Consider the following 72,089-nt stretch of genomic DNA (forward strand, 5'->3'; position numbering starts at 1 on the left):
AAACTCCCCTTGCTTAACCCACCGTACAACAGTTCAAATACATTTAGCAGGCGCTCCAGAGCGACTTACAGTGAGATACGCAAGTTTGATATCAGCTTTAGCAGGGACATCAATAGTAAATGCGAGAGCATACATATTTTTCGCATTCATTTGAGCTCAAAATACTTTTGAGCTTCATGTAATATTGTTTTTCTGTTTTAGTCAAAATAAGATGATCGGTAGGCCTATCATTTAGAAACTTTATTTAGTTTTGTAATGTTTTCTTAGCCTACCTCAATTCTGACTCATGTGCCGAATCCGACACCTGAACTTCTGTGTGCGTGCTGCAGTGGCTATTTGGCAAGCTCAGAAGAGCGCGCTGACATGGAATTCTGCGGTCATCGGTTTGAGTTTTTGGTTTAACTGCTTTAATTGGGATACTGCTTTGGCATAACACATTTTCACATGTAGGTTCCACCGCTGATAATGTCGCTTTCACGATCCTGTACAGATGTCTCCTGAAGTGACGGTGCACTGTGCCCCAGTGAAAAAGGGTCTAACGATGCCCCTGGTCCATGCATTAGCCAAGGACAAAACAAGCCTACTTCATTGTGTTGATTAGGTTGAATTAAAAATGGAGAATGACAAAATGATCTCTGCTCCCACAAACAAGCTCTAGTTATAGTAGCATACTTGTGCTTTCCAGTCAGTGTCTATTCTGATGGCCATACCAAGACTGGTCCTGCTTGAAAAGCATCCAACCCTCCAGTCTCCATTTTTGTTGCCATTGTTCTGAGAAGCCTTTTAAAAAGAAAACTAGTCACTGTCACTGAGTTATCGTTCTTCGAGGCAAACCGATCAACTACATCCTCATACCTCTGAACAACATTTGTAGACTCAGTACTGCTCATCTGCAAACCATGAAACTGTCGCGTCTTCTTGTTGTTTCTATGAGCCAGATGACAAGGATGGTCACAACTTGACTTATTTTGTTGAGCCATCTTATTACGTACCACATACATACTTTCTTGTATCCACATACTAATTACATCAGTATGTGGGCCTACTATACATGTTATATGTGACTTGTATGTAACAGCTATAGCCACGCGCCATCACAACAAGGCTCGTTTGCTACTCACCGGGCTCGAATGCACAACCTCCGACTTGCCAAGCGTGACCACTACCAACTACGCCAAAGAAAAGCTAGCTCTTCGTTGACGCGGGTGGCCTGTTACATACCTGAGGAGCAAGTTTCGTGGTTCTAACTCTGTTACATATAGCACAATACATTTCACCCTGTGTACATGTAAATGGTACTGTGTACATTTCCCACACCGTCAGTAAGATGCTTGATGCACTGATCAAAGTTATTGTAAGACTTATGTTAGACATACAAAGTCTTATTGTCAGTGTGGGAAATAACAGTGGTTTTTACATATACACAGAGGAAACACAGTTACATTTACGAAAGAGCAGTTATGAGCCCATGGATGCCACTTTGGTGTTTGAGGATGTGGATGGTCAGTTTGCCTCAACTTCTAAGGAGAATGGTCAACAGTGAATGTGACTTACATGTTTTTTAAAGACTTCTCATAGAACCAAGGTATAAAAACAGCAGACTAGAGTTTGATGCTTTTTAAGCAGGACAAGTCTTGGTAACAGCAATCAAAACTAGATTCTGATTGGAAAGCACAAGTAAGCTACTACCCACTTCTAGCTTGTTTGTGAGAGCCTTTTGTCATTGGCTTCTTTAATTTAAATGTTGTACTCGATCTAATACAACGTGTTAGTCATCAAGTTCTGATGTAGTAAACTATTATCAAAGCATTGCACTACTGCCAGAGCTCTTCAGTAATTTTGGATCTACATTTTCCCATAGAGGGGTTTAGTTGCCTTGCACATCAAACAAATGAAATACTCATTCAGCTTCGTCAGCTTCTCTTATACTCCTTTTATTTGAACCTCTCTCAATCGTATAGTTTTCGGTCCCACTACTAGCTTGTGTGAAGGAATGATAACATACTGCTAATCGATGCTGCTATACAAATCGATACCTCATATATGTATGTACACCCATTTGTCATGTAATGCTTACTACTAAAACATGTACCCAATTATAATCAATTGAATTAACAGAGAACTAATGAGATCATGCAACAGGATGCATTTCTGTGCAAGTGAGGCCTGGCTGAGATTGGAATGTGTGCGTCAAAGTAACACTGGAGTGTGCAAACACGTCAAGGTCAGACAGGAGGAGAGTTTGGGCCGCTCAGAGACTGGTGCGAGTACAATAGGGCTTCTCAACTATGGGGAGTAAAAGTGTCAACTTGGGAGATAAGGTGATGCTGGGACTTTAACTCTTCTTCCTTCAAGGACGGCTTAATAGTGGTTTAAGACAAAATATGAATTTCAACAGACAATATTGTAATAAAATACATTTACTATTATTTTATTACATTATTGTACTATCTAGGTTTCCCAGTTCCACCCCATCACAGAGCAAAAAAAAAAAACGTAACTTTGCCACCTTTCAAAAATATATTGTTTTTTGAATTTGCCGCCTAAAAAATTCCCGCCTTCAGTACCAGTACCAACGTCAGAGCGTCTTTGTCTGATAACTTCTGCAGCAGTCATTCGCATGACGATTGGATTTCAGACACCATCAGTTTAACACGAAAAAACAGGTAAGAATCTGCCTCTATGTATACTTAAACGGGGGATGTATTTTTCACGCATGAGGTTTACTAAAAGCTTTTTTGGAGAGTGTTCGGTTAGCCAGTTTTGAACGTAAACCAATGAGGTTTCAGCCTAACTAGCAGCTTTCAGCTAGCTATGGTAATTAACCTGGTTAAAGCATGGTGTTGAACATACAAGTCCAATTTATTAAGTTAATATCAAGCATGTTTTGAGCTTATTTTGAGTGGTTGACTTACATATATTGTTTGGAAGGATTTGGTTGTAAACTTGTTAGCAAGGCAGTCAAACAGGCCTAGTTAGCAAGTGGTTAAAACAAGCTGTAGCACAAGCTACAATTTATCGTCTGCTTTTTCCACTTGTGCTTGTTTCTTGTCTGTTGCCTTCCCTCCGGTTTTCTCGAATTGGATGAGTACGTTGTGTAGTTGTTTTGAAGAGGGCCGATTTGGTTCTTTTTTGATGGGCTATGGAGAAAGTTAAAGTCCATATGGCAGGTTAACCACCACTGTTGATTAATGGGTACATAAAGCACTCAAGATATGTATATTATTCAAGAAATCTCAAAATGGTGTCTCAAAATGGTGTTTAAGACCAATTTTTGAAGTTTTTTGTGTTAGCATTAGCATATTAGCGCAATTCGGCGATGACGTCACGTTGGGGAGTCGTGGAGGAGAGTAGCCTCAGTCTAGAACTATGGCGATCTACTGGGATGAAGGAGAGGTGGCAAGAACGACTAATGTATATGATGGCCCGCAGCCGTATAATTTTGAACCAAGTCGACCTTATGGCCGTCAAAGCCAATTAAATGGATTGTTCATTGTACCGAGGAGAATGAGTGGAGAGTTGATAAAGTCTCCCGGTGAGTTGCTATCATTTAGCAACGCAGCAACGACACCTGGAGCTCATCTATGAACAGCAGTGCACATATACAATTTATTTTGACTGTCAGTGAATAGCACCGAGTGGAAGTCAACGTTTTCTTTATATCTAGTGATCATTCAGGGCCTGACATTAACCTTTTGAGGCACTACACTAAGTAGCCTACATAAGTTCCACTTTTTCATGCACAGTTCATGTCCGGGTAAAGATTGTGCCTTTGACCAACGAAGATGAGCTGTAATAATATAGCCTACAAATGATAACAATTGAGGTGTTATAAAAATCGTATTTGTTACATTAAACATTTACACAACTTCTGCAGAATAAACACGTCCTGTTATGTACTGTATTGCATCTTCGTCCCAATATCTCTAGCTACAGACCGTGCAGCTAATTTGATGCCTAACACTTGAACGGGGGCTTACTTGAAAGAGGAATTATTTACTGCGTCTTCTCAGTTACATAATATGTGCTTTGAAATACTGTGACTTGCTAAAGTAGAAAAATGGCTAAAACATAACATTTTATAATAATTTGAGTCAATCAAACAGCTGCAAGACCCAGTGAAATGTTAGAATCAATGTCTATAGCATCGCTAAAGAGGAGAGAGGGTATAATTTCTGGGGAAATTGTATTGTGTGCTTGCTGAGTCAGTTTATTATGAAACAAGCCGAACCCCCTTTGATACATACAAGCTTTTCTAACAACGTTGTCACCGGCAGTATTTTGTGTACCAACTACTAACTGAAAATATGCCCGCAAACACGTAAATAAGCTGGACATTTATTTAGGGGGAAATGGCAAATTCAAAAGAAGTTTGCTGGAAGCGATCATTATCAGTAAATAAGCCAAAAGCGACAATTTCTGTCGGTCTCAGTCGAGCAAGCTAGCCTAGCTGCTGTTGCTAGCCAAACTTCACTGAATGTGCTGGAAATGAAAACGTTTCTTTTGACAGAAAAGCCTGTGGCATTGAAGACAGTGACACACCACACTAGCTTGAGTTTAAATACATTATTTGATGTGACATTACTTACTGGACATGCAAGTCTTGAATTTCTTAAATGTATGATGCTGCCACTACAAGGCAAGATACGATACTACCATTGTAGAACTACTTACTGTGCAACAGTCTATCCAGCCTAGCACATCCAAGAAAGTCGTATCTACTGCGTTGTCTCAGTTACACTATCAGGGCTTGTAAACACTGTGACTTGCTAAACAAACAGCTGCAAGAACCAGTGAAATGTTATATACTGCCACTGCTAGCAAACTAACATTAGTTAGCATCACTAACGACATTGGCTAACTCAACTTCGGTAGGCTATCCTCAGTCTTTGCAAGTTGGCCAGTGCAAGTAACATAGCTTTTTTTTTTTTTTTTTTTTTAACTTGTCCAGTGGGCCAAGTACATTTCTCTTCCACTTGCCCTACAAAAAAATCCAATTAGTTACCTCTAGTAGTACTAGTAGTACAGCAGAAGACATCATGCTAGCTATGGGCTAGCTATTTTTTTTACCTGCCAGTCCCACCTGTAAAATCCCCCCAATATCATCGCTAATTAAATATTTTCCCCGACGTTGTAAACACATTTCCGAGATGTCCCAAGTTTTGATGGTACTAGCAGAACCCATATTAGACATTCTCTGGTACTAGCCTAGTAGTGTTTATTTACAATGGATTTCAATGGTCTCAAAGCAGACATTTGTCTGTTGTCTCCCCAACGTGACGTCATGCAATGCATTGTGGGGGAAAGAAGAATCATTGCAAAAAGTTGCAACTTTTTTGTATTATATTATGTTTTGTGACACCCAACAACATGAAATACAATGGATAACAGTTTAAATGTTTATTACCAACAACCAAATAGCGCAAATTCGTTGGAAAAATCTACCTGCCATATGGCCTTTAAGGAGGCGAGCGCAGCGCGCGCACACATGAGAAGGAGAGAGATGGTTAGGCTATAGTCTCAACATGCTAAATTCGCCTCTTTGCTGTACTCTTTTCCAGAAATAAACGTGATTTTAGCTGTGGTGATATTATTAGTTCTTGTTGTAATAGCAGTTCTGTTAGACTGGATATTATTTTCAGTTATTATCTTATTAGTCTGCAGAATGTGTGTGTGTGTGTCAGCGCTGTATAGGCGTGCTCACACACTCTCATACACACGTTGCGCTCCCGCGCGCGGCAAAGACGGCAAACGAGAGAGTGTGTGTGTGTTCGTTCGCTCGCTCGCCCGTCGTGTACACTGTACACACAGCTACTACTTTTCTGTGTGAGCAATAAGGAGTGAAAACTGTATTGTTTAGCAGGCTAAGATAATGCTAATCGCTAGTAAATGCTAACGGCACATCCTCTGGGTGTTCCCCAGTCATGAAGGTTAAAGCAGCATTGCATGACGTTTTGATAAGCAGTGTGCGGTTGTCAGTGTTTAAAACTTTATTTGTAATCTGTGTGAAAATAATATAGTAAATAGCTGTGGGTCAAAGACTAGTTATGTTAGATAATTCAGTTCATTAGTATAATCCATAGAAGTTTAAAGTAAAAGCAGTGAGACACACAGTAGGTAATTATACAAATTCATAGATTATTCAGTCTGGAGAAATGTGGTATTACTGATCTGGGATTTTAATTGTTTTATGTAATTTGACTGTATGCAATACTTACCTGTGTATATATGTTAAAAAGAGTAATTTGACACTAAAAATAAGTATTTTTGTCGCTAAGGTCACTTTTTAAATACTTACCTGTAGTCCCTGTAAGAGCAGTTAATGAAATTAAATTCAAAAAAAGTTCTATTAATACTAGTTTTAACAAGCAGTTTTTAATCATAGCTAAAAACTTAAATACTTTCTTCTTATTTTTTAGAAACAATGGCGTGTTCAGAAAGAACAAAAAAGAGAAAAATATCAGCGAAAGTGGAGGAACATTTGCGTCTTGTTGAAAATGAGTTGATGATGGATGATTTGTTGGCTAAAGACTCTGAAATCGATGAGGATCGCTCTGAAAGGGAATACCCACAAGATGATTTGTTAAAGGATTCTGAAAGAGAAGATTCCATGGATACTTTCTACGATGCTTGTGATCAGAACTGTTTTGAGAAGTCATCAAATGATTTTGAAGAGAATTCCTCTGTCTTTTATGATTGCAACATTTCCTCATTTGATGATATGGATTCTGAAAACTGGGTGCCTGCTGGTGATAGTGACTGTGATTCGCATGGAGATGCATCTTCCAACTTGGAAGAGGATAATGATGATGATGAATGTGGGCTTGCAGAATGGGCTTCAGAATTCAACATACCACAAACAGCGCTGTCTGCACTTCTTAAAATCCTAAGGAGGAAGGGCCTTGATCTCCCAATGGATGCCAGAACTCTTATGTCTACTGACAGATCTTGCGATGTTTCGGCTGTGGATGGAGGGTCCTAGTACCACTTTGGAATCGAAAATGCTCTCATAGCTGAACTAACATCTCTTGGACATTTAGCAAATATGACAGATACTCTCACACTTCGAATTAATATAGATGGATTGACCTTATTTCGTAGCTCCAGTATGAGTCTGTGGCCTATTCTGGGAAAGATTAAGGAAATTCCAGAGTGTAGTGTGTTTGTAATTGGAGTGTACTCCGGTGTGTCCAAACCCAAAAATGTCCAAGAGTATTTGCAAGAATTCATTGTAGATATGAAAGCCGTTTCTCAGAGAGGTATTGTGTACAATGGTGTACATTTCAGTGTACCATTACCCGATGCTTTTATTTGTGATGCACCTGCGCGGGCCTTTCTTAAATGCTCCAAAGGCCACACTGGGTATAACGGGTGTGAGAGGTGCACTCAAAAAGGCCAGTACGTTAATGGTGGTTTATCCTGAAATATCAGCAGAGCTCAGGACAGACGAGCAATTTGAAAGGCAAGGCTATCAACAGCACCAACTGTCAGCCTCCCCCCTAAATGATCTGGGTATAGGATTAGTTAGCAGTTTTGTTTTAGATTATATGCACCTTGTGTGCTTGGGCGCAATGCGCAAGTTAATATTTCTTTGGTTGAAGGGGCCGCAGAAATCCAGGCAAGCTATGCATTTTTTTGTTGTAATGTCTGCATATATGGTGTCTATCAGGCAATATATACCTAGCAATTTTGCAAGGAGACCACGATCCATGTTTGAATTTGGTAAATGGAAAGCTACAGAGCTTTGGCAATTTTTACTTTACACTGGCCCTGTTGTTCTCCTCAATAATATTCCCAGTAGAATGTACAGAAACTTTTTACTTCTATCTGTGTCAATGAGAATTCTTCTGAGTCCTGCCTTATGTTCTCCTGACAATTTAGACTATGCTGAGGAGATTTTGAAACTCTTCGTAACAGATTTTGCTGCAATTTATGGCAATGATTTTGTCAGCTATAACATGCATTCATTGATCCACTTAGCTCAAGATGCACGGAAATTCGGCCCGTTAGATAGTATTTCAGCATTTCCCTTCGAGACATTTTTAGGTAAACTTAAAAAACCTCAAAACCCTGTCCAACAACTAGTCAGGCGGCTCCATGAGAAACAGAAAGTGGCAAGCCAAAAGAGCAAATCAGTTTGCAGCCCACTTAAACAGCTCCACTTTTCTGGACCTATGATTAATTCAACTGCAACATGGGATCAATACAGGCGTTACAATGATGGACAGACAATGATCTCCTCCTCTCGTGGCGATAACTGTTTTTCTGTGGGGGGAAGGGTTCTTATTGTGCGGAACATTTTGTCACATTCTGGAACTGTTGAAGTCCTGTGTAATTTCTTTGAAACTGACAAAAACTTTTTCAACTATCCAATGGACTCCTCGCGTCTTGGAATTCTTTTTGTTTTCAATTTATCTGAACACTTGCAGCTGTTACCTGTTGAGGAGTTAAAAACAAAAATGGTTTTGTTGCCATTCAAGACTGGATACGTGGCATTGCCACTCCTGCACTAGTGTGCTATTTATTTATTTTGTATTGTTGGTTTTGATTTACCGATTTGTTTTTTTATTCACATTTGCAAGAAAAAGTATGTGAACCCTTTGGGATTACTTGGATTTCTGCATTTTCACTTTTTCTCGCAACTGTATGTATTTTATGTATTTGTTTTTCTTTAAGCATGTTGCCTTTCGCCATAGTGGCATTTGAAAATAATGGCGGATTGGCAGTTATTCCAACAAAATGGTTTACCGGGGGTGAGGAGGACGAATGTTACTGGCCACCAGCCAAGATCAACATGGCAAAGGCGGTCGCAAAACAACTGGAGCCGCACACTGATTGGGCAACATTCAAGTTGACGGTCAAGAGAAAAGCCGTTAATCTCAAATTCATGTGTATTAAGTAAGGGATTATGTATAGAACGCCTGTCATCATTATTCACTGCCACACATTTGTTTGTCTCCCACAGCAACGTATGGAGTTGCCCGCTCAAAATTGGTTTGAGTACGAGGAAAATACAGATGTCCTGACCGAGTCTGATTCCGAGAACTTGGGAAAAGGACAGCGCAAAAGGAGGTGAGTCTATTTGAATCGTGAAATGGTAGATACTCAATGGATGCTGACACTCTCCCAATGATACAGGGAGGGAAAGTTTTGTGTGACTTTTGTTAAGTGTATTGTGTTCAAATCTGTCAAAATGAGGGATGTATACTAGGGCTGTCACTTTTTCCAAAAATGACAAAATACAAGGGATATATGATTAAATAATAGATAATATTAAATGTAATAAATTAATAAAAGTAAACATCACATGTTTAAAATGCTTTAACTCATTGATTGTGCTTGTATTAAATATTTCTAGGAAAGTCATTTTTACAAGTGAGGATGAGGATGATGACAGCCCCATCGGACCTACCGCTCCATCCTACGCTACATCCAGCCTCAGGTCACCACCTACCGCTCCATCCTACGCTACATCCAGCCTCGGGTCACCACCTACCGCTCCATCCTTCGCTACATCCAGCCTCGGGTCTCCACCTACCGCTCCATCCTTCGCTACATCCAGCCTCGGGTCTCCACCTACCGCTCCATCCTACGCTACATCCAGCCTCGGGTCACCACCTACCGCTCCATCCTACGCTCCATCCAGCCTCGGGTCACCACCTACCGCTCCATCCAGCCTCAGGTCACCACCTACCGCTCCATCCTTCGCTACATCCAGCCTCAGGTCACCACCTACCGCTCCATCCTTCGCTACATCCAGCCTCGGGTCACCACCTACCGCTCCATCCTTCGCTACATCCAGCCTCGGGTCACCACCTACCGCTCCATCCTACGCTACATCCAGCCTCAGGTCACCACCTACCGCTCCATCCTACGCTACATCCAGCTTAAGGTCACCGCCTACCGCTCCATCTCCAGTAAGAGACTCCATGTTCGTGCGCATCTTAACCCTCCTTGAGGAGGTGAAAGAAACACAAAAGATTCACAGGAGGATGCTGCAAACGCTGTTACAACAGCGTGGAACCACCGTCTCCACCGTCTCTTCTACCCCAGAGGGTTTCCCCTTAAAGACGGTTCAAGATGTCATGAACATGGAGGAAAAACTGGCGAACACAAACGTCATGTCTGAACTGGTATTTACTATATGTTAAGTCTAGGTTAGTACAACGTAATTCAATTTTATTAGCGGGCTAGCAGTGAATTTCATCTGAAACTTCCCAAGTGTGCTCACACCCATGCTTATGGTAGTTCTTTCAGGTTGATAAATTTGCTTTGTATTGCCTTTGTTTCCCCTCAGGTCGCAGCTGTGGCTGACATTGGGGGGGCAACTATTGATGAGGCCACAAGAAGGATGATGGCCTTCCTCCTAGACCACGGCCTGTCTAGGAATTACAACCTTCTGGGCCGAAACGGGAAGAGGGAGTTTAAGGCCTTGAAGTTGTTTGAAGTGATATATGGTAGGTGTGCATGTGGATAATGTTATAAGTGTTGTACAGATACTGGAAAGTTGTTTATAATACCGTAACATTATGTAATGTTTGTTGTCCTGGCTGAGCAGTATGTTTGCTCATGTCTCCGAGATGCCTAACTGGTGTGTTAACCTGTTCTCGTTCCTTGGCTCGCCGGCGAGCCAGAAACACTGCGCCCCCTCCCTCAGTGAGAACGCACTCAATTAAAAAAAAACTAGTTCGACTAGTACACATGTTATACATCGTTGGAAAGCTACGATTCTTGTGCTTCCATTGAAATAAACCAATTCAAGCTCAACTCGCAACAGAAAGTACAATCAACGTCTTTGTCCGGTGACCGTTCATTCAACAATGCCAGAGAAAAAAGTTGTACTTACCTACGATAACTTAGGAATGTTCCAGGTATGCACACAACTCATCAAAACCTCATCTGCTTACATTCCCAAGGGTCCAAAGTATCAAACCATGTCGAGTAGTTGTCCAAACAATGAATTATATCCACACATAGCCACGATCTTGTTGCTTCATTGTTCCGTCGTCAATTTTTTTTTGTGATTTGTGTCACAAGTAATCGCTCAAAGCTATTCATGTGAGTACACTAGAACCCCGAGGATAGTTTTAAAATGGCCGCTACACTCTGACCTCTTGATAGACACCTTGGTCGAGCCAATAGGAGCTTCCATGCCCCGGTGACAGACCTCTAAAGCCAACCAGGTCTGTGCGTCCTGCCCCCCCCCATCCCCCCCCCGCCCCCCCGCCCCCTCTACACGATTTTTTCTAACTGGCTTACAATGGCACTGAAATTAGCTAGGTATCCTTGTAGCTTAGCGCTAGCTGTAAATGGCGATACCCCATATGCCAGGGTTTGTGGAGCCTTCAAAATAAAAGTCGATTGCGCAATATGTCAGTGTTCTTTGTGCGCCAATCCTGGGAATCAGATAAAGCACTCCAATGTGTTCATGCTTCAGTTTTTGTGTTTCAGTAATACTAATGAGGGATTTAGCTGTTATTTATGATAGTTCTAAGTACCACCTTTCATTAGAGATAACAATTATACCTTTTTATCCTAAGAATTTGACCTTGGTTACAAGGGTTTTCTGGACTCTCCAAAAGGCCCTTTTTAGAAAACGCATGGATGCACTCTTATAAAAACATGTGTCAAATATGAATATATTGTGGTATTATGTTTGACTTTTGATCTGAATTGGGTAAGGCTTCAACCTGTGGTCCAATGCTGTCTTCCAGCTAATACCTACCACCTCTAGGCCTCTTCAGGCCTCTGTTTTCAACACAAAATCTAGGCGGAAATAGAAACTTTCACTTTCCTTGTGTTCAAGCTTCTATGACTCAACACCAGTAGGACTGACAGGGGTCCTGACAACAAGGAACATAACTTCAGAGTGTCAGCTTTCAAAAGAGTCCGTTTACATGCATGTACTCCAAATGGTTCAAGAACAGCAGTCAATTTACTTTGGGTATGCTGTTTAGGCGTTTTTGGGCACATTTAACAGGATTCAAAAGGGGTTTTAAAGAGTGTGTATAATCTTAATTTATACAGCGCTTTTCATAACATAGTTGCCTTTACAGTCCTGGTGGAGAGTTGTGTTGGCACATACAGTAAGTAAATGACCGTTATATTTATTTCTTGCAGGAGGTATGAAGAAAAACCAGATGACCAGCAATATTACCCGTAAAGATGCAGAAAAGGCCATCTCCAAATGGTTCATTGGTTCTAGGGACCGGGGGGGTAATCGACAGGTCCGACAGGCCACCCCTCAACAAAGACTTCAGACATTTGAGGAGCCTGTAGGGGGGTAAATATTGTCCAAACAACCAAAACTAATTCCCCTATGGTTTAAAGGAAGATGGGAAACTGAACAGTGTATTAGCATGAACTAAATAATGCCAATACCAATAGAATTCCAGGTATTTGACTCTATGGGTTAAATCAGAGCAAGAATGGTCAAAGTACGGTTAAGTGAAATAGGTATTTAATAACTTTGCAAATGAATGAAATCAATTACAAGGCAAACATGTTACAATATGAAAGTTTTCAATCTTACCTACTCTACCATGATCATTGTAAATCAGAGAGAAAGCAAGAGGTGAGGAAGGAGTAGGACAGTAGGACAAGGCAGAACTGAGGAGAAGGTCTCAGGAGATGAAGAATCCAAAGAACAATGCATTACAATTCCCTTTATACACAAGAACAACCAATCAGACCACATCTTCAATGGGGTGTGAGAGCCATCAAGTTGAGACCGTCCAGAAACTCCAGACTTTAGCATATGAGAGGTGGGGGCAGGTTTGACACCCAGCCTTACAATCCTCCCTCTTGGACACAAAAGCACAGCAAAAGCTGCAGTGTTCATCGTGTGATAACCTGCACCCATAGGAAAAGTAACTTGATTGCAGACAGGTCAGCATTGAGATTCTAATGGTCATGGCTATTGCTCAGAGGATCACTTTTGGATCATGGCTAGTGCTCAGAGGATCACTTGGAAGAACCTTTGTATTGGCATGCAGACGTGCCCTTGGTTAGCATATTCCTGCTACTTACGTTCTTGTCCTGTTACAGCAGAACACAATTGGAGCACAGCACTTGGTTAACAATGAAAATGGTAAAGTTTGGAGTGGTCTGGGGTCTGAGTGAGTCGGATTGGATACAAATGGAAATTAGTGAGACAGTGTCCTAAAACTCAAATGGAAAAAATAGGTGAACAACAGTCCTCCCTTTTGATAGATGAGAGGTACACAAACATATCATCTAGCAGATGAAAATGGCAATTAAAACAAAAGCGTTCTTGGGTCCAAAATAAACAAAACACAAATTACACAGACAAGTTATACCAATCTACATATACAGGTCAGGAACCATTGCGAGTTTAGCTAAAACCTAGAACATTTACCACCAACTCTATAAAACACACAAAGGTACATACTGATCCACAATACCCAAATCTCATCCACACAAACCAACATAGGAACTCATGGATGGACAAACCATATGCGCTATGCATATGCAGCTAAAGGAACTGGAGCAGCAACAAATAAACTGTCCCCAACGAATCTTTGAACTACAACAAAGACTAAACACAGGGGTAATACAGTAGGAATGTAGCAATATCACAATTTGGACCTGAATTAAGTAAATGTAAAAGATAGTTGAAATTGCATGCAATCACGTTAAAAAGTTTAAGATTTGGTTGTCTTGATAAAGGCTCAGCTTATGCTGCATGAAAAATGGGGGAGGCCTACCCTTTCCCAGATCCCAACATTTGGACTCAGTGTGACCACTTCTTAGACAAGCACGACAAAATCTAACTTTGTTATTAGCATAAAACAAGCGTGTGGGTGGAATAGGCATATTTCTGCCAAGATCCCAACATCGCATTTCGGTGTGTCCTTGTCTTTTACAGAAGTTACACTGTATATGATGGGGCTGCTGGGGCTTGGGTTTTGCCTCTGTCGCCATTTTTATGGCAGCAATGCGTGGCGGATCAGGAGCACGACGGTTCTTTGTAGAACGCGGTTTGGGAATTTGCGCACCAATTCCACTCTCTGTGTCTGAACACTCATTAGTAGAATGTGAGCCAGCATGGCTGGTCTCTTCACTGCTTTTATTAGCGGTGTGTTGCCTTGTGGCACTAAAAGGTGTCGCTGCTTTGAGGACAGAGTTGAGAAGACATTTGCCAATTAAATGTACAGTAATCTTCAATGTTTGTTTCTTTTCTGCTTTCTTTTTATGGACTCCTACAGTTCGCCAATGTTCAATTATTTCAGCTAGCGTAAAATCAATTTTAAGACCGTTCTTGTCTTTCTTGCTCAATTGAGATAACGTTCGGTTAACGCTAACTTCTTCCCATAGGTTTAGTAATTTGTAAACTTCAGTTTCCCATTCCATTTTTGTTCATTTCATGCAGGAGCTAATATCAGAAACCAGTAATAGGCTTTTACCAACAGAACCAGGTGGAACACAATTAATGTACATTTGTAAATGCTTACTCACCGCACCATGGTTTGAAACGCCGGTTTGCCTAACTGTAACTGAATTGCTCGAAACATATCACGTCGTCGGGGTCACCAAAACTGTAGGAGGGTAAATATTGTCCAAACAACCTAAACTAATTCCCCTATGGTTTAAAGGAAGATGGGAAACTGAACAGTGTATTAGCATGAACTAAATAATGCCAATACCAATAGAATTCCAGGTATTTGACTCTATGGGTTAAATCAGAGCAAGAATGGTCAAAGTACGGTTAAGTGAAATAGGTATTTAATAACTTTGCAAATGAATGAAATCAATTACAAGGCAAACATGTTACAATATGAAAGTTTTCAATCTTACCTACTCTACCATGATCATTGTAAATCAGAGAGAAAGCAAGAGGTGAGGAAGGAGTAGGACAGTAGGACAAGGCAGAACTGAGGAGAAGGTCTCAGGAGATGAAGAATCCAAAGAACAATGCATTACAATTCCCTTTATACACAAGAACAACCAATCAGACCACATCTTCAATGGGGTGTGAGAGCCATCAAGTTGAGACCGTCCAGAAACTCCAGACTTTAGCATATGAGAGGTGGGGGCAGGTTTGACACCCAGCCTTACAAGCCATAATATGATAAATACAAGTCCACTCACACTAGTGCGACAGGTTGCTAATGAGCAGATGCTGTCTCTTTGACAGCGCTGTTTTATTTCCTAGCAGATTTTGTAGAAAATAATTATAATATCCATAAGTAGGTTTAATTTAGTGCATAATAGCTGAAAAAAATGTTTTGAATTATTATTTTTTCGCTTATATATGTCCATATTTCTGCATATTTTGGACCAAGGCCTAGTATCGCCATCTTAAAAGTGTCATAGTTGGAATGTCATCAGGTGCATTGTTTAAAATGTAGAATTGTTTTTGTCCTTGAAGGCCACTGTAGCTTGTTCTTATTCGAAAGGGTTGGGGTTACCCAGGGAGTGTTGCATTCTAGAACGTTGTAGAACTTTCTTGATGATGTCTTATTACACAGTGCACCTTTAAACATAGCCTATTAAAGGTGCAGTGTGTAATATGACATCATCAAGAAAGTCCTACTAAGTTCTAGAATGTAATGTAAGTATGTGGAAAAGTAAGAAATAGTCTTAACTATGAACTGTAGGGAATTGTTGAACTCTAATAGAAATTATGTGGAATATTTAAACATTTATAGATAAAATTATAATTGAAAGACATGAAAAAAAAATCTAATGTGTGAAATAAGGTTAAGGTTTATGCAAGTTTTCGATCATTCTTTGTGTGGTACCGAATTTATGTTTGTGCTACTGATTTTTTTCTGCATTCTAACACAAATAAAAATGTAATTAATTGTATTACTGGTCTCTTTGTTATTGTAACTTGTTTAAATAAATCACCATAGGGTACGTAGTACTATCAGGGACCCATAATCAGCCCACATGGGGCCCAGCTAGTGGGTCCTAGATGGGAGTAACCTGGGTTGCCCATGTGGGATTTAGCTAGGGCCCACCCGAAGCCCACCTTCAGCCCATATGGGCTTGCCCACATGGGGCCCCTATGGAACCCCATGACAAAACTGACTGGGCCCCATGTGGGCAGCCCATATGGGGCCCACTCACTAGCCCATATACAACCCACATGGGCCCCACATGGGTGTGTTGACGGTGCGACACTTTGTTGCAGAAGGATGATGGTGCAAGTTTCGTCCGTGAAGCATACAACGATTAATAAAAAAGAATCAAGTCGACGTGTTTATTGAGTAATCGCATAACTAATTACACATGTAAACGGAGTAATTGTATTATTGGCATAAACCAACAATTGCTAGTAATCGGGTTTGATGAATGATGAACTTTATTGGTTCGTCGAGAATAACAGAAATTTGCCTAGCATCCATACTCAAACAAGTTAACCTAGACGCAAAACTACACGTCCAATCCTAAAAATACGGATATTTTCCGAGACCCAAGACTCTGCCGAAACCATTGATATCCTTTATGTGTCTGTGCGGTCAGAAATACAACTCGTTTTGCAGTTTCCAAAACGTTACCCAGTTTCTGCTTTCATGGTGCGTGTCTGTTTGGTTGCCACTGCAATGGAGCAGCTGTACTCGCTAATGAGCTGGGCAGAGAGAATGACACATTTAGCTAGCGTCCACATTATTATTATTATGTCTCTGCGGTCAGAAATACGACTCTACCTGCAGTTCCCAAAACGTGACCCAATTCTGCTTTCATGGTGCTTGTTTGTTTGGTTGCCACGGTGATGGTGCAGCTATGATTGCTAACACGCTGAGGGCAGAGAATAACCAACATTTACCTAGCATCCACACCTCAAACAAGTTAACCTAGACGCAAAACTATACGTCCAATCCCAAATATTATTATTATTATTATTATCGGATATTTTCCGAGACCCAAGACTCTCCCGAAACCAGACATGTCCTTTATATGTCTGTGCGGTCAGAAATAGGACTCTACCGGCAGTTTAAAAACACGTATACTTTCGAAATTCTCTGACAAATTTTACCCACCTCTCCATTGAAGTTAGTGAGAGAATTTGAAAGGCTGCTCTCGCTTCAAGGCTAAAAGCTGAAAATCTGTAAATGTGAGCTCTTTAGTAGTTACATTGGCTGAAAGAGGACAAGTTTTCCTACATTTTAAGGTATAACTTGTTTCTGTAAGTTAAACTATATGAACGTCAGAGGAATTTGTTGACAATTTAGTTGAATATCAGAAAAAGAGCAGCCAGCAGAGTGTGCCACTGCTGGCTGCTCAATCATAAAAATCAAGAAGGAGCTAAATTTTTAATTTGCACAAAAACCTTAATTCTTTAAAAAGTATAAAAGTGAGAAGTACCAGAAGTCATAGTCATCATCTCCTGAAGGAGCTGAACGTTTTGATACAAAAAATGTAGGAATCGGTGAAAGTATGCAGGACTAGTTAAAGGCCAATTAATAGGACTGCGTGAGCTGAAATGGGCCTTTATGGAGCCGCTTAAGCCCCGCTTGACTAATTAAACTTATTCAAGTCTGGTTTAGGACTTTAAGTCTAGCTTTTTTGAGCGGCCTTTATGGAATAGGCCCCGGAACGTTTGTCGTCCCTAGTAACACCTAGACTGTAGGCATGTAAACAAGTTTAGCTTGCTAAAGCAAGAGCATAGGTAGAATGTGTGATAATTTAGCCTAGTTTTTGATTCATGTTCCTGACTGTGTTTCATTAAAATAAATAACCAGTGTAATGTAAATCTACAATTCACGATGCATGTTTGTCCAGATCTTTGTCATGTTTTTTTCAGCAAGATATTAGAGCTAGCTAGCTAACTGAAGCCAAGTGGAATCAGGATATGGTTTGGTTGCTAAGCTGTAGCCTAACGTTCTGCCCACCTAAGTCAATCCAGTTTGCTTCAACAACAGAAGTGGAAACAAGTAATGTCATCATTTCAAATGATATATAGTCAAACTGTTGAAAACAGTGTTGTGTATACACAATAGATTATACACATAGTCTATACACATAGAACAGCACCCGGGCCATTTTCAACCCAACCAATGTTACATACCCTATTCGGAGACCTTAACCCTTGTGCTGCCTTCGGGTCACATGACCAAAAGGTTCATAACGAACCATTGTTGTGTTTACCCAATTTTACCCAATACAAAAGCAAATAAAAATAATTTTCTTTTAACCTTCGCAATGTGGGGGGTCTGAGACAGCCCAACGGTTAAAAGAAAATGCTTCACCATGTTTTTGTATGCGGTAAAGCTGTCGCAAACTAAGGTGGGTCACAATGACTGATGGGTCAGAATGACCCAAGGAGAACACAAGCGTTAAGGAACAGTGTGAAATACCCACAAAAAACAGTCAATTGCCCCTTTCAGTGACTCGTCAAGGCGGGTCTTCAATTTGGACATCACTTCCTCGTTCAGTGGCTAGAGCCAGAGAATGTCTAATATAGAGAGAACTGCCACTCAATTAAAGATGACGTTCTCTACTTGGGTATTGTAGTTGCCAAAGACCAACATAAGAGAAGTCACTCCAATTTTTCTCCTGTAATTAAAAAAAATATTTAATCAATGGCTGTTAAGGGATTTATCATTGAGAGGTAGAGTGTTGATTACTACGGCAGAGGGTCTCTCTCGTTTGACTTATACGGCTTTGGCACAGCATCTGGATAACAAGCTTCTAAAGGAGATAGACAAAAGGATATTCAATTTCATCTGGAAAAATAAGACACATTATATAAGAAAGACTGTTTTTATGGATTCCTATGGAAATGGTGGACTAAATGTATTGGATTTTGGTACTTTAAATAATACTTTTAAGTTAAATTGGCTGAAACAGTTTTTGGAAACTCCTTTTCAGTTTGGAATAGGATACCTCTCCATGTGTTGTCTAATCTTGGTGGCTTAGACCTTTTTCTTACTTGTGACTATGACATTGACAAAATTCCCGTGAAATTATCTGGGTATCATCGACTAATGCTGCGGTGTTTTCGGCTAATGTTGCGGTGTTCTCGGCTAATGCTGCGGTGTTCTTGGCTGATGTTGGTGGTGTGAACCAATACTGTTGTGTTGTAAGTAGTGGATTGTTTTTGAAAAGTAGCGTTTTTATAAATGTTTCGTTTTTGTTAATGTCGTTGTGTTGTGTGTTAATGTTGTAGTGTTTTCAACTTTTGTTTGCTTCGCTAATGTTGCTGTGGTGTGCATCCGTGGGCCACCGTAGGTACCCCTCAAGATCCACTTTTCTCAGGATATAATTTTTTGTCTAGTATTTGAATTCTGAATTCGAAAGGGGAGGCAAAAAAATACACACTGCTGCCTTTTAGATTGTTTTAAAGTCAGCTTTCTGTTCTAAAAAGCTTTTGAAAATGTCATTGATGTCATACACACAAGCAAATTTACAAATTAGCCGCTTTATCAATAAAATAAGCACATTCTTAGCAACTACACTGCCCATTTCTCATCACATTTTAATTCAGATGCTGATTTACATGTACTGTTTAGCTGAAATATGAATTGTAAAAACAATGGCGGTCAAAGGATTCTGTTCTCTTGTTGGTCACGGCAACCCCGCCGCAAGCGGTTCTTAATACGGACCAATCACAGCCAAGGGGTATCCGTAAAAAGACGCACGGACAGAGGGATAGTCAGGAAAATCAGGAGGTACACGCAGAGCTCTGCGAGGGCTCTGCGAGGACACGCAGAGGGCGTTTCTTGACGGAGAGGGCGTTCCCTGTGTGCGTGTTTGAAAAACGCAGAAGCATTAATCAGCCTTACCTCCTGATTTTCCTGACTATCCGTCTGTCCGTGCATCTACTGTTCTAGCGGTGAATTGCTTTCAGCACGCAGAGCCGTCGGAGTAGTATAAATTCAACCAATCCGTCCGACTCCGTGCGTGCGTCTGTCCGTTAACGGAGACGCAGAAGTATAAATCGGCCTTTATATTGAATGAGCACAGGGAGAAATGTCTTGAGTTGCCTGCCTTGTTGTAGCAAGTTTAGCAAATCTTTGTCACACATACATGAAATGTTGTTAATATAGTTTATTCCCGTTATTTTAAAACACATTTGATTCTTTGTAAAAACGTTCATGACATGATGGCAAATATATTATGTTAAGTGCGAGCATAGATTGTTGTCTATCTGGAGCAAAGACGAAGATTAATACTTTAACTGTTAACCGAGGACCTTCATTGTCCCACAAAAGCAGTCTGGCTTGATGACACGATCAACAAAAGAATAATGGGTGTGTTTAACAAAAGCTTCTGAAGGCAAGACTAATATTATTTAAATATAGGCCTATATAATTTCCTATTGTGGTTACCGGTTAAGGTATTAATCTTCGTCTTTGCTCCAGATAGACGTCAACAATCTATGCTCGCGCTTTACATATTATATTTGCCATCATGTCATGAACGTTTTTACGAAAAATCAAATCTGTTTTAAAATAACGGGAATAAACTAACAACATGTCATGTATGTGTGACATTTGCTTAACTTGCTGCAACAGGGCAGGCAACTCAAGCCAGTTCTCCCTGTGCTCATTCAATATAAGTCTATGGCTCATTCAGCTCCATGTAAATCGGCTATCGGCCAATGTGAACTATTGTGCTCGTGCCCTGTTAGTATCCGCAAGCACATTTGCAGGCAACTTTTATTGACGTAGGCAAATAAATGGGGTGCTAGTTTACACATTTCGGATTGGTCTCAAACTTAGCAAAAATCGGGATAAATTATTTTATGAAAAAGCTAGTAGTATGAGCCAGGTTCGAGAATCGAACAAAAATTATTGGGGGAGATAGTTTTGTAAATGTTGACTGGAGTTAATAGAATAAAAACGACCGGAAGAGTCGGAAACCTAACCGTAATGCAATACCACCTACATCCACCGAGGCCGTTGCTTCAAGCCGAGGGGCGAAGGGTGGGGGCTTGGTTCAACTCCGTTGTCCAGCAACGCGGACGAGACATCTAGTGTTTATATCATAGAGTTAATATAACTAGAGAAAGCTACTTTTGTCTTCCAAGATGGCGTCCCCATTCATTTCTATGAAAAGTGCTCAGTGGCGCAGTGAGGCAAGCGAGAGCGCGAGACTGGACGCAGCCATCTTTCCACTCTTCCGGCTGTTTAAAGCTCTTTCTAGCTTTAAACAGTGGCTCTTTTTTTCCCTAGCTCCGAGACCTCGTGCACGCTTGCAACTAGCTGTACACGTCATACTTTGCGACAACCAGTCGCGAGCCTAGATTTATATGGTTACGAGCGTGTGGGCATTGCAGTTGCAGAATCTATGGGCAGAATGGGGTACAAGTCCGATAGGAATCAGACACATGATGCAAACTTAACAGAAATGTATTCTGTCACTGTATAGTATTCCTTTCACTTGTTTTTTTGGCTATATGGCTAAATAGAGGGCTATTCTAGATGAAACTCATCACATATGTTGCTTTTTTTCTTCGTGATATGAGTATGATTTACAACGCAGTGTATCGGATGAAAAAAAACTGTTAACATGAACAGCTCCGTCGTTGTTCTCGCCAGGCAAAGAAAGCTTAATAGTTATTTTGGTAACCGAAATCTTCCATAATGCAGACTTACCATAGCTTACTGTCAACTTTATATTTAAACGAAATGCCACAAAATTCACACTGCCTTCAATTTCACATCAGTGTCGAAATGCGACCTGTGTTTTACATGCTCAACCTAGAAAACCAAACGTCTATTAATGGATGTAACGTGATCTAACAAGACGTGTTAATAATGTCATAAATAAAAGCTGGAGAAGTGTGTCTAAAATATACTTTATTGAACATTTGCCTTTGAAAGGGGCATGTTAAGTGACCATTGTGTTGTTGCTGCTGTCAGGGACACTAAGATCCCTAACTCAAAGCCACGTGTCATTTGTAAGAGGAATCTCAAACAATTTAATGAGCAAGGTTTTCTTCATGATTTGTTTAATTTTAATTGGAGTAGAATAGAGCTAATCCCTGATGTGGAGTTAGCCTGGACATTTTTTAATTATGGTTTTACCCAAATCATAAATAGACATGCTCCATTCAAGAGATTTAGAATAAAGGGTCGTGATAATCCATGGTTTTCCCCTGAGCTAGCAGACATTATTCACCAACGTAACTTGGCTTGGGCAAAGGCAAGGAAACTGGAATTTCCTCCGATTGGCTTGTTTTTAGAACACTTAGAAATAGATGCTCCTCTTTTATTAAGCAAGCTAAGTCAGATTACTATCTGTCTGTCACTATCGAAAACTTAAAAGACCCAAGGAAATTCTGGAAAGCTATAAAATCACTTTCTGTGAGCAAAGAGTCCAATGTTTTACTAGCTTTTATTATGAAGGATGCTGTTGCTGTTAGTGATAAAATAGAGATGCTGAATTGTTTTAATGAGCATTTTATTTTGTCTGGCTCTCTGTTTGAAAACAGTTGCTCTGCTACTGTAAAGCCCTGTACTGATATTCCAGTCTCTGCAGGCCTTTCACTAAACAGGAAGTTCAAAAGGCCCTAAAAGCTTTAAATCCTGGAAAACCTCCAGGGCCTGGGGTCTCATTTATAAAACTGTGCGTAGGATTCTTACTAAAAGTGTACATACGCCCAAAAGCCTAAAATGGCGTACGCACACAAAAATTCAGATTTATAAAACCGTGCGTACGCACACCTGTACGCAATGTTCCCTTTATAAATCACAGATTACCCACAAGTGTGCGTATGTGAATCAGCATTGTACCCCGCCCCGAACACGCCCATTTTTAACCATAAATAGTCAATGCAAAGCACCTCATGAATGCTAATCTAGTATCTCATCATGACCCTGGCATACGATTGTTCTCTACGGTGAATCGTAGCGCATGACAACTTCTCAGACACTGTTAGCCTATTGGTGGAGCCCGAAAACTCCGAAAATGTGGTGGCCGGTAGATCACCAATTTAAAAAAACTGCGAGTGGCGTCAACTGTGGCAGTGATACTGCGAGTCGAGATACAATTTGAAAACAAAAGTGTTTTGTTATGAACAGTAATCTATTAAAGTCTGGACTGATAACGAGGACGTAGAGCGATTGCACGGGAGCTTGACGACTGTATTTCCAGTTTTTGACATATGAGGATATTTGCACGGTATTAAAAAATATAGTTATACACTGTGTTCTGCAGTTATCTAAAGGTAGGATATGTGATGTTATCCTGTATTCCATGCAGTCGGGGAATCTCCCCTTCCTGAACTCCCGCACTGGACAATCTGATGGTGAGGAAGCGCTGAATTTTTATTTAAAATTTGAGTTGGATTGTACAAGGTGTTTATGGAACAAGAATCACTCAGTACAAGCGCAAATAACACTGCTGGATGTAATCTTCATGATAATCATGAAATTGAATGAAAACAACGTGTGTGAGGAAAACAAAATACATAAATATTATGAGTAATGTTCTTCCCACATTCAATTTCTGCAGTCTGACTACAGTACGGTCATCTGCGTCGCCAATTCCAACTGTTTTCAAAATGTGCGTAGGCCTACGGGAGGGTCAGAGTTTGCGTGGAGGACCACACATTCTCCGGTCAAGTTTGTTTTTTATAAATCACAACCTTTGCGTGGAAAGTGGCGTACGCACATTTTCAGCCCCGTTTTGTGCGTACGCAAGCTTTATAAATGAGACCCCAGATCTTGTTGAGCCATACTTTTTAAAGATTGCAGCTGATTTGATAGCAGGACCTCTCACTTATCTTTTTAACCTCACATTGATAAACAATGAAATTCCTGGCATATGGAAATCTGCATTTGTTCTCCCTTTATTAAAAGGAGGTGACCCATTCAAGCTAAACAACTACAGGCCAATATCAAATCTGTCAGTATTGGTAAAAATTCTAGAATCTCTGGCAAATGACCAACTCAAGGATTTTCTTCAGACCAATGCCATTATGTCTACATTTCAATCAGGTTTTAGAAAAAAACATAGCACTACCACAGCGGCACTGAAGGAGATAAATGACATCTCTGTAGCACGTGATAAGAAACAACACTGTGCATCACTGTTTATTGATTTGTCCAAAGCTTTCGACACAGTAGATCATGATGTTCTAAAAAGCAGGCTCCTCAACTCAGGACTCAGAGCAAGCAGTCTCTTGGTTCCAAAACTACCTCAGTGATAGGACCCAGTGCATTAAACATGACGGTCTCTACTCAAACAATTTACCAATCTGGAAGGGTGTACCCCAGGGTTCTGTATTAGGTCCACTTTTATTCACCATTTACATTAATAATATTGATAAAACGTGTCGGATGCCAGTTTCCATTTTTATGCTGATGACACAGTTATTTATTGCTTTGCGCCGACTCTTAAACAGGCTATTGAAAACTTGCAGAATGCTTTTATTGTCGTCCAAAATAGCCTTCATCAGCTGAAACTTGTTCTTAATGCAGATAAGACCTGTTGTTTACTAGTTCTAGAGCTAGACCACAAAATGTCCCCTCTGTGGTCACTCTGGAGGGTAGTGTTATACAGGTGGTTACGTCTTATAGATACCTGGGTTTTCTGATTGATGACTCCCTCACCTTTAAGCCTCATGTGCTCTATTTGGTAAAAAAACTGAGGCTAAAGTTGGGTTTTTATTTTAGAAATAAGATGTGTTTCTCTTTCAATGTAAAAAAGCGACTTGTGGCTGCTACTTTTTTGTCTGTTCTGGACTATGGTGATTTGTTGTATATGCATACCTCTGTTCAGTGTCTTAATATGATTGACTCTGCGTACCATTCATCCCTGAGATTCATCACAAACTGTAAGGATCGGACTCACCACTGCCAGTTGTACTCTCGGGTAGGATGGCCTGCTTTGTCCACTCGTAGGCTCAGTCACTACTGCACATTTATTTACAAGGCAATACTTGGTGTGCTACCTAGCTATGTATGCTCCCTTATCATGCGTAAAAGTGCTGGTCCACACTTTTTACGTTCGCAGGACTTGGTGTTGCTTTCGGTCCCCAATGTACGGACAGAACAGGGTAAAAAGGCTTTTGTGTACTCTGCCCCCACTGTGGAATACGCTGCAGAAAGACCTAGGACTTGTTGAATTAATTTCGTTGAATGCCTTTAAGTGAAAATGAAGGAAATTGAGCTGGACTTTCAAAGATGTCAGTGTTTTTAATAGTTTTTTTTCCTGGTTACAGAAATGGGTCTATTTAGGATTGGTGCAGTGTGAATTGATTTGCTTTATTTTTTAGTGCTATTTTAATTTTGTCCCTGTGTGTTTGTCTGTAACTGTTTGTCTGTAACTGTGGTTCATTGTGCTGCTGCCTGTCTTGGCCACGTCACCTTTGAAAAAGAGATTTTTAATCTCAATAGGTTTTTTCCTGGTTAAATAAAGGTTCAATAAAAATAAAAAATGCTCATAGAACCATATATAGGCTACAAGACGTTTCCATCAGATGTAAGTGGGGGTGAAACATTGTCCCACAAAAGCAGTCTCGCTTGATGACACGATCAAAAAAATAATAATGGGTGTGTTTAACAAAAGCTTCTGAAGGCAAGACTAATATCATTTAAGCATATATCATTTCCTATTGTGGTTAACAGTTAAAGTATTAATCTTCGTCTTTGCTCCAGATAGACATGTCAACAATCTATGCTCGCTCTTAACATAATATATTTGCCATCATGTCATGAACGTTTTTACGAAAAATCAAATCTGTGTGAAAATAACGGGAATAAACGATATTAACAACATTTCATGTAGGCCTATGTGTGACAACGATTTGCTAAACTTGCTACAACAAGGCAGGCAACTCAAGCCATTTCTCCCTGTGCTCATTCAATATAAGTCTATGGCTCATTCAGCTCAATGTAAATCGGCTATCGGCCAATGTGAACTTTTGTGCTCGTGCCCTGTTAGTATCCGCGAGCACATTTGCAGGCAACTTGTATTGACGTAGGCAAATAAATGGGGTGCTAGTTCACCCATTTCGGATTGGTTTCAAACTTAGCAAAAATCAGGAAAAATTATTCTATGAAAAAGCTAGTAGTATGAGCCAGGTTCGAAAATCGAACAAAAATTATTGGGGGAGATAGTTTTGTAAATGTTGACTGGAGTTAATAGAATAAAAACGACCGGAAGACATGGGAACCTAACCGTAAATACAATACCACCTACATCCACCGGGGCCGTTGCTTCAAGGCGAGGGGTGGGAGCTTGGGTTTATATATATCTATGCAGATAATTACCGCGTCTGAGTTGAAGCCACGCCCCCTACGCAAAATCGGGGGCAAAAGTCTTAAAAAAAACCAAACTGAAACTGAAGGAAAAAAAACTGAAACTCGAAAAAAAAAAATTGAAGCCGTCAAAAAAATTGAAATATGAAAATAAGAAAGTGAAAATTGAAGATTTCATCTAAATATTATTCAACCTGAAAAAAAAATTGGTACACTTATTTTTTCTTTGAACACATTTTTTATTTTTCAAGTTTTCGACCAAAACGTACATTTTCAATGTCAAGCTTTAGTTTTTCGACTAAAGATTTTTTTTTCGAATTAACAAAACATTTGGCCCGGATTTAGCTACTGTATTACCTTTGTAATGATTTGTGGTTTTGCAACAAAAAAACACATGGGCGATAACAGCGGAACAGCTTGACTTGTTTACATCCGGTTAGAAAGAACACGCATGAAGAAGGAGAAAGACATCTTCATCGAACTACAATTTTATAAATTATACGAAGTTTATAACCACCAAAATGTCTCAACTAATTGTGTTCAAGAATTTTATCAATGAGCGATTAACAACGTCAGCTTTAGAGATATTTGCGGCCGCTGAAAAATTGTTTGCCGAGTTCGAAGAGGAGATTTCTCGTTCAGAGGAGATGAGCACGCGACTGCAACGCTTGTTGGACATAGTTATTCAACCTGAGATCAAGCTTCACCGAACAGGTTCGATTAATACCTACAGTTGATTATAAACTGCTGTATCACTATGAATTATATATATTTGGTCAAACCCAGGTGTGTCAACATTTGGGTATTAAATTAAGGGCGTAGTTTCCTGAATGCATTTTAAAATAATGCCTTAATTACCTAATGAGATGTACATACAATGCATTCGTTTGTCCAGAATTGTTTTGTCTTGTCTTGTTTTTTTGTATATATATATATTTAGGTAATTGGTTCAGGTTTTATGGAACTTTACTCGGCCTACATCATCTGTACTGGACTTCTGAGCAATGAAATAATGTATTAATGAATTATATGATGCACACTTTTGGGCATCCCAATTTATAACACCTTTTTACTACCTACAAGTATAAGTGTGAATGATAACATTTATGGGTAACATTATCTAAACATTCACTCAAAAACAGCAATTTAATACATCTTTACCAAAATGGTCAATTCAACTTCTCACCTGAACCCCTGATGCTGATTCATCACCAACATGCTCTACATCTGTAGCTTCAGGGTGCTGTTTTTCTTGCACAGTAATTCATCAATTTAATACATAAACTTACCATGCTTAGTTGACTGCTGACATTGGTCGAGATTACAGGGATAGGCATATTACTATCCAAGGGATCATATAGGCCTACTTATTACCAGTTAATATCACTTTTGAGTTGGTAGCCTGCTGGTACTAGGCTAAACTAGCACGGTCCCATTATGTGGGTAGGTTAGCTTTATCATGTAACTTTTGCTTGTATTAAATCTATCCCTAGCGTCTGCAATCTTTTGACCAGTGTGTTAGCAGCAGCTGGTCTTGTACATGCTTCAGAGTGGCCTAACTTTATCGATAGGCTAGGCTACTCGGAATAAATACCTTGATTAGAAAAAAGAATAGATATGTACATATTTTTTGGGGGGAGCCCCAAAAAACCATTTTGACCCAGGAAAAATCCTGCAATGGGTGTTGAAACACCAAAATACAGTGTTCAGCTTGGATCAGTTCGTAAATGTCAGTATAAGCAGAAGTAGCCACTAAAGGTGTTGAAATTAATCGAATAATCAATGTATTGCGATGCGGACATGGACGATACTGCATCAATGCAGTGGCCGACCATAATCGATTATAACGCAATGATGTTGCTTGTAAATTTTCCGGCCGCGGCATAAACATTCAAATGAAAAATAACATTCTCAGGAGCCTAACCCGTTTCATCTAGACCTATGATAGACTTTAGCCTCATCTGGGTCTCATTTACCTGAGGTCATTGGTCACGATTCGCATACGTGCCACAGCAAATGGCTGAGTGTGTTTGTGACATTGTCCTTAAAAACGCTCCAAGCGTTTTAAAAGGTGAGATATGGAACAACATTTCGGATTTTACCAATAGGCTGGGAGGCACGAACTGGATACATCGCATGCGAAATACGTTGGGAACACTACCAACGTTAGGAATCACGTTAGCTGTTTCCATCCTGAGTTGCTAGCAACAACACCTGGCAGAGAGAATGCAAACTCTGGGCCAGCAACTCTGAGGATTGATGCAACTCCGTTTCAATTACTGCTAATAATGCTGTCTGTTGTGTTCAGACTTTGTTAAATAATAAAGATTATTTATATCTTAATACTTGTATTTTTGAATGAAAATATAACTGTTGAACCCAAAACTATGATTACTATGATTTCAATGTTAAACTTTTGCCTTTATGAAATCGTTATTAATTGTGCATGTTAGTCGGTCTTTAAGCGTGGCATGTTGTCACAGCTTTTTGTCAATAATTAATATAGATATAAGTAATATAGAAAACTGTTATATTGAACTATACAGTATCTTAATGCATTCTGTCAAGTCGAATATCCTAAATGGCTTTAATAGAAAAATGTATTTGACGCATTGTGATGCATCGAGGAATCTAATCGAATCGCTGACATGATAATCGTAATCGAATTGGGAGATCAGTGTCGATTCACACCTCTAGTAGCCACAGGGCTGGAGACTGTGATCGGTGCAGCATCACAGGCAGTGCAGCATCACAGGCAGGTGGATGAGGGAAGGGACCAGGAACTCGCTGTTGTCTGTCAGGTGATGACAGCTCAAACCCCCCACACCACAGGAGATGTGTGGAGGGGGGACAGAAAGAGGAGAGCAGGGATTACAAAATGCCTGGGGGGTGTTCCATCAACGGCAATTAAAGATAAGCAAGACTTATTTTGCAGAAGTAATGCTTCCCTGACCAATATCTGTAGAAGAGTTAAAGGAGAAAGTAGTAGACTATACTAGTAGAAATTAGGGTAGTAAACTGCAGTCTATGTAAGCAAGCCTAGACTATACAGTCTGCTGGAATCACACACAAGAAAGTGTAGGGCTGCAACAAACGATTATTTTGATAATCGACTAATCTAACTATTACAGGGCTCTAGAGTGCGACCCAAATTTGTACGGGTGCAACAAAAATTTTCCTAGGTTGCACCGGTGCACCTAACCTCCTCGCATCCGCTGCCTCTCCACAAACAAAGCGTTTGTTTCTTCTTTGACGGAACTCACACTCATGGTTGGATCATATCGTGGTCTAAACTAATCAGAGACAGAGATGGAGCGGGTCTTTGCCTCTGATTGGCTGTGGTCCAGATATTCCTGTAGGCCTACACTGCTCCATGCTGTGTGATTGAAATTACGACTTGAGCACCAGAGAATCAGTTATGGCAGACCTGGGCATTGTACGGCCCGCGGGCCACAACCGGCCCACAGGCTGTCCCAATCCGGCCCGCGTGAGGTAAATAGAAAATATAAATAAATAAATGTGTTGAGCGGTAGTAAATATGTAGTCCTGAAAGACTAGTGATCAGGCAATTTACATATGTACTCTTGTGCAACCTCACCGAGAGTTGGTTAGCCCTCGAAAATAAAAAACGAAAGGTTGATACAGAATGTAGAGGTTTTAACAACACATGGACTTCTAAGTATCTGTTTACTGAGGTCAAAGTCAAGCTGTGTTCTTAGTTTTGGAGAACAGGCTGTGTTGAATGATTTCATGATCACTTAGGGACTTAAGAAAAAAACGAACATGGACATAATAAGAACTTGACTGATACAGTGGGCACGGGCTGATGGTTTGCTAGTTAAACTGCAGACCTTGATCGTCACCTGTCAGCTGTCCTTTGCATATCCACCTCAGACATTCAGCCAGATTTCAATGCACTTATTCAAGCCCACTGGATTCCTCTCACAGAACAAAGTGAACCTCAAAAAAGTATTGCTTTTTGTATAAAGTTGTTTAATTGCATATCTTTAAAATACTGCAAAACAACTTTTCAGTGTTTGTGAAGGTCTTTTCCTAGTTGACAAACATGTAAAATATTTATATAAATATTTACAGAATATCCTTATTCTTCTGATAACCAGTAGCAGCTAATCAAAATATAAACTTTACTGCTTTTTACAATGGGGGAAACATGAATAGTAAGCAGAATTAAGTTCAAGTTATTGTCGATGCGGCCCTCCAACACACTTCAGGTTTCTCATGTGGCACCTTGTCAAAATTAATTGCCCACCCCTATGGCTGGACCATAGAGCCAACCCGTGGAGCTAACCCGTGGAGCTAGGATTTTGATGCTTGGGAGAGTGTGGCAAGCTGGTTTAGCCAAGGCCAAAGGGCAAGAAAGCCAAATTACAGGTGTTGGCCATCTGAAGGGCATGTGACAGCAAGGGGGGACCCGCTATAAGACTTTGAGCCATGAAATGTTAGGTCTCAGTTCAGGGAAGCACTTTTAAATAGTAGCACTTTCTATTTTGAAATGTTTTATTTTGGCAGCTCAGTGAAGCACTTAATTTTTTTTATTTTATATACAGTTTAATTGTGCTTCAAATAAAACCAATATTTACCTACACCTTATTCTTGCTTAAGGTCATTTACACCCCCCAGGAGCAGCTTACAGTTACATCCCCCTAATACTTTTATTGTTGGTGCAATCAATAGCAGCTAAGCTGACATTCTGATTCACACTATCAATTTGGTTTTGAAATGAGGTAAAAGGGATTAGATATTTGACTGTAAAACAACCATTTAGGGACACAATGAAGCTTGAGTCACCATTGGCTAGTAGGGATGGAGATTTTAAATGATTTCACTATTCGAATAGTATCCGAAATTATTTTCGAATATCCGGATAATCTATTTTGTTAATGTGGTTCCGTTATGTAATTAGCCTGACGTGACGCAAAGCATACAGTAAACACATAAACCACCACACATACTGGCAATAATTGGGACTGTTAAGCCATTAGATTAAATAAGGGTTGAATAAAGAAAACAAATGAAAGATCAATTTATTAACATGACGAAAAGACAATGAACTTGAAAAAACGCTGCGTCTTCAGACGTAGGCTCCTAATTTGGCGGAGAAGCGATTAGCCTATTATTATGTGAAATAAAAAGTAAGCTACATTGGACTAAATTAAACACATTGGGTAGGCTATCTCAATAAAAACGAAAGACACACATGGAGAACTATTACATATTAACTTGGATATTAACTTGGAACTGGAATCATAGGATACGGTGCGCCACCACACAATGCAAACATAAACAGCCGATTACGCTAGCTCTACATGGCTACTGGTAAGAAAATAAATAAGCCACAACTGCATTAGCCATACGCATTTTTATTCAGGAGAATTAGCATGTAAACATGCTCAGGGGAGAGGCGAGTACGGAGTCGATTTACGAGCAGGCTGGCGTAGAAAAGACTGCAGGACCTGAGGTTGCTGCGAGGTACTGCTTAGCCAGGACACTATGCTTCTTGTAGCGCCAAATGAAATTAAAGGAGACTCGCAGCAGAACAGAGGCGTAGCCTACCTTTTTTGATGGTTTCATCATTTTCTAACGTCACAACTATTAGAATTCACAACACGACGCAACGGTTTTTCAAGATTTTTTTTATTTTTATTAAACTACGCTCATAAGTATTAGAAAAAAGTATTCGAATACTAACTTACTTTAGGATATCCGGATATTCGATTAACCACGCCCATCCCTATTGGCTAGTACATTTTATTTTATTTGCCAGACTTTGTACATGAAATGCATGAACAATGCAACTGAAAAAAGGTACATCATCTGTCCGAATTATTCTTTATGTTGCATATAGGGCTGCAACAACAAATCGATGTCAGGTAACGCAGTTTGCAGACAAAGGATCAACTTTGCAAGTTACACTTTACTTTGACCTGTACGATGGCCTCAGGCTAGACAGAACCTGACACTACAGACACTTTGCCAATTTTGCCTTTAAAAAAGATACTGCGCAGTGTCAAGTATTGTGCAAAACCTGCCTGGCTAACGTTGCTCCCTCACAGGGCAACACCACCAACCTAATTCGACCCAAAAAAACACTACAAAGCCATGTACGATGCATAGCTAAAATGCTGAACACCAGTCTTTCAAATAAGCCAAATAATACCCGACAGGATCACTGATTGAAATGTTTCAAAACTTAACTCCATATTCATGTACGAAATTACTTACTTGAGCGTTTATCTGGCTAATTAGCCAGAGTTTTGTAAATAAATTAAAGCAGGTTGCACCACAACAATTATTTGCACTCGCACAAATGCTCCCAAAATTATTTTGACGTCACAGATACAATTTTGGGAGCACATGTGGCCGAAATTTCAAGCTTTGTATGAGTAGCATATTATGCTAAGATCACCACAATTGGTCTGGTTTTAGCTGTCACACAGGAGAGAGACCTTTTCAATGCCAGGAATGTAGCAAACTATTTGCTCGAAGGGATACTCTACGTGAACACATGAGGACACACGCAAGCGAGAAACCATACAAGTGTCAACAATGTAACAAATCTTTTTGTCGTCCAAATGATTTGGTTATACACATGACGGGGCACACAGGAGAGAAACCTTTTCAGTGTCAACAATGTAACAAAACCTATAGTGAAAAAAGTGCTTTGTTTTTTCATATGCGGATACACACAGGAGTAAAGCCTTATCAGTGTCAACAATGTAACAAACGGTTTCCTCGGAAGGGTAATCTGACTTTTCATATGAGTACACACAGGAGAGAAACCTTATCAACGTCAACAATGTAACAGTTTTCAATGAATAGTAGTTTGGTTGTGCACATGAGGGGACACACAGGAGAGAAACATTTTCAATGTCAACAACTTAACAAAACTTAAAGTGAATAAAGCGCTTTGTTTGTTCATATGCGGATACACACAGGAGAAAAGCCTTATCAGTGTCAACAATGTAGCAAACAATTTTCAATTAAGTGTAATCTGGTTGTGCACATGAGTATACACACAGGAGAGAAACATTTATCAATGTCAGAAATGTATCAAACACTTGTAAAAGTAGTTCTCTATATATTCACACATGAGGACACGCATTCTTCAGTCAGAGCTTCCTCCTTTATCATACCATTAAGAATTCTCTTAAATAGCAGTAAAAGTTCTTAAGTGAGAGTTTCTTCCTAAAACATATTCACAAAGCTGCTGAGACTGGTGGGAATGGGGAGAAATGTTGAGCTAAAACAAAGGAACTTGTTGCTATGGATGATGTCAAGAAGTGATTGGGTAATAGGGGGATGGATCTCTGTAAATAATTTTAGGAATATTGTATGAGGTATTCATCAAAGGAACTTGTTGCTCTGGATAATGTCAAGAGTCGGAGGCGGGTCAGATGGCTGAGCGATCAATGAAACGGGCTATTAATCAGAAGGTTGCCGGTTCGATTCCTGGCCATGGGAAATGACGTTGTGTCCTTGGGCAAGGCAATTCACCCTAATTGCCTCGGGGTGAATGTCCCTGTACTTACTGTAATGTCGCTCTGGATAAGAGCGTTTGCTGAATGACTCAATGTAAATGTAAGAAGCTTAATAACTATGCCCACAGTGATTGGCTAATAGGGGGATGTATCTCTGTAAATTATTTCATCATAGTAATATTGTATGAGGTATTATGTTGCAATATGTAAAGATTTAGATATAACCTTTTTTCCCATTTTAAAATAAACTTTTACTATTAACTACAAACTGCAAAGTTTTATTTGTAGGTTGCATCACTAATTAAGTATATGTTTAGCTAAATGTCATTCTCATATACATGTATCTCGTAAATCAATAGCGAAAATGCATAAATGTATTCGTATGAATTGTTGATATGGGGTCTGCAGAGGTAAGCCTATGGTTCTGCAGATGGATGGCTGAGGTATACCGAGTTCTTAGCTGGATTTGCTAGATTTTAATTTACTTCTATACATACCTTTCTGAATATTCATATCTTGACCAAACTGTTGAAGTGGAGAACAGAGAAGGAGACTCTCAACCCACCAACACAACTGAGGAGCAAATCAAAGCAGAGCCTGATGGACAAGACTGTGCAGCACCAGAACCAGGCAGTGACTCTCAGCCCCTCTGTGTTGTAGCTCCAGACTGTCCTACAGTTCAGAGTGTGGAGGAGGAACATGGAAAGCTGCTTCTTCTGAACAGAACACAAGACAGTGAGGATATTAAACAAAGGAACTTGTTGCTATGGATGATGTCAAGAAGTGATTGGGCAATAGGGGGATGGATCTCTGTAAATGATTTCATTATAGAAATATTGTCTGAGGTATTAATCAAAGGAACTTGTTGCTATGGATGATGTCAAGAGTCAGAGGGGGGTCAGATGGCTGAGCGGTTAAGGAAACGGGCTATTAATCAGAAGGTTTCCGGTTCTGTGATGCAAGAAGTCTGATACAGAGGTGATACAAGAAGTCTGTCATAGAAGGTCCAGGGATCATTCGCAGAGTTTTAATAATGTACGGGTTCCAGGGTTTGCCCTAACAACACCCTGGAACCCATACATTATTGGCGATAAAGTACTGCCTTGAGTACCTTATTGCTTAAGTATAGCCCTTTTTACAAGCATTGTCACAGAGGGCTTCACATACACCCATAGAACTGCCCCTAAACCAACCTAAACCCTCAAGGAAGACAACGAAAAACTTCCAAACTCACTAGAGGAGAAAAAATTGAGGAAACCTTGGGAGGAGCAATTCAGTCAGAGATCCCCTCCTCCAGAGACGGTTGGTGAAAGAGAAGTGCAGAACACAGGCTTAACATAGTCATACAGCAGGGAAGTGTCAATGGGTGTTGAAACACCAAAATCCAGGGTTCAACTGGAGTACCAAAAAGGTACCAACTTGAAGCTAAACACTGACAGCACTGTTTAGGTATTTATTTGTCTTTGTTTTCTTTTTATTATATACCAAACTAGCTAACACTGACTATCGAACAAGTGGAAACTTCAAATCTTAGAGTAGGCTAAATTGTTTTGAATAGGCCTAAATACAAAACTTGCCATGTGAAAATATTAACAAAGAGGTTTGTAAACTACCTCTTACCTGTCCTCTATCTTCATGTGACAATCTAATATTTTGATCAGTTTGCTGTCATGCACTGTAATATTATATTAATTTAAGTCCAAATATGTGTTTGCAACACAACAAAGATAGGTAGTTCAAAACTATATTTGTTTATAATTATTTATTGTGTACATATACTATGACTACTTACATCCCTGGATCTCAATTAAAACTGCATGCACTTTGCTATGCCTATATAAAGCCTATATTTGTACAACATAAAAAAATATGTATAAAAGTTTATATTCAATTACAAACTGATTTGAGAACTGATTTTATGAACTGATTTCAGAACAGATTTTATGAACCGATTTCAGAACTGACTTTATAAACCAATTTCAGCACTGATTTGACAAATTATATAACATATATGATATACACAACTATATACAAAACAACTCCACAACATACAAACCTACTCTGTGTCCCCGACAATCTGTAAAATACATTAAAAAACAACTTTACAGCAAGAACACACAAACTCTTTACATTATTTGCAACAGACAGGCACGATGAATGAAAACACTTACCACACCTCCTGCAAGAACCCAGGGGCTTGACTCCCTTCCAGATGGTCCTCCTGCAGATGCAGTGCACGCTAACCTCCATAGCGTACTCTGGCTTGGCCGTGGGACACCGTGTGGAGCTGGAGAATGGTGTCAGGTTCCCAGCCTGAAAGCAGGAAAAGAGGTGGTGACGCATAGCGGACTGTTTATACTCCACGCATGTTGGGTCCTCACCTCTGCAGAGAGTGAGACTGTTTGCAAACAGCCCTCAATCTGAGCTGCCTCTCTGCTGCTGGACATCATGCCACTGCAGTCGGACCTGGGGACCTGGGAAAGACAGAAGACCAGTTATTAGAGAAATGAAATCCTCGGTTTTGCTGTGACCAGAGGAGTCATAGACATTAACTGTACCTACCATGGGCGCGGGAACTAGGCTAGTGCTGAGGGTACTGCAGCACACCCTGACAGCACGAGAATTTCCAATTAAATGACTTCAAAATTCTCTACCGCAGCACAGCCCCGCAGTAGCGGACTGGCCATCGGGAGCACCAGGAGAATGTAACGATGGAAAACCAGGCTAAGAAACGTAAGGGTGGGGATGAAAAATTATGAGATAAAAATACATCACCTTCATGAGACAAGGTTTTACCAATTGAAAAACGGCTATGTTTTTCTTACATAAAGCTCAAAACTATTTTGCGCTTAAATAAAGGTCCAAAAATGTGGGCTCATACTATGTGCTCACATTAAGCAGCCTATCAAATCTCCTGAACTAGCATCACATAGAACACAGAAGGTGCATGCATTAGCAGGGCAGCTGTGGTGGCGTATACAGGGGCGGGTTTTGGTGGGCCGGTCTGGATCAAAGTCGAGGGCCTATTTTAACTCCCAGTCCGTCCCTACCCCCCGCAACATTAAGCACCCCCCTGATAAAATATGTTTCCGCGGCTATGGTATCTACCTTAAAGTTTTACTTACCGTTACCTACAATCTACCCAGACGCTCCCATGTTACCCCGCTCCTCATCTCCCTCTGTGACACCCCGCTCCTCAAGCCCTCTGTGACATGCTTGCGTGTAAAAAGGGCTATACAAATAAATTTGATTTGATTTGATCTCCCTCCACTGGCTACCCATCACGGCCTGCATAAGATTCAAGACCCTGGTACTGACCTTCCGAGCGGTGATTGGGACTGCACCTGCCTACATCCAGTCTCTCCTGCAGCCTTACACCCCCACCCGCCACCTACGGTCTTCTTCAGACAACTGCCTGGTGGTCCCACAGCTCAAGACCACCCGGTCCCAACACAAGCTCTTCTCCTGTCTGGCCCCTCAGTGGTGGAATCAACTCCCCACCTCCATCAGAGACACAGACTGTCTCTCCACCTTCAAAAAAAGTTATTACGTAAATAATTACGTAGCATCGTTCAAATGGGCGATACAAATTGGTGTATCTTGCACCTTGTGGTGAAAGCTACAGTGCACAGTTGTGTAATATGTGATGTAACGTTCGGTCATTTCTCTCACCTTGTCGAATACCTTACCATTGTTGGTCTGGTGGTAGTCTTTGAAGGCGCCCTCACCAGGCCCGTCAACCTCATGAGGAAGGTCACCTGTGATCTGAAATCACATGATAATACAGAACATGCAGCAGATAATTGCATGACGTGTTTTTTTTTTATTCTATTGAAAATATAGCAATATTTAAGAATAAAATATCAAAAGTTGACATACCTCAGTTGACAGCCATGGCTCCTGACCATATGCACCGGTTGTAAACTCCTCATGCGTTGTGTATTGATGGCACCAGTTGTATATAACAGATGTGGTCTTGCTCCATCAAAAGGTTCACGTGGTCAATGGTCCAATGGTCACTCCCACCCGGAGTCAAACCTGCCACCTTTGGCATCCCAAGCGCAACCACTTCCAGCTACGCCAAAGAAAAGCTATCTATCCATTGACGCGGGTGGCCGATTACATACTTGAGGAGTGAGTTTCACCGATTCACAGCGGCTACACACACATCAGTCGGTAGGGTGAATACCTGGTGGAAGCCTGAACACTGGTGTTATGTGCAAACAAGATTACCTTCAGGTTATCCCACCGTTCTTGATGCCCATCCAGTCTTCCCGATGGCCCTATTCAGCGTCTGATTGGTCCTCTCATCCAGTTTGTTGGTCTGGGGCTGGTAGGTGGACTTGATCCAGTGTTGTGCCCCTCTCTTCTCAAACAAGATGTGGGGTCGGTCCTTCGTACGTTGCTTATTACATCCAAGATCAAATGACATATCTGAGATTACATCATCTTGCTAATCATGATCTGGCTGGTTGGGTTCTTTGAACACCCTTGTTGTTTATGATTAGTATGGCTGGATTAAGTTATGCGTTGGTCTAAATGGGGGTATGAATCAATAGTAGAAACCTTGATTTGCAACGCTGCTATTGGCTGCGCCCCATTTTTTTTCGCAACAGAGGCAAGAACGAGAGCTTGCTTCAAGGTTATTCCGTATTTGAAGATTTAATCAGAACGGCAGGGAACACCTTAAGTCTGCAAAATCCAGGAGAGAGGGCTGGCAAAAAGTAGCAGACAAATTAAATGTACAGTAGTGACTATGTTAGATGTTTTTGCTTAAGGCTACAGTAGGCGCATAGCCTATTTGTTTTTGTATTTTCGTATTTTCATAATTACTTTGTATATCATCTTCAATGTAATAATTTTTTGTGGTTCCAACAAATTAATGAAGTAAATGACACCCTCATCTTTGTTCTAGCTCGGCAAAGCGAGCGAAGTTACATATGTTACTATTATCATGATGATTAGGACCGAGTACGAGTACCAATTTTTTTTTTCTCGCCGATACCGATACCTATACCTATACATTTATTAATTTTTAAAAATGTGGGTGAATCATGTGGGTTTTACAGCGTGGAATCATGTGCAAATGTATAAATGTTCATGACAAAATTGTAAAATCTGCTTTAAAGTTAGAGGAATAAACTCTTTCAACTAATTTAATGTAGATATGTGTGTGTAGTGACTTTACACCTTGACTATACACCTTGTCTGGGAGTATCTTGAGTGTTTTATTCCTCATACCGTGCATGGTACAATCTACTGGTTTCCGGTTCCCGTGCATTTAGTCATTTAGCAGACGGTCTTATCCAGAACGATTTCATAAGAAAAGTCCTGCTTATTAAACATTACAGTGTGCAACCATGTGCAAACGTGGCTGCTACAGGGCAAGTAACTGTAGATTATCAAGCCCTTTCTCCCTGTGCTCAGTCAGCTCTTCACCGGTAGAGTAATGTTCCCTTTTGTGCTTGTGCCCTGTTCATATCCGCGAGCACAGTGCCAGACAACTTTTCTTGACTTAATAACTTAAGACTTAAGACATACATGGGTGCTAGTTTAGCCATTTCGGATTGGGTTCAAAAAAAATTACATGAAAAAGCCAGTACTTGGCTATGAGCCAGGTTCAAGAACAAAAAATAAATTATTGGGGGAGATTTTTTTTTAATGTTGACTTGTCGACCGGACTAGCCGGGTACTTGATCGGAAATGCAATATCACCAACATCCACCAGGGCCTTTGCCTCAAGCTGAGGAGCGAGGGTTGGGGGCTTCGCTCAGCGTGGCTGTCAATAAACAGGAGAAGTGAGGCAACAAATTAATTATGCCCATTATAAGGGACATCCTGGCTAATATGGGACAGTTAGCCACCCCAACCTCTCCTAATGCATTATGAAATACAAAAACCCACTATAGACACGCAACGCATTTGCCATGGAATCCCTTTTGACGCTGACAATTTCAAACATCTCTCTCATGTGGCCCTCGGTGATCAGGAATGTCTGTATTGTTTGGTTTGTGAAAGCCCTTTTTTCCTCTATTTTTATGAACTCTATGCCCCTGGTTAGTAGACCTGTCAATCAAGCCATCCACTCCCCCAAATGTACCAATCTTTGAAGCCTATTATTTACATAATGATCTAATTATTTTCAGATGGACCACCAGGAAAGTGATAATAGGAAGGGCATCTAGCTAATTACACCAAAATGAATTGTGGACAGTTTATTTTGACTCAGTATTTCATAAAATAAGTGAATGGGAGTCAATTGGTGCTGTCAGGCCAAATAGTGTACTAGGGCCAAAAAGTGTCCTACCTGACGTCACAATGCTGTTCGCGTCCGTCGCTATGCCGACCATGAATTCCTGAGATAGCTACGCTTGCTAGCAGGAAACTGTCATGATTGCTATACTGGATACTAGGTAGGAAGTTATGTATTTAGGCTTATTTAAACCAGTTTATTCTACTGTACTATTTAAAGTTTTCACTCGTTCAACATTCCCGCAGGTAGAATACTATACGTGTTGCCTTCCCAGTCTATTAAAATTGATGCTAAATAAGTAATTTTTTGGCTGAAAACAACTAGCTAGCTAGCACCAGCTATGGAAGGAGTGAAAACTTTAAAAAGTACAGTAGAATAAACTGGTAAACCTAAGATAGGTTAAAATAAACCTAAGACAGTGTTGCTTGAGTTTCCGTTTGCTGACAAACATCTAGCAAATTTGACTGTGACAAGTTCTTCTTTCTTGTCTTGAACTATTAAAGCTGTTTTTAATACTGAGCATCTGTAAGTTCTGAAACCTAGTTTCTCTTTTGATAGACAAACTATTGTGGGCATCATGGTGGCACAGTGGTTAGCACTGTTCCCTCACAGCAAGAAGGTCCCTGGTTCGAATCCCGGTCGCTCTAGGTCCTTTCTGTGTTGCGGTTACATGTTCTCCTTGTGCCTGCTTGGGTTTCCTCTGGGTACTCCGGATTCCCCTACCATCATAAAGACATGCATCGTATGAATGTTGGTGGTGGTCGGAGGCGCTGATTGGCAGCCACGCTTCTGTCAGTCTGCCCCAGGGCAGCTGTGGCTACAGTTGTAGCTTACCACCACCGGTTTGAGTTCAGGGGTCCGTTCTTTGTATTTTGCTTATTACATCCAAGATCAAATTACACATCCAAGATAACATCATCTTGCTAATCATGATCGGGCTAAATAGGTTCTTCAAACACCCCTGTTGTTTATGATTAGTATAGTTGTATTGAGTTGTCTGGGATAATTGCACGTTCATGCGTCGGTTTTAAAGGGGGTATGTATCAACAGTCGAAACCTTGATTACTAACGCTGCTATTGGCTGCCAAGTCCAAAAAGAGCACCCCGTTCTTTTCCTAACAGAGCAAGAGCTTGCTCGAAGGTTACTCGAATTTGAAGATTTAATCGGAATGCCAGGGAACACCTAAAAGTCTGAAAAATCCAGGAGAGGGCTGGTGAAAAGTAGCAGACAAATAAATGTGTATTAGCGACCACGTTATACGTTTTATCACTCATTACAGTAGGTTAGGCTTATGTTTTTGTATTGTAATATTCTCAGAATTACTTTGTTTATCATCTTTAATGTCATATAATTTAATGTGCTTCCAACAAATATATGATGTAAATGACACCCTCACAAGAAAACCGGTATTTCTCAAAACGTATAGTTAGGGCTGGAAAATTAATCAAATTTTAATCACAATAACGATTTAGGCTTTCCACGATCCAAATGTGTGTGATCGAGCAATATTTAAAATATGTCATTCCGTTCATAGTATCATTTTTTTAACGTTTTTTTTGCTTCCTAAAATATATTTAGACGACTAAAAATGGAAAACAGTGCCCTGTTGAAGTTTTGATACATTTTCTTTGTTTTATTTATTTATTCTTATGCATTCTTTAAGGAGATGCTTTGAATTTTGATGATTAAAATAACCCATTTTATTTTGATGCACGTATTTGTACATTAGCAGAAATGTAGCACGATATGGATGTGAAAGCAGTTATAATTAGCCTATGTGACAACATTTGTTTTAGTTAAAATCAACAAATAATCGTGATCATTAATCGTGATTTGAATATTGATCAAAATAATCGTGATTATCATTTTGCCCATAATTGTGCAGCCCTGCTTATAGTATCGTGCCGCACTAAAGAATTCTGTCTATCACGCAATAAAGTCCTATATAAGTTTAATGTCCTATAAACAGACAAGACATGACTGTGAAAGACTTCCTGTATCACCTCTGCTTATAAAGCCACGATCAAATCTTGTTTACATAAAATAAGCCTGCCCCCGAGCAGGTTTAAGCTAATGTATATGTTGCTATGAAAGCAAGTCCAGGATGAGCGTCAAAGAAGCTATCAATCCAAGATCATGACAAATCATCATTAATCAAATCAAATGTATTTGTATGGCCCTTTTTACACGCAAGCATGTCACAGAGGGCTTCACATACGCCCATAGAACTGCCCCTCAACCAACCTAAACCCTCAAGGAAGACAAGGAAAAACTCCCTGAAAAACTCCCAACGGGAGAAAAAATGGAAGAAACCTTGGGAGGAGCAATTCAAAGAGGGATCCCCTCCTCCAGAGACGGTTGGTAAGAGAGAGGAGCAGAACACAAGCTAAACATAGTCAAAATCAAATCAGTTAGCGACATATGAAAAACAGACCCCAAGGATAAAGTCACTTACAGAAACAACCCAGTAACACTGGAGATCAAGGTTGACAACTCCATGCTACTTGGCCACAGGGAAACTGAAGCTATGCAGCGCAGAAGAACTAGGTATACCTCAGACATCCATCAGCACAACACATAACTATGCAAACAATATGCTCTCTGCATACCCCACATCAACAATTCATACAGCTGCCTTTATGCATATTCGTTATTTCTTTACGAGATGCATGTGTAAGAGACTGACAATTAGTTAAACATATACTTATTTAATTAGTGAAAACCTACAATTGAACATCTTACTGAACATAATACCTTGTTATGCAATATTTCTATGATGAAACAATTGACAGATATCTATCCCCCTATCTAATCACTGTGTACATAGTTAATAAGCTTCTTGAAATTATCCATAACAACAAGTTCAACCCCCCTTCCCCCTTTGTTTTAGCCTGATTTCTCCCCATTCCTACCAAAAGTTAGTCTCAGTGGCTTTGCAAAAATGTCGTAGGAGGTAACTCTTTCTGAAAAATGTGTTTCCTCATGTGTTTGTAGAGAGCACTACTTTTAGAAAAGGGTTCGCTACATTTCTGACATTGAAAAGGTTTCTCTCCTGTGTGTGTCCTCATATGACAAACCAGACTATACTTCTGACGAAACCATGTATTACATTGTTGACACTGATAAGGTTTCTCTCCTGTGTGTGCCCTCATGTGAATAACCAAACGAGATGGACGAGTAAATGATTTGTTACATTGTTGACACTTATATGGTTTCTCTCTTGTGTGTGTCCTTATGTGTTCACGTAGAGTATCCCTTCGAGCAAATAGTTTGCTACATTCCTGACATTGAAAAGGTCTCTCTCCGGTGTGCGTCTTCATGTGTTTAACCAGATTACCCTTCTCAGCAAACAGTTTGTTACATTGTTGACAGTGATATGGCTTCTCTCCTGTGTGTGTCTTCAGGTGTTTAACCAGACTACCCTTCTTAGCAAAGCATTTGTTACATTGTTGACAGTGATTGGATGTATCTTCTGTGTGTGTCCCCATATGTAAAACCAAAGCACCTTTTCTACTAAACGTCTTGTTACAATGTTGACACTGATGTAATGTTTTTCCTCTGTGTCGTCTCTGTGGCGTATGTTCCCTTGGCAGAGCCTCATTGTCTTGTGTTCTGTTCAGAAGAAGAAGCTCTCCTCCATGTTCCTCCTTCTCCAAACTCTGAGCTGTAGGACAGTCTGGAGCTACAACAGAGAGGGGCTGAGAGTCACTGCCTGGTTCTGGTGCTGCACAGCCTTGTCCATCAGGCTCTGCTTTGATTTGCTCCTCAGTTGTGTTGCTGGGTAGAGAGTCTCCTTCTCTGTTCTCCACTTTAACAGTTTGGTCAAGATGTGAACATTCAGAGGAGCCTTCCTGATCCCAGTCATGTTTCACACTGGTAGAAGTGAACATGGAGTGTGTAGTTTCAGACTGCAGTCCTTGGAGCTGCTCCTCCTCCTGACTGGTCCACAGCTCCTGTTCCTCTTTAATCTGTGGGGGCTCTGGGAGAGAGAGCTGCTGCACATCTGGGGGAAAGAAGAGTAGGTTTGTGATCAACCTAGTCATTATGCAACCCAACATGTCTGTCAGCTAAAACCAGACCAATTGTGGTGATCTTAGCATAATATGCTACACATTGAAGGCTTGAAATTACCCCCAAAATTGTATCAGTGCAAAAAATATGTTGGGGAGCATTTGTGCAAGTGCAAATAATCATTATGGTGGCACCTGCTTTAAATTCTTTACAAAGTGCTGTGAGCTGATACAGTGACCGGTCTACCCATCTATCCAAAGTTACACAAGCTAATATTTACTGTATGTTCTTAACTTGAATGCAGTGAAAAAATATATATATATGAAAAGGATAGGGCTCTACAGTGCGAGTATTTGACTCACATTTTCCCGTAAAAAATAGGTATGTGCGAACCTTTTATTCTTAGTTATTGGAAAATAAACTAGAGTACAATTTCTGGGTGTGCTTGCTTGCGTTGGTTGCAGATGGGTCCGTTTATTATGAAACAAGCCAAACCCCTTTTGAAACAAGCTATTCTAAAGACGTTGTCACCACAGTATTTTTCAGAAGGGATCACAATTCAAACAATACCATCTGCTAACTGAAAATATGCCCCCAAACACGTAAATAAGCTTGATATTTATTTAGGGGGAAATGGCAAATTCAAAAGAAGTTTGCTGGAAACGACCATTGTCAGTAAAAAAGCCAAAAGTGACCATCTCATTGTAGAGCCCTAAGTAGAGAAGCTGAATTGTGCTACGAGCAAGCTAGCCTAGCTGCTGTTACTAGCCAAACTTCACTGAATCTGCCGGAATTGAAAAACTATTATTTTGACATAGAGTGGTATTGAAGACAGCAACACACCACACTAGCTTGAGTTTAAATACATTATTTAATGTGACATTACTTACTGTACATGCAAGTCTTGAATAGCTTAAATGTATGATGCTGCTAGTACACCACGGCACGATACGATAGTACATACTGTGCAACAGTATATTCAGCCTAGCACGACATCTAAAGCCTAACTTTTGACACCGGCATTGTCTATGTAGTCCAAATATCGACGGATCCTTAGGGGGGCAAGAATCATAATAATACGTATGTGTGCTATGGGTCTGTGCTGTATTTCAATAATAAATCGCAGTTACGTCGGCTCATCGTCGGCTCATCACTGACTGAAGAACGTTCCATTATGCTCATTCCGTGTTGTATTGCAAGCATATCTAGAGCCAGAGACTCACGAGTCAGAGGCGTTAACTTTTTAAACTGTCGTTTATCTTCACATAGAAGGAGCAGTCGTTGTTAGGTAAGTAAATGAAAGTAGAAAAATATCAAAAAGTTTTGCGATAAGTAGCCTATGCCTACAACAATGTGTAAAGTTACTGTAATGAGCTAGGTTTGAGTGAACTTTATGCTACAGAGCTAGCGCAAAGGGACCCCAACCGGCTAGGCTAGTTCGACACACTGGTCAGACATTTTACAAAAATGTAGCTAAAAGAGCAAAATTAACACATTGTATACATGCTATGTCAAAGTGTTGTACTGTAATAAGTAACCGAGGCCTACATACACACAGGCTAATACATTCTGGTTTAACAGTGATGTCTGATGACTAAATAAATAAATGTAGAGTTAAGAGGAAATATCTGTAGAACGGCCGGTTGGTACAGTTTTGATTCATCGTCCAGACATCGTCTGGAGGTCGGTTTCAATCAACTGCTGACGTCTCGGCGACGTCTTGCCAATGTGCAAACGATGTCTATACAACGTCGGCCCGATGTATGTTATACGTCTGACCGACGTCAGCAAGAGGTATGTGTGCTATCTTGGTATCCTGGCAGCATCATACATAAGCAATTCAAGACTTGCATGTACAGTAAGTAATGTCACATCACAAGTAAACACATGTATTTAAACTCAAGCTTCTTTGGTGTGTTGCTGTTTTCCATGCCACAGCCTAAACTTGATGTCAAAAGAAAAGTTTTTCATTTCCGGTGCATTCAAACGATCCCTAAGTAAATTTTTGTTAGCAACAGCAGCTAGGCTAGCTTACTCGTAGCCAGACCCTCGCCCCTCGGCTTGAAGCAACAGCCCCGGTGGATGTAGCTGGTATTGCATGTCTTGTTAGACATCCGGCTCTTCCGGTCATTTTTATTCTATTAACTCCAGTCAACATTTACAAAACTATCTCCCCCAATATTTTTTGTTCAATTCTCGAACCTAGCTCATACTACTATTTTTTTCATATAATTTTTTTTCGGATTTTTGCTGAGTTGGAAACCAATCTGAAATGGGTAAACTAGCACCCTATTTGTTTGCTTACGTCAATAAAAGTTGCCTCGGATAAGAACAGGGGGCATGAGCACAAAAGTTCACATTTTCCGATTGCCGATTTACCTGGAGCTGAATGAGCCATAGACTTTGCCTGCCCTGTTGTAGCAAGTTTAGCAAATAGTTGTCAAACATACATGAAATGTTGTTAATATAGTTTATTCCCTTTAAACAGATTAGATTTTTCGTAAAAAGGTTCATGCCATGATGGCAAGTATTATATTATGTTAAGCGTGAGCATAGATTTTTGACATGTCTATCTGGAAGACGAAGATTAACACTTTAATAACCACAACAGGAAATTATATATATTTAAATAATATTAGTCTTGCCTTCAGAAGCTTTTATTAAACACACCCATTATTCTTTTTTTGATCGTGTCATCAAGCCAGACTGCTTTTGTGGGACAATGAAGGTCCTCAGTGACTATGTTTCACCCCCACTTATATCTGATGGAAACGTCTTGTATATAGTTCTGTTAATATGCCCCTTTTAAAGGCACATGTTCAATAAAGTATACTTTAGACACACTTCTCAAGCTTTTATTTATTACATTGTTACCAAGTCTTGTTAGACCATTTAAGTCTATGGTTGCAACTGGTTGTCGCAAAGTATGACGTGTACAGCTAGTTGCAAGCGTGCCCGAGTTTCGGAGCTAGGAAAAAAGCGCGACACTGTTTAACGCTAGACCAGAGGAGCCGGAACTGGAAAGATGGCGTGGTCCGGTTTCGCACTCTCGCTTCAAATGATTCTGCTTTTTCAAATATTCAGGCAATTTTGAATGATGACAGTTTGAAATACATGAAAAGTTTAGCTCCTTCTTGATTTTTATGATTGAGCAGCCAGCTGGCTGCTCTTTTTCTGATATTCAACTAAATTGTCAAACAAATTCCTCTACCTTTCATAAAGTTTAACTTACAGAAACAAGTTATACCTTAAAATGTAGGAAAACCTGTCCTCTTTCAGCCAATGTAACGACTAAAGCTCACATTTAGAGATTTTCAGCCATGAGCCTTGAAGCGAGAGCAGCCTTTCAAATTCTCTAATTAACTTCAATGGAGAGGTGGGTAAAATTCGTAAGTAGACGTTTATTGGCAGTTTTTTTTTAAACTGCCAATAGAGTCGTATTTCTGACCATACAGACATATAAATAGGGTTGCCACCTTCAATACAGAAAAATAAGGGACGCCTGACGCAGCGGGGGCCACACCCCTCGGGCCCGATGACGTGCCAATGGTGGTAAATCACAATTTAAAACACGTTTTCATAAAAATATTAAGATTGATACATGGAGATTATAAAAATATCTGCTATCAAAATAAGTGTGAACAGATGCACTCAGTCTATCTCTGTATCACAACTCAAGTGGTCATATCGTCATAGCTGAATACACAGCTATGATGACAATAAACATTGGCCAACAAAGTTTGACAGTGAGACCACAAAAAATAGGCTTTTGGAGTAACTTGTGAATCATATTAAATTAAAAATAAACCATGGTCCGTTCCGGACCCTGGACTGAATGGAAATTTGGTGAGTGGACCCTGAGTTTCTAATTGAGTACCCCTGTTTTAGGGGAAACCAAGCTCCCCTTGCAGTCTTAAAGGTGACATGACATGAAACTTCATTTTATGAGGTTATTTAACATTAATATCAGTTCCCCTAGCCTGCCTTTGGTCCCCCAGTGGCTAGAATTTTCGATAAGTGTAAACCAAGCCCTGCGTGTTCTTCTCCGCCTTTGACAAAATGAAGGCTCAATTGCGCTGTTTGAAAATCTCCCCCGAGTGACGTAGATCAGGGGAAGGTTACCTCCCCTCTCTCTGCTTTGCCTGACCACATCATCTGGCCCACCCATGAGAAACTGAGCTACCACCGTCCAAGGGCGAGTGCGATATCGTTTTTTCCTGGAGAGACATCATGGCGAGCAAACAAACGAAGCAAAACAGTTGCTCAGCACTTGGATGTACAAATGCAAGCACACATCTTTTTTTAGTTCCTTCATCCGAGCCTCTGCACAACCCGTATCTTAATTGTATTTTCGCTGGAAATGCGCCGACACAACTTCCCAAAGTGTTGTATGTCTGCGCCAAACATTTCCTCGACTTGAGCCAACACAAAGCTGGCCTTGCTGAAATTAAATGCCTGATCATTACTAAATCTCCTTGGTCAAGCTACAAACCTTGGACAAGTAAGTTAACTAACGCTATATCATTTTGTTGCTTTACTGTATATGGTTACCTAGCTTTCTACCCTTAGAATGTGGCTGTAACATTAGCTCTGCAGCTAACAGCAGAGTTACTGTTGCCAAGATAAATGGCATCAAGTGTGTGTGTGAATACAAACGCTGTAACGCGAGTGTTGTACACTTCTTTGTTATTTGGATAACTGTTCTGCTGTTGGTGTTATGGATATCTGCCTTTCTCCATATTGAAATGACTGAGTGTGCACTTCTGCAAACCAGGGTGATCAGATGAGAATGGCTAAATTCGAGGCATCTTACAGCAACGTGGGCTACGAGCCATTGCGATACCTCCGTTGTAAACATTAGCGCATGTTGCCGCCCCTCTCCTCCTCATTAGCATTTAAAGCTACAGACACAGAAACAGCGCATTCTGAGGAAAGCTGATTGTGTGACTTCTTGTAGTGGCTATAATTCTGCACCATGGATGAATTTCGGGAAAGAGACTTCAGATACAGTATTAGGGGACCACTAAGGCCTATATAAAAGCATCCAAAAACAGCATGTCATGTCACCTTTAAAGAAATCTCCTACTGTCATGGATTTTATTAGGAAGGTGACCAAAGCATACACAGCTTGTGGCAAGTAGAACAAACTACCTCTCAAAAGTAAGAATCTACAGGCCTTGTCCTCCATTGATCTTGTGGTGAGGGGCCATTCCCAGGCTGTTACTCAGCTGAAGGAGTTGGCTAGGATCATCAACATTTAGTGCCCTTAGAGGTGGCCAGGAAGAAGAAGTAAAACCAGAAGAAGTGCTAGATAATTTAAGAGTTTATGTCTCGGAATAAAAAAATGAAATTTAATATTACAAATTAGTGTTGGTGTATTTTGATCTTCAGAATGTAATTTTACTCTATGTGCATATAGGGGTGGGCCAGGGATGTCAGGGGGTTAGTGGCAATGTAGGTATATGGATATTTGCCACAAGGCGAGGGCTTCAATTACTTCTCTCTTTTTTGACCATACATGTGTTTGCATCCCTGGACAAGGTGACTAGCACAGTTGCCAATTGTATTGCAATTAGCTGTAGACTGTAGACGATTGATATTGTTGAGGACGAGGGGTTCACCAAAGTTTTGCGAGTGGCAACGGGTGACTCAAGCATCAAGGTACCGCAAAATCAAAGACGCACTAATGACAAAAATCGTTAATATGTAATTAATCATGATTAATCCACAGAAACCTGTGATTCATTTGATTAACATTTTTAATCATTTTACAGCCCTACTTTAAATTAAACACATTTTTAAAAAACGGGACAAACCCCGTCCCGTATTGATACAAAACGGGACGCGCTATTTTATTCTCAAATAAGGGATGATTCCGTTTTTTAAGGGACGGGTGCAGCGGCGTAACAATGACTTGGCAGGCCCGAGTGCATATCTCACCAACGGGCCCCTTAACCGACCTATCGTCGGGCGAAATTATTGAGTGTTGATCTTAGCGAGGCGCATGGAATTGTACTTATTATCAGTGTTGCGTCTGAACACGTTCATGAACTTGCTCATAATTTTGGTGAACGTGAACTGAACGTAGCCTACTGTATTAGGCTACTGCCTGATGAACGATACTGTGCAGTGGACGGAAAGTCCACTCCCTTGTGTCCAGGGATACCCAACCTGTCAATCGCTGCGTGTTCTTTCTTTCTTTGTTTCTTTCTTTCTTTCATTCTTTCTTCTACTGTCTATGCATGGCAAGTGTGAGAACGCCGAATTGCGTAGAGGCAGAGAGCGGTATTGCAGACGGCAGCCACATATTGAAAAAAAGAACTGAACTAACTTAGTTCATTATTTGGAGTGTTAAACTTAGTTCAACATTTTGAATTATGAACTGAACTAGTTCATGTAGAAAGTTAACTTTCCCAATACTGCTTATTACAATACACATTGTGAATTGGGCTGGGGGTCAGACGTAGCGTCCTCTTGAACAGCTTGCCACAAATCCAAATGGAGATAATTTTGCCAGCTTTGCCACCCTTTCATCCTGCTCTTTGCGTTCGTGCCGCTTCCTGCAGCCACTTTTGTGTTTTTGAATGAAGGGCATGGGGTAGCCTACTTACCGCAATTACTCAACACACAAGGCAATGCAACACAACAGGATGGCAAACGATCACAACGTGTGGGTGGGCTATAGAATCGTTGACAACATATTACCCAGACAATATTACTTAATAAAAACGAGATTCGTTTCATTCAGCAAAAGGCAAATGAGGCAAAATGAATGAGGCTATTTGCTGATGTTAAAACTGACTATTGTTCAAATGTTTATTGGGCAGGTGAGAATAACTGACACCATAATTGAGAAATGTTTGTGAATTGATGGGACTGGATCATCTGTTAACCTTTCTGTGATTTACGTGGAGCGAGGGGCCCGGTCAGTTCTCACTTGAGATCGAGGACGGGCCCCCTTTCGCCACGGGCCCTAGTGCAGCTGCACTCCCTGCACTCCCTATAGTTACGCCACTGGACGGGTGGCAACCCTACATATAAAGGACATCTCTGGTTTCGGCAGAGTCTTGGGTCTCGGAAAATATCCTCATTTTTTGGATTAGACGTATAGTTTTGTGTCTAGGTTTACTTGAGGTGTGGATGCTAGGTAAATATTGGTTATTCTCTCTTCCCAGCTCGTTAGCGATCACAGCTGCGCCATCACCGTGGCAACCAAACAGACACGCACCATAAAATCAGAATTGGGTAAACGTTTTGTAAACTGCCAAAAGAGTTGTATTTCTGACCGCACAGACACATAAATGATATGTATGGTTTCGGCAGAGTCTTGGGTCTCGGAAAATATCCTTATTTTTTGGATTGGACGTACAGTTTTGAGTCTAGGTTAACTTGTTTGAGGTGTGAAATCTAGCTACATTTCTGTTATTCTCATAATCGAGCTAGCGCGATGGCTCTCCATAACTAAAAACAGTTCTTTCCACAATCTACCAAATTGGCCAAACAAAGTATGTACATTGAACTTAAAGTGTACATAATCTAGCTAGATCGTTTTTCTTTTTGCAAGTTTCACAGAAATCTGCAAAAATTGAGGCTCGACTGTCATAGCTGACCATCACGAACAGCCAAACCGGAGGTGTTGTTTTACCTGATGCATGACTCTCTGGATTGGCATCCCCTCGCGGGAGCGTGCGCGAATCAGATTTCAATTTTGTCTTGATATCGCAACCAAACGAAGGGTTGAACCAGGTTATTAAATGTACATAATGCTGGAGTAGAAGGGAAGAAACGTATGCGGGGGGAGAGCCTTTCATGGCAGGCCTCGTTTTCCATTTGATGCAAGTGCAATGCACCCCCTGTTAAAGGTGACATGAAATGCTGTTTTTGGATGCTTTTATATAGGCCTTAGTGGTCCCCTAATACTGTATCTGAAGTCTGAAGAAATTCAGCCATGGTGTAGAATTATAGCCACTACAAGTAGTCCCACAATCAGCTTTCCTCAGAACGCGCTGTTTCTGTGTCTGTAGCTTTAAATGCTAATGAGGAGGAGAGGGGCGGCAACATGCGCTAATGTTTACAACAGATGTATCGCAATGGCTCGTAGCCCCCGTTGCTGTAAGATACCTCGAATTTAGCCATTGTCATCTGATCACCCTGGTTTGCAGAGGTGCACACTCAGTCATTTCAATGTGGAGAAAGGCGGATATCGCGCACGCCATAACACCAACAGCATAACGGTTATCCAAATAACAAAGAAGTGTACAACACTGGCGTTACTGCGTTTGTATTCACACACACAGACTTGATTCCATTTATCTTTACGTTAGCAACAGTAACTCAGCTGTTGGCTGCAGAGCTAATGTTACAGCCACATTGTAAGGGTAGCAAGCTAGGTAACCATATACAGTAAAGCAACAAAATAATATAGCTTTAGTTAACTTACTTGTCCAAGGTTTTGTAGCTTGACCAAGGAGATTTAGTAATGATCCAGAATTTAATTTCAGCAAGGCCAGCTTTGTGTTGGCTCAAGTTGAGGAAACAGTCGTGGCTGAAATTTTTGGCGCAGACATGCAAAACCTTGGGAAGTTGTGTTGGCGCATTTCCAGCGAAAATAAAATTGAGATAGTGGTTGTGCAGAGGCTCGGATGAAAGAACTAAAAAAAGATTTGTGCTTGCATTTGTACATCCAAGCACTGAGCAACTGTTATGCTTCGTTTGTTTGCTCGCCATGATGTCTCTCCAGGAAAAAACGATATCGCACTTGCCCTTGCACGGTGGTAGTTCAGTTTCTCATGGGCGGGCCAGATGATCTGGGCGGGCAAAGCAGAGAGAGGGGAGGTAACCTATCTACGTCACTAGGAGGAGATTTTCAAACAGAGCAATTGAGCCTTCATTTTGTCAAAGGCGGAGAAGAACACGCAGTGCTTGGTTTAGACTTATCGAAAATTCTAGCCACTGGGGGACCAAAGGCAGGCAAGGGGAATTCATATTAATGTTAAATAACCTCATAAATTGAATAACATGAATTTTTCATGTCATGTCACCTTTAACAGTCGGGACACTGGTTGGAAATCTGTTTGTGTGTGGTGTGCCGTCTTTGTCAAATCATGGCACACCACATACTGTAGGAGCAAAACGGCTAAATCTAGGATTTTTGGTCCTCATGTTTGTGTTCTCTCACAGTTTGAAAATCTTATAAGATTAACAAAATCGCTTAGTGTGTCCCCAGCATCAGGCGGCTGCCTTAACTGTAAAGTGCTGAGGGAAACCCCTGCATTGTGGCGCACCGTATCCTATTACGGTTCCAAGTTCATATCCAAGTTAATAGCCTAAGCAATATTTCTCTGTCTTTCGTTTATATCGAGGATAGCCTACTCAACGTGTTTAATTTCGTCCAATTTTTTTTTTTTTTTTTTTTTATTTCACGTAATAATAGGCTCAGAGCTATTCCGCCAATTTAAGAGCCGACGTCTGAAGACGCAGCCTTTTTTCAAGTTCATTGTCTTTTCATCATGTTGATAAACTCATCTTTCATTTGTTTTCCTTATTCAACCCTTATTTAATCTAATATCTTAACGGCCCCAATTATTGCCAGAATGTGTGGTGGTTCATGTGTTTACCGTATGCTTAGTGTCATGTCAGGCTAATTATATTATGGAACCGCATTAAGAAAAATAGATTATCCGGATATTCAAAAATAATTTAGGATACAATTCGAATAGTAAAAATCAGTTCAAATCCCCATCCCTATTAGGCATAGCGACGGTTGCTAGCTTTGTTAGCTAACATTACCTGGCACTAATCACCCCCCATAATACCTGTACATCTTGCACACGAACACGGTCCTCAATAAGTCTCAAAACTATTTAAGACTTTGTGCCAAAATGATATCCCCACAAGCCATACTGATCAATTTGATCTACTAAGGCCAGCAAGCAATCTCTGACACCACTTATGACTTCCATCGTCTCTAAAATCTAAATGGATGGACTGCATTTATAAAGCGCTATTCTACCTTAGCGGCACTTTACAATGTTTGCATCTCATTCACCCATTCATACTCACACATACAGACGGCAGCGAGCTACCATGCAAGGCGCCGGCCTGCCCATCAGGAGCAACTTGGGGTTCAGAGTCTTGCTCACCGATACTTCGACACATGGCCTGGGAAGAGTTGGGGATTGAACCCCCAACCTTGCAATTAACAGACAACCCTCTCTACCCCCTGAGCCACAGCCCCCCGGATTTCTCAGCGGCCACCCCAAAATCTAGGTGTCCCTATCTGCCTTCGATCTTGTGCAGCTGCTTTGGTCTGAAGATAACCACACCCTCTCGCTTGTAAGTTGGATTGGAACTGAATACAGCACAGAAATCAATGTGTCGTTAAGAATTAAAAGTCCCATGAAATGTTGTCTTTACAAAAACGTCATTTTGAAATAAGTAAATTGATTTATTTATTGATATAAGTACTGTAAATGGATTCAGCTATATAATTAGGGTATATGATGCTACATTTAATGCCATCTTTTTTAATTTCATAGCCATATTTATTTATGTATCCATTTATTTACCTATCTATTTAGTCATTTAATTTGGACTTAAAAACGGCATTCCATGCTAAGCTAGGTCTTTTCTTTAGAATTGAGTTATTAGGCTACCTCTATTGTTTATTCGCTTGGCTCAATGAGGCTAAGAAACCACTCAATTGCAAGAAACGGGTCTCACAATTCTGCTTTTATCTTAATACCTTAACTTTGACACGACACCTGGGTATGGCCGTGCTAGACCAAATATTAATAAAAAATGTAATGAATATAGATACAGCAGATTATAATCAACTGTAGTTATTAATAGAACCTTTTCGGTGAAGCTTGATCGCAGGTTGAGTGACAATGTCCAACAAGCGTTGCAGTCGCAAGCTCTCCTCCTTTGAACGATAAATCTCCTCTTCGAACTTGGCAAACGATTTCTCAGCGGCCGCGAATATCTCCAAAGCTGCCGTTGTTAATCGCTCATTGAGATAATCCCTGAACACATTTAGTTGAGACATTTAGGTGGTTAGAAACCTCGCATCGTACAAAACTGTAGTTTGATTATGTTAGCTATCTTCTTCATGCGGGTTCTTTCTAACCGGATGTAAACAAGTCAAGCTTTTCCGGTGATCAGTTCACTTCACTGGCTTCTACGAACTAACAGACTTTGGCGATGTCAGCTGTGGTAGAGTTTGTTAATTCGTTGCTTGACTGCATCCACCCAGAGCCATAGAAAAATATGATCTTTTCCATTTCAATGGCGATAGGTAGGGATGGGCGAACGATGCCTTGTGAAGCTTTGGTGGTTTCTTCCAGATTGTGCCGAACCAAAGAGCCGAACTATTGGCGCATTGAAATTGGAGAGCACAGTGACATCTAGTGGTCAGCTAAAATTATAGCAGCCGTTTAAACCAACTGAATGCGATGTACCAGTAGTTTCTGGGTACTTCACCTCGTTATTCAATGTCGTTCATTTTTGTAAGGCTACGTGATGGTCAAATTTTCGTGTTCATTTATCAAAACCATACATGGGTATTTGAGAACTTTGTAATTTTCATACAATAAATAGGCTATGTTTTACTGTGATGTACTGGTCTACACCACACTTTGTAATGTTCTGCAAACAGTATAAGGGCGGTAGAATGCTTGAGTGTATGGAAGTATTAAATGACTGCTGATACAGAGTGGTAGCCTACACAACCACTCTGCTTATATAGCTGTCTCATTCCTTACATTTGTGATATGTATTGTAATGAATCAGGTTTAGAAGTGCGCCACAACTTTGAACCAGTTTGTGACGTCTGAAGCATTGAACGTCATCAATCACGTGGCATCGTCATTTGACACAAGCTCCAAACCACTTTTTCGAAACTGTGCGTATTGGTTTTGCGACACAAGCATCGATGCATCAGTGCCATAAGTCCCATCCCTAGAGATAGGCGGTTAGAACCATAGAGTTAATATAACTAGAACCATAGAGTTAATATATTTTCTATGAAAAGTGCTCAGTGGCGCAGTGAGGCAAGCGAGAGCGCGAGACTGGACGCGGCTATCTTTCCACTTCCATGTCTTCCGGTCTAGCTTTAAACAGTGGCTCTTTTTTTCTCTAGCTCCGAGACTTGTTGTGCACGCTTGCAACTAGCTGTATACGTCATACTTTGCGACAACCAGTCGCGAGCATAGATTTATATGGTTACGAGCCAAGCCCCCACCCTTCGCCCCTCGGCTTGAAGCAACGGCCCCGGTGGATGTAGGTGGTATTGCATTACGGTTAGGTTTCCGACTCTTCCGGTCGTTTTTATTCTATTAACTCCAGTCAACATTTACAAAACTATCTCCCCCAATAATTTTTGTTCGATTCTCGAACCTGGCTCATACTACTAGCTTTTTCATAGAATAATTTATCCCGATTTTTGCTAAGTTTGAGACCAATCCGAAATGTGTAAACTAGCACCCCATTTATTTGCCTACGTCAATAAAAGTTGCCTGCAAATGTGCTTGCGGATCCTAACAGGGCACGAGCACAATAGTTCACATTGGCCGATAGCCGATTTACATGGAGCTGAATGAGCCATAGACTTATATTGAATGAGCACAGGGACAACTGGCTTGAGTTGCCTGCCCTGTTGCAGCAAGTTAAGCAAATGTCACACATACATGACATGTTGTTAATATAGTTTATTCCCGTTATTTTAAAACAGATTTGATTTTTCGTAAAAACGTTCATGACATGATGGCAAATATAATATGTTAAGCGCGAGCATAGATTGTTGACGTCTATCTGGAGCAAAGACGAAGATTAATACTTTAACCGGTAACCACAATAGGAAATTATATAGGCCTATATTTAAATAATATTAGTCTTGCCTTCAGAAGCTTTTGTTAAACACACCCATTATTCTTTAGTTGATCGTGTCATCAAGCCAGACTGCTTTTGTGGGACAATGAAGGTCCTCGGTGACTAAATGTTTCACCCCCACTTACATCTGATGGAAACGTTGTGTAGCCTATATGGTTCTTCGAATATTCCCCTTTCAAAGGCAAATGTCCAATAAAGTATATTTTAGACACAGTTCTCAAGCTTTTATTTATTACATTATTACCAAGTCTTGTTAGATCACGTTATATCCATTAATAGGCGTTTGGTTAGGATGAACATATAAAACACATGGCCATATTTCTACATTGATGTTAAATTGAAGGCAGTGTGAAGAAAGTAAGCTATGCTAAGTCTGCATTATGGAAGATTTCGGTTACCAAAATAACTATAAAGCTTTCTTTGCCTGGCGAGAACAAAGACGGAGCTGTTCATGCTAACAGTTTATTTCATCCGATACAATGTGTTGGAAATCATACTTATATCACAAAGAAAAAAAGCATCCTATGTGATGAGTTCCATCTAGAATAGCCCTATATTTAGCCCTATAGCCTATTTCTAAAAAAACAAGTGAAAGGAACACTATACAGTGACAGAATACATTTCCATTAAGTTTGCATCATGTGTCTGATTCTTATCGGACTTGTACCCCATTCTGCCACTGCAATGCCTGAGCTCACACGCTCGTAACATAGGCTCGTAACCATATCAATCTATGCTCGCGACTGGTTGTCGCAAAGTATGACGTGTACAGCTAGTTGCAAGCGTGCACGAGGTCTCGGAGCTAGGGAAAAAAAGAGCCACTGTTTAAAGCTAGACCGGAAGACACGGAAGTGGAAAGATGGCTGCGTCCAGTCTCGCGCTCTCGCTCTCGCTTGCCTCACTGCGCCACTGAGCACTTTTCATAGAAATGAATGGGGACGCCATCTTGGAAGACAGAAGTAGCTGTCTCTAGTTATATTAACTCTATGAGTTGAACATCCGCACATGGCGGTCATCTTGCTACAGACAACTCGCTCACCCATAACATTGTGTTGATGCTACATGTACTTTTTAAATGACCATAACTTGCTAAATTTTAAACCGATTTTTAAACGTTTTGGTTTGTTATCAGCGTCAGAAATGTCGCTATTCCACTGCATACTTATGAATGTATTTTTCTTTTTATGGAATCATTGCAACATGAGTTTGACCTAACTCCACTACCTCCATGTGCCATTGAATTCCGAAGTATGCCAAAAGCACAAACATGTAAAGTGAGTTTTCCTTAGCCCATTTTGGCCCTTCATGTTCAGGAGTGCATGGAGTCAGCAGGAGAGGATATTGAGGTAAATGTAGCTAGTATCAAATAATGTGATGTTGCCTTGAGTACAATTTTGATTGTTGTTCAGTGATTTATAACAGAATATTTTTGGGTGGTATGTTATATCTAAGATGTCAAAGTGACATCCAGATAGTGTCAGATAGTGACAGCCCCCCCTGTCCATGACACCAAAACATCTTTTGAAGAGGTACTGTGTTTGTAATTGTAATGCGGGGTTTTGTTTGGCATTGTTGATGATGTATTGGATGCCATTTGTCAAAGAGTTGACGTAGAGAAACGGTTTAACATCCAAATCTCAAGAACAAACATTCTTGAGAGAGGCTTACTGCAGTGGCAACATCAAAAAAGAAATTCACCCACTGCTACTCTGAAAGTGACGTTCTTTGGGGAGGCAGGAGTGGACACCGGTGCGCTCCAAAAAGAATTTCTCACAGGTAAATAAAAACAAACATTTGAATCCATTGAACAATCTTATATTTTAACCCATGAATGAAGCCCTTCAAAATCTAGTTAAAAGGACAGCTGACCCAAATCATGAAGACATTTTATACTTTTATTTGTAATATGTCCTACTTATTTAAGGAGGTCTGTCCTTAAGTGTGTTGAGGTTTTCTATAATAGAACACATATCAAATATTGTATTTTCACTAACTCAATTACTTGACATAGGTGGCCCTAAACCAACACAGTAGATTATGTTTGTACTTGTGTGTCTATAGAACTGATGGCAGGAATTGAGAGACGTTTCTTTGAGGGGCCAGAGCGCCAAAGGAGCCCACAATACTCTCTGACGGACTTGGCCTGTACAAGTGGGTTTATTTTAAGCAAGTTGGGACAAACTCTTTCCGTAAAATGTTTTCATGCACAAGTAATACATTCAAGCTTAATTTGTATAAATAGGACTGTTGGAGATTTTGGCAGTTAGTTTGGCACAAGGTGGTCCTGCCCCTGCCTTTTTCAGCTCATGGACTAACAGTTACCTCTGTAGTGGGCAGATAAACCCAACAACTCTTAACAGTGATTCACTTGCTGATGTCCAGTTGCGAGGGTTAGTGGACCAGGTAAGACCTGTATGATGGAAATGCTGGGTTTATCAAGAATACCTTGTCAAATAATAATTTCAAGTGTGAACATGGGCAAGACATTTTCTTCCTTTTTTTGATTTTCAGGTTGAAATGTCAACTGAACATTCAATTGAAGGCCTATCTAATGAAATCTTAAATTGCGGATATACTGGAGCTATCTCAATGCAAAACAAGGAGGTTATTGTTTGGTATACTAGGACATATGTCTGTTTGTACAGTAAAATGCATTACTAGTAAGGTTTTGTAGCAATTGCTTTCCTTTATACTGTTGTAGTGCCATTGTACTCCATGGAGTGCTGAGGTTGCAGCCTATGTTGGATCAACTAAGAGAAGGCCTGCAGTTGTATGACCTTCTTCTGCTAATCGGGCAGTACCCAGATATCTGCCTGCCCCTGTTTGTTCCTGGGGAAGATGTAAAAGTAAGTACAACTATACCATTTATTATTAGCAACAAGAAATGCCTAACTGATATGCCATTTCATAATATAAAGGGTCTTATAATATACATGTTGATTTCATCATAGGTCAATGCAGAGTTTGTCATGGCATCCATACTTCCTCAACTGATCAATATTCAAAAGCACAGAACAATGGTAGTGTTTTCATGACAAAATATTGTAGCTTCTGACTGCTGAGTCTTTAAATAATCAGGTACCACCTGTAGTTAAGCTGATAGGTATTGAACATGTTTCATTTTTATTCTACCTGAAAAGTCTTGATGATAGTAATAAGTATTATGTGCAAAGATAGTTTTTGTTTTACGGCAGTTGTCACTTTTTGGGGTATGCAAGGCTGTAATTACACAAGCATACATACAGAGAACATACATACAAATGATTGTTTTCCTAAAACCATTGTCCTTAATGAACACATTTACAATTGTATCACCATTATATGTGTTGAGACATTATTGCCAATAATTAAATTATACATAATGGCATTTAAAACCATTTTGATTGGCTAAGATAGTAATTTCTTTCAATTTACCTTCAGAAATCTCACACATTTGATTTTTTGATCAGCTGTTCTTTTGTGTACCTTTGTCTAATTCACTTATTTAACTCAAAGAACAATTAGGAAATCAACATTTTAATTGTCACATACCTCATGTTATATCTGTTTGTTTCATAGCTGAGGATCAGGGGCATGTAGATGACCAAGATGGCCTGCTTTCCATCACACCTGCCCGATTTCTACAGTGGATCACAGGCCAAGGTCATGTTCCACTTCTTCCCTCAGAGAAGAAGGATTTTGCTGTAACAATCAAGTTCAACCATGACTGTAGTGCAGACTTTGGCCATCACTGTGTGTGTTACTCTGTTGTTTCAGCATGTGCCAAGAATATTGTACTACCTGTCAGACACATGAGGGCTTATGACCAGTTCAAAAATGTTTTTTATTGAGGCTTTTCATCTGGGCCAACAGCTTCTTAATAATACTGTTTCAGGACTAATCATTCAAGAGTAAACATTAAATATTTGTTTAGTGACAGTACTGTAGAGCATTTCATACAACTAAAAATCCTTTACATCTCATCTAGATGTCTGGCTAATTGGCATCACGTCTCATTAATAAGTTGATACCATACTGCACTCACAGCAGTTCAAGAATGTACATGAATGTCAATAATAAAAAAACATAAAGTTGTGTCTTCTGGTGTTAAACTGATCATGAGAAAAGATTTTCATCTACGGTACGTGATTTAGCACATAGTTAAATACAGCCAAATAAATACTCGCCCATAGGAATTTGATGGTGCTGTAACATCAATAGTGGCCCTAAGGTCTGGCATGTCCTGTTCAGAGAGAGGACATTCAATGGGTGGGAGAATCACTCCAGGACTGGTCACGTCTTGCTCACTGGCAGTGTTGAAATGGAGATCTGCATCCTTAATTTCCTACATTTTAAATAAAAAAGTCACTTAAATCAGGGAACATGAATCTATAAAAGTAAGCAGATTTTAAGAAGATTATTATACTTTCATTAATTTGACACTGGTGATTGGAAACCACATTTCAACATTAGTTTTTTTAAACAATATAAAATGATGCTACAAAATTAAGTTGATCTTCTTGCTCCAATTTTAATCATTAGTGTAATATACATTGGAAAACAGAAATATACTTAATAGCTTTTTCATAGAATACGTTTTTAGGTATTTCTTTACAGTGTTGTAAAGCTGTTTAAACAATGCTTGTCTAAAATGTGTTTTAATAAATGACAATTGATATTCTATGAAAAAGGATTTGTGGCCAAAAGTATACCAATCAACACAAAATTAAATTAGTACATCTGCCAGGTCTGGAGCACCGACAGGATTCTGGAGGAGCCCAGTCATCCACAGTTGTTGGGGGAGAGATTGTGCTAGTTTCTCAGAGGGTGATTATCCCACCCCACCCTGAAGCCATCAAGATCCCTCTGCAGACGTGGAAGAAACACATGCTGGGCACAGAACAGCTGGATGCTGTTAGAAGGGTCTAGAACACCTTCATCCTCAAGGCTGTGAAGTGTCTCGTAGTGCACATTTGTCATCCAAGCATCTCGCCACAAACGTTCTATTCTGTTAAAAGAAAACAGCAAATTACCTTCAAGTTTGTAGAGTATATTTGAACTTGTAACAAAAGATAAGCAGACTGTAGCTCATTTTAGTTTAATTTATTACATAACCTTGGAATAGAACACAAATATAAAGATGCCATCATTAAATAACCCAAATGTTCTGGTCACATACTAATCACCTTATCCAGTGTAAATGTTAAGTGACCAGAGATACTAAGGGAGTGTGCAGACCTTTCTATTGGACCTGCAACTGTCTTGAGCACTTCACGCGTGACCACTTCACAGTACATAAAGAAAACATACCTTTGGTTGTGTACACTCTTTCCTGATATGAAACTCCCCCTTCCACTACCCCTAATGGTGAACATGCATCGTGGTATGGCAACATTTTCCACTCCTTGGTCACTTCTCACTCTAAAAAGAATGTGTCACACATAAAGAAAACACTATGGAATGAGTACCACAGTGGGCCACACTTTTTTAGTCTTACCTTAATGGAAAGCCATACTTCTGCACACCCTCCAAGAAGAAATCAAGTCCAGTGGATGCTTTATTGTTGGTTGCTGCACCCAGGTAGACATCTAGTGAAGAAAATATCATTCACTGGGAATTCAATAAAAGCATTTTTGTAAAATCCAGAAGTAGAACCATGTCTGTCTTTTTGATAATAAAAAAAAATCTAATGTATTCTTAAGTAATGATTATAGGTTAAAAAAAGAAATGACTTTTCGTGAGAGGCCATCAATCCCTCCAAAAATAACAAGGCCATATCTGTTGGAGACAAAAAACACTAAATCACTTTCAAGTATTTGTCTCCATTTTTTGCAGATACAAAACAAGGGTTAAAAATGGGACTGAGTTTGTAAAAATATCACATTATTAATTTTTAATGTATCTCACTGTATTGAGCAAAAATATTTGACCTACCTGATGAGCTTATGGTTTGTGCCGATATGCACCAAGTGTAGAGGACCTTGGACAGAATACGTCCTTCTTGCAACACACCCCATAATTATCATTCTTGATAGTACACCAACATAGTCTACACGATGCATGGATGAATACACTCTGCCCCACTGGACACGGTGACCCATGGCCTGCAGGATTCCTTTCATCATTCTGCACCCTACATGTGGTGTCCTAGCCTTCACTGACCTCAACAAATCATCAAGTTGTTCATCTGTTAGGTTACTGTAGCCCTGCATTATGGAAAGTCCATGTTCATGCATGCGCCGTTTAACTGTCCTCACAGATACACCCAGATGTGTTGCTATACACGACACAGGTAGAGACATTTCTACAAGGCTTTGTAGTTGCTGAGGAGACACAACATACTTTGGCCGTCCCATTTCTGCATTTCTGCTTGCATCACTGGCACTTGACACCGGCTCATATTAGAGCTGTCATCTGCATTGAAAAGTATTGACAACTCTGTCAATGTATTCATAACATCTTGTGGCATCTCAACCTGGCCTGACAATGCCCTAAAAAGGACCATCTCCTGGTTGACTACAACCTGTAAATAGTTCACATCCAGCAGGAGTCTCTGTGTGGCCCGGGACAGTTTTGTTAAAAGTGTCTGAAGAAGGTCTCTTTTCATTTGTTCCTAGAATAGACAAATACAACTTTACATTAATGGTCTGGCCTGATAAATTACGTTTTACACACTAAACAGAGGTTAACAAAGACACTTTGTTACAGATGTTGAACTACACGTTAAAGTAAAAAAAAAGAACTGAGCTTGACTGACTGTAAAAACACCAGCTACATACAGTAGTATACTGAAGTGTGAAGCTAACGTTAGTTAACCTAATGCTAACTTTAGTGCTAGCGATGCTTAATTTCCAGCTTTGTCCACCTATGTTCCCCTTTATGTGTTAATGACAAAAAAATGCCACAGCGGGGATAATGTCCCATAGTATCTATTCAAAAAGGCTAATATCTTTCACATACATCTGACCTGTGCGCTGGCGCCAGCCTGTTGCCTTGGTGGAGCGGACGCCATGCCAATGGCCGACTCTTCTGCCTCTTTGTTAAGCCCAATGTATACTTAGGTCGCAGACACCATAGACATATATATCTATGGCAGACACTTTTGAAAAGGTCGCCGACAGAAATGGCGTCACGTTTGACACTTTTAACCGTCGCTTGAAAGTGTCGCCTACCAGGAGACATTTCTATTGGCGCTGATGTCGTCACAGTGTCGCTCAAGTGTGATTGGCTAGATAGACGGCACGCGTCGTTGACTTCATTGTTTTGAATTTTCAGTGAACGCTCAACAGCTGTTTATGATAGAAGGAATAGAGGAGAGATTGGCGGAGCAAGTTAGAACATATCCACACATTTATAATGCCTCTCAAAATTAGCTACAGCCATTTTCTCCGATTGATCACCTAGGCTACAAAGCGTTAACAATGTAACCATGGCTATGAATGTAACGGTACAATGATTCTGTTTACGTCTCGCGAACCTTGATAACAGACGACTGTTTGCCGAAGTATAAATGCAGCAACCTGAGCGACACTTTTTTTTTTTCGTCGGCGGCCATTTCAAAGTGTCGGCGAAATAAGTATAAATAAAGCCTTCAGCCCAATTTATACTTATGCTTTGTAGCCTAGGTGATCAATCGAGAAAATGGCTGTAGCTAATTTTGAGAGGCATTATAAAGGTGTGGATATGTTCTAACTTGCTCTTCTAACTTAAACACCTATTGAGCGTTCACTGAAAATTCAAAACAATGAAGTCAACGACGCGTGCCGTCTATCTAGCCAATCATTGCGCGACACTATGTGACGACATCAGCGCCAGTAGAAATTTCTTCTGGTAGGCGACATTTTCAAGCGAAAGGTAAAAGTGTTGACCGTGACGCAATTTCTGTCTGCGACCTTTTCAAAAGTGTCTTCGACCTAAGTATAAATTGGGCTTTAGGCTGTCACTCAATTACCGCCTCTGAGTTGAAGCCACGCCCCCTACGCCGGGGCCCCCAAAAAAAAACACTGAAACTGAAAAAAAACCCTGAAACTCGAAAAAAAACTAATGAAACTCAAACATTTTTTTGGAAGCCGTAAAAAAAAAAAGTTACGAATCTGACAACATGAAATGTGAAACTATTTGAAAATTTGAAAGTGAAAATTGAAAATTTATAACTTATTCAAAATTATTCCAAAATTTCATCGAAATATTATTCAACCTAAAAAAAGAAAAATGGTACACTTATTTTTTCTTTGAATACATGGTTTTATTTTCAAGTTCTTGACCAGAGATTTTTTTTCAGAATTAACAAAACAATTGGCCCTGATTTAGCTCCATAAGTACCGAGGTGAAATCAGTTTCATATTTGAGAGTCAACGTACATTCATATTTGTACCTCCGTTCAGGCTCCGTGTCATATTTAGGGACCGGGGTAAAAGAGTAGACAGTCCGAATGTGTCATTAATATCTTTGTCGAAAATGACCACAGAAACTTAAAACTTGATTCACATTCTTCTAATACTATCTGACCAAGTTGTCCAACCTTTGGTTTGGTGATAAAGTTGATCATTGATTAACCCATAGCCAACAAATCAATAAAAACACCAATATTTTAGTGTTTCCTCAATGTTTTTGTCACAAATGCAGGGCTCTCAAGTTTTGAAGACAGGCAAGAGTGACATTCTCCCCTCCCCCCTCCCCGTCAGGGGGTCAAAATTAATTAATTAATTGCTTTTTACCTGACATCTTTGAAAGGCAGCACTGATTAATGCATCCATGGCCAGGATATAATGATAAAATATGGCAAATAGGCATCGGGCCTATTTATGTGCCGCACTGGGTTCGATCCTGCCACCTTTGACATTCCAAGCGCCGCCACTACCAGCTACGCTAACAAATAGATAGATCTCTGTGGTTGCAGGTGGCCTATTATTTACCTGAGGAGTGAATTTCACCGATACACACCGGCTACATCTATGAACTACTTGTTCTGAGCAGGTGTTGTCAGTGAACAGGCTGTAAAACTGTTGGTTAAGAGACTCGTGAAAAACTGATGCTAATTATCTGGGAAACATTTTTTTACACCAGTCAAGTTGTCATTGTTTGTGTGAAACAAGTTGTGAATTTGTTGTAACATTAAAACAGGAGATCATGACTGTGCTCAAAGTGATGCTCGAGCTCCAGCGGTTTGCTTTGTAGGTGAACAAAACTTTCGAAAGATGTAGCAGAATCACGAAAAATTACAGGATATGCTATTTTTCCATTGGTTGTTGCATTAACTCTTACCCGAATACCATGGTGCTATTTTCCGATTTGCTATTGTATAGACCCTTTCTTTTTTGGGATTGGCTGATAAGTGGCACGCTCGACTAAGAACTCCAGGGCAGACACGCTTGACTGCCGGTTCCATAGTGAGAGTGGGGCGGCCAGAGGAATTTTGGTTGGATGCTGCGGCATATTAAATATATATTATAAATATTTTTTTTCTGTGTGAGAAATACAATGTGTGGCGGGAGGGTGTGACTAAAGACCGAAATGAGTGACTGTCACTCTCAATGCGTGACACTTGAGAGCCATGCAAATGACCACAGAAACTTGAGACCTGTTTCACCTGTTTGGTGATGAAGTCCAACCTTTGGTTTGGTGATAAAGTTGATTACTAATGAACCCATAACCAAAAATCTAAGTCCATTTCCAATATTTCATCAATATCTTTGTCAAGAATGACCACATTCAAACTTGTGTAATAAATGTGGGTTTGTTTATGGAGCAGGAAATTACTGCCAAGTATGTCAGCCTGGAAGAACAGTTGTTGGAAGGGTTGTAACAATATAAAAAGGTCTTTATTAGGTCAGGACAATGGTTATCTAAAATTCATAAGCTGGAATGGAATACTCCAGGGCACCACACAGGCTACACAGGCAATTAAGAAAGTTGGGCTCTCCCTGGACCACACTCCACCCTCCCCAATCCGGTGAAAGCTGGGCCAAACCCCCAGTAGACACCCCAACGTCACTGCACTCTAGCACTCACTCAAACACGCACCTATGCCACGTCACACTGGTATAGGGGATACCCAACTATCAGTGATGGGCAGTAGCTTTGCTACTTGTAGCGACGCTACTAGCTTAACTACATTTGTCAGTAGCTTGGCTGTAACGTTGCTATTTACAAAACCAAGTAACTTTTCAGTAGTTAAGCTCTTTTATTGATCTAGTAGCGCAGTAGCGTCCTCGAAAGTTAATTTCTCCTGGACACATCTGAAAAGCAAAGCACGGAAAAAGCATCTCACATATCCCGTTCTGCAGTTCACGTTACAACCGATCTGACGAGAGCTAAGTACAGCGAGGGCTATGATCGTCTCATCTCCACTCACACAGTGCCTGCGCGGCCAGTCTGACTAGATAACAGCAATTGTGTATTAGCATTGTGGATTAGGCTATTTTTCAATAAATACATCTAAATATATTTCAGCCTTTATCTGGCTGACAATTGTGTGGATCACTAAAATCGCATTGACTTGGCATGCAGTTTTTTTTACTGGAAGTGGCTACTAATGTATCAGGTAACACTTTACAATAAGGGTGCATGAATTATCATTCATTCATGCATTAACTAATGCATGAATCATCATCAGTTAATACATAACTCAGAAAGTACTTAATGATGCACTGATCATGAACACATCATTTGGTAATAGGGAGTCACATATGATTTACTATTAATTAAATCTGGAATCATGTATCAATTCCTATTGACATTAACACATTAACTGATAGGTGAGTTAACTACTTTAGTTAATCGTGCAAACTATGAGTGTTAGTTTACTGTGTGAACCAAAACCCTGAGTTAACAGGGTAATTCATGTGTTAATTTCTACAATGGCGGTATCCATGGATTGAGACGGTAATTAATCATTTGTTAATAGTAATGTGCCTCCTCAAGTAAAGTCACAACATGAGTTAAATTCACTAATCATGAACTAATTATTCACTCGACAAATACTTACTGTCTTTTCAGAGAGACAACTAAAAAAAAAAAAAAAAAATTAAGAAGAAGTCTACTCGAAATATCGACAAGATCTTCCGTTGAAAATGCCTGGCAGCAACAGATCCTGGATTCTGGACCGATTCATGACTTCTTCTTAGAAAGGTGGCCTTGCGTGTGTTGTTCAAGTGAAATAAATCGTTTTGCAAACGGCATGGTAGTCATCGATTCGTCAAAAGGTTATTTTGACTGTAATGCAGGATTCCAACTCATAATAGAGTTTATTTAAAAGTTGTCTCTCTGAAAAGACATTGATACATGATTCCAGATTTAATTAATAGTAAATCGTATGTGACTCCCTATTACCAAATGATGTGTTCATGATCAGTGCATCATTAAGTACTTTCTGAGTTATGTAATAACTGATGATGATTAATGCATTAGTTAATGCATTAATGAATGATAATTCACGCACCCTTATTGTAAAGTGTTACCATGTATCAAGCTACTTTTGACAGATTTTTGTAACTTTTGCTTGCTACATTTTTAAGAGTAGTAGCTTATATGTAGTAAAGCTGAATTTATTGTTGAGTAGCTAGTAGTTTAGTTCACTACACATATCAAGTAGCTTCCCCATCACTGCCAACTATCCACTTTGGACGGTGCACTGCTCCTCACACCCTGTTCTCTCCCACCGCCAGGTAATTTACTAAAGCTACTTAAAAGTGGACAAGACAACAGTCAATAATGATATACTTAGCTCGCCGCTTGACGAGACCCTCCCCCGGTGTCTGAGCTTAGGACGTTGTCCACTTTCCGGGGAGAACGTTGTGTGGACGCGTTGTCGGCTTCTCGGCTTAAGTAGTTGTGGTCAAGTTGTCAATTAACAACGGAGCACTCTTTACTTCCCCCGCCCTAGCTGCTACAGGAGGCTAATATTCCTCCCACTCCTGCCACAGGAACACTAACCCCTCTCACTCACTGACTCCGTCGCCGGTAGTCCTTGTGACTGCGAACGCTCGCCACCCATCTCCCAGAATTCTCAACTCCAACCAGCCTTTGCCTCGGCCCAGTCCCCCTTTTAACCCCTCCTCTATGCCCTCTATAATCAGCCACACCTGCAACCACAAATTAAATGAGCCCGCAGCTCATTTCCATTACACTTTTCCCCCTCTTGAGAGACCGAGACTCGTCCTCAAGTCACTCTACCTTGATTTTCCCCTTGCCCTGGCCTGGATGCTGTTGTATCAATAAACAATACTTTATAGGGAGTGAAGGAGGTACTTGCATGAACACGCATGTGGTAGGCCAGCATGACATAAGGCAGTAGTGTGTCCCAGTTCAACTGGTTGTCCCCCACAAAAAGAGACAACATGGACAACAGAGTCTGATTAAACCGCTCGATCATCCCATCAGACTGGGGGTGGTAAGGGGATGTCCAAGATTTATGGATATGCAGGAGCTTACCTAATTCCTTAAACAGATTTGATTCAAAGTTGCGCCGTTGGTCACAGTGAATACTGCGTGGCACCCCAAATCGACACACCCACTCCTCAGTCAGAACTGTTAGAGCCATAAACAATATATGTATTAATTCTGTAGCCTAATAATATTATTTTATTACCATGTTATCATAATGAATACTTCTGTAAATTAGAGACTTTTATTTTGACACGTTGTCGACCATGTGAAGAGAGCATGTTAGTTAGAAGGAACAGAGGCACGGAGGTACACAGTTTTTTTTACAGTGCTGCTTAACTGTGAAAGATTAGAACCATTTATTTTATGTAAAGACAGGATACGTCAAGATAAATACATTTAAACCTTTTGAGTTTGCACACGTCAAGTATTTGGAAAAGGCGTTCGACCGTGTCCCTCGGGGGCTCATGTGGGGGCTGCTCCGAGAGTACGGGGTACCGGATTCCCTGATCGGGGCTGTCCGGTCCCTGTACGACCGGTGCCAGAGTTTGGTCCGCATTGCCGGTAGTAAGTCGAACTTGTTTCCGGTGAGGGTTGGACTCCGCCAGGGCTGCCCTATGTCACCAATTCTGTTCATTACCTATATGGACAGGATTTCTAGGCGCAGCCAGGTGTTGAGGGGGTCCGGTTTGGTGACCTCAGGATCGGGTCGCTGCTTTTTGCAGATGATGTGGTCCTGTTGGCTTCATCGGGCCGTGACCTTCAGCTCTCACTAGAGCGGTTCGCAACCGAATGTGAAGCGGCTGGGATGCGAATCAGCTCCTCCAAATCTGAGGCCATGGTTATCGACCGGAAAAGGGTGGAGTGCCATCTACGGGTCGGGGAGGAGATCCTGAACCAAGTGGAGGAGTTCAAGTATCTCGGGGTCTTATTCACGAGTGAGGGAAGAATGGAGCGCGAGGTCGACAGGCGGATCGGTGCGGCGTCCGCAGTGATGCGGGCTCTGCATCGGTCCGTCGTGGTGAAGAAGGAGCTGAGTCGAAAGGCGAAGCTCTCTATTTACCAGTCGATCTACGTTCCTACCCTCACCTATGGTCACGAACTATGGGTAGTGACCGAAAGAACGAGATCGCGAATACAAGCGGCCGAAATGAGCTTTCTCCGCAGGGTGTCCGGGCTCTCCCTTAGAGATAGGGTGAGAAGCTCGGTCATCCGGGAGGGGCTCAGAGTAGAACCGCTGCTCCTCCGCGTCGAGAGGAGCCAGCTGAGGTGGCTCGGGCATCTGATTAGGATGCCTCCTGGACGCCTCCCTGGTGAGGTGTTCCGGGCACGTCCCACTGGGAAGAGGCCCCGGGGAAGACCCAGGACACGCTGGAGGGACTATGTCACTCGGCTGGCCTGGGAATGCCTCGGGGTCCCCCAGGAAGAGGTGGTGGAAGTGGCCGGGGAGAGGGAAGCCTGGGCCTCCCTGCTTAGGTCGTTGCCCCCGCGACCCGATACCCGGACAAGCGGCAGATGACGACGAAGTATTTCCCCCGAGTGCTTCAAGGAATGACACAGATAGTGGATCAGTTGCCATAACAAGAACCTTAGCAATAGTGCCAGCTTCCTGATTAGGCAATGGAAAAGCCTCTGTCCACTTGGAAAAATAGTCCTCAACAACCAGGATGTACTTATTTTTTCCGGGGCTCTCCGGGAGGGGCCCGAGAATGTCAAGTGCCACCCGTTCAAAGGGCCTTGATACAACTGATGGCTGCAAGGGAGCACATGGTTCCCATGGTTTTCCCCTGAGTCTTGCGAGAAGCACAATCTACACATTTCGCAATCCATTGCTTCACATCCCGAAACCACCCAGGCCAATAGAACCAGTCTTTCACCTTCCCCTGCAGTTTTTGTACTCCCAGATGTCCACCAGTAGACACTATGCAGTTCTAAAACATTAGGCACCATCGACTGGGGCACCTGTACCTGTACTTGTTTCCGGTGAGGGTTGGACTCCGCCAGGGCTGCCCTATGTCACCAATGTCCGGGGATCGGGTCGCAGGGGCAACGACCTAAGCAGGGAGGCCCAGGCTTCCCTCTCCCCGGCCACTTCCACCACCTCTTCCTGGGGGACCCCGAGGCATTCCCAGGCCAGCCGAGTGACATAGTCCCTCCAGCGTGTCCTGGGTCTTCCCCGGGGCCTCTTCCCAGTGGGACGTGCCCGGAACACCTCACCAGGGAGGCGTCCAAGAGGCATCCTAATCAGATGCCCGAGCCACCTCAGCTGGCTCCTCTCGACGCGGAGGAGCAGCGGTTCTACTCTGAGCCCCTCCCGGATGACCGAGCTTCTCACCCTATCTCATCGGTGTAAGCAGGGGGAATTCTAACCAGTCTAGAGCCCTGCACCTGGAGATAATCCTAAACAGGGGCATATGATTGCAAGTCAGGATCTTCCAGCATCGGCCCATCGACAACCTGGCGTTTATATTCAAATATTCGCCGTAACCCCATATCAGCCATATCAGAATTTTTTTTTTTTTTTCAATCAAAACCTTTCAAACCAAAAAGAACGATGGGTAAATAAATGATCATTTCACTACTTTCATTGAATTTTGATGTTTTGATAACTTTTATAGCATTTTTCAAAAATAATAAATAGGACATTGAAGGAGATAAGTGGTGAAAACCCCCAGAAAAGATTCAAAAGGCACAACAAGAAAGCCACAAAAAGGTATTAAAAAGACCAAAACGTAAAACAAAGTTTAACAAATACATCCTCATATGTTCTCCCTTCCCTAGGAACACAGAAAAACATGTCAGTGTAACTAAGTTTAGTGTCATTCATTCAGTCATGTACTATCTCTTCTCATATTCCAGTTCTTCTGCCTCCAGCCTTGTTTTTTTTATTAAAA

The 72,089-nt window shown here is 40.7% G+C and overlaps 4 protein-coding genes and 1 pseudogene across 6 annotated transcripts; 3 read left to right on the plus strand and 2 right to left on the minus strand.

The window, feature by feature from the left end:
* The first annotated feature begins 2,576 nt into the window (after window positions 1-2,576).
* On the plus strand, window positions 2,577-9,400 carry LOC146274004 (uncharacterized; annotated as a pseudogene). The gene is made up of 3 exons (XR_014766512.1): window positions 2,577-2,666; window positions 6,420-9,072; window positions 9,359-9,400. The product of XR_014766512.1 is annotated as an uncharacterized LOC146274004 (transcript).
* Window positions 8,678-15,816, plus strand: LOC146274005 (uncharacterized). Its single transcript, XM_084704034.1, has 5 exons — window positions 8,678-8,857; window positions 9,398-9,892; window positions 10,298-10,457; window positions 12,121-12,273; window positions 15,083-15,816. Exons 1-5 carry the CDS (start codon window positions 8,678-8,680, stop codon window positions 15,085-15,087), a joined length of 993 nt encoding a protein of 330 aa, XP_084560160.1. The 3' UTR covers window positions 15,088-15,816.
* A 26,266-nt stretch (window positions 15,817-42,082) lies between these two features.
* Window positions 42,083-55,487, minus strand: LOC146274006 (uncharacterized). Of its 2 annotated transcripts, none has more exons than XM_084704476.1 (2): window positions 54,799-55,487; window positions 42,083-43,936 (listed from the first exon to the last, which is right to left on the minus strand). In XM_084704476.1, the coding sequence occupies exons 1-2, from the start codon at window positions 54,989-54,991 to the stop codon at window positions 42,858-42,860; spliced, it is 1,272 nt and encodes a 423-aa protein (XP_084560602.1). In that variant the 5' UTR covers window positions 54,992-55,487; the 3' UTR covers window positions 42,083-42,857. The 2 variants fall into 2 exon arrangements, with proteins under 2 accessions (XP_084560602.1, XP_084560603.1); XM_084704477.1 differs by lacking the exon at window positions 54,799-55,487 and adding an exon at window positions 44,835-45,402.
* Window positions 55,488-58,616: 3,129 nt separating this feature from the next.
* Window positions 58,617-61,129, plus strand: LOC146274007 (uncharacterized). The gene is made up of 4 exons (XM_084705240.1): window positions 58,617-59,678; window positions 59,784-59,852; window positions 59,911-59,935; window positions 60,391-61,129. Exons 1-4 carry the CDS (start codon window positions 59,571-59,573, stop codon window positions 60,660-60,662), a joined length of 474 nt encoding a protein of 157 aa, XP_084561366.1. The 5' UTR covers window positions 58,617-59,570; the 3' UTR covers window positions 60,663-61,129.
* A 386-nt stretch (window positions 61,130-61,515) lies between these two features.
* Window positions 61,516-63,047, minus strand: LOC146274008 (uncharacterized). Its single transcript, XM_084704519.1, has 5 exons — window positions 62,746-63,047; window positions 62,542-62,589; window positions 62,309-62,398; window positions 62,122-62,232; window positions 61,516-61,819 (listed from the first exon to the last, which is right to left on the minus strand). Exons 1-5 carry the CDS (start codon window positions 63,045-63,047, stop codon window positions 61,624-61,626), a joined length of 747 nt encoding a protein of 248 aa, XP_084560645.1. The 3' UTR covers window positions 61,516-61,623.
* Between the last annotated feature and the right edge of the window lie 9,042 nt (window positions 63,048-72,089).

The sequence above is a fragment of the Hypomesus nipponensis genome, chromosome 9, assembly GCF_054491055.1.
Source record: "Hypomesus nipponensis isolate SF chromosome 9, ASM5449105v1, whole genome shotgun sequence".
NCBI lineage: Eukaryota > Metazoa > Chordata > Actinopteri > Osmeriformes > Osmeridae > Hypomesus > Hypomesus nipponensis.

Bases quoted from the DNA above. Each gene is read 5' to 3' on its own strand.
- LOC146274005 (XM_084704034.1), top strand. From the start codon at position 8,678: ATGTTGCCTTTCGCCATAGTGGCATTTGAAAATAATGGCGGATTGGCA. The intron at 8,858-9,397 runs GTCAAGAGAAAA...GGATGATGACAG, and splicing joins GGGCAACATTCAAGTTGACG to CCCCATCGGACCTACCGCTC. The intron at 9,893-10,297 runs GTCACCGCCTAC...GTTTCCCCTCAG, and splicing joins TACGCTACATCCAGCTTAAG to GTCGCAGCTGTGGCTGACAT.
- LOC146274006 (XM_084704476.1), bottom strand. From the start codon at position 54,991: ATGTCTCAACTAAATGTGTTCAGGGATTATCTCAATGAGCGATTAACA. The intron at 43,937-54,798 runs GTTCTATTAATA...TCTTTCCCCCAG, and splicing joins GATCAAGCTTCACCGAAAAG to ATGTGCAGCAGCTCTCTCTC.
- LOC146274007 (XM_084705240.1), top strand. From the start codon at position 59,571: ATGTTGGATCAACTAAGAGAAGGCCTGCAGTTGTATGACCTTCTTCTG. The intron at 59,853-59,910 runs GTAGTGTTTTCA...TTAAATAATCAG, and splicing joins TTCAAAAGCACAGAACAATG to GTACCACCTGTAGTTAAGCT. The intron at 59,936-60,390 runs GTATTGAACATG...TTTGTTTCATAG, and splicing joins ACCTGTAGTTAAGCTGATAG to CTGAGGATCAGGGGCATGTA.
- LOC146274008 (XM_084704519.1), bottom strand. From the start codon at position 63,047: ATGCATGAACATGGACTTTCCATAATGCAGGGCTACAGTAACCTAACA. The intron at 62,399-62,541 runs CATTTCTTTTTT...TTCTTCACTAGA, and splicing joins GATGGCCTCTCACGAAAAGT to TGTCTACCTGGGTGCAGCAA. The intron at 62,233-62,308 runs GTAAGACTAAAA...CATTCTTTTTAG, and splicing joins AAGTATGGCTTTCCATTAAG to AGTGAGAAGTGACCAAGGAG.